Raw genomic sequence first — 72,089 nt, forward strand, 5'->3', positions numbered from 1 at the left:
AACTGAAAGGAAATGAAAACTAAGCACAACAGAACATAAGAGCTGTCTTAAAAATCGTGTCCATTCAGCACCTCTCGTAGGACATTTTGTGGAAAGAGTCCATAGAACATAAGAGCTGATATGGTCAGTCATTTTTAAACTAAAACGGAGTAATGACATCAATGTGGACCGAAAAAGGCTACTCAAGAAAGAGAAAGAGTTGATCTTTTTTACTAAAAGTGCAGAAACGGGCCTAAATGAAAGGACAGATAAATTTCATCTATGCAATACATTCGAAAGAAGTAAGATGTGATTGTCATCAATGGTAAAGGTACAAACATTATATCGTATGCGGGGCATCATGTACTAGATGGAGACGGATGGGAGCAATCTCGCGAATCTTTGCACTGGCTAAATTAGCATCTGTACGCAACATCACTGCAGCGAAATTGACTTAAATACCATGTCTACTTTTAAGAAAAAAGAGCCCACGTACTTAAAAGCATATTATTTCCCTCTACGGAACAAGTAATGAAATTGACGTAAACATCATGTCTACATTAAAAAGGAGCATATGTACTTAAAAGCATATCAATTCCAACTACGGAACGAGTAAAGAAGAAATCCTACCATTCGAAAAAAGGACCTAAGAATACGCCGGAGATAGATGGAATGACGTTGTCATGAATATAAATAGATGCATGATTCAACCAACCACAAGTGGAAGGTGGGACAAACGGACACTGCCGGCGAGTCGTATGCGAAGACAGACGGAGTCCTCAGCCAAAGAGGCATACGAGACTGCAGCGAGGACGCAGTATTTGAACCGAACGCCGGAGTGACCGACCCGGAACCACGGGAGACTACACGGCAAGAGGAGTCGTATGACAAACGCTAATAACCAAGGTAACACGGCCCACACCCGCCCGACCTTACAAATGGCCCAAAACTTGAAAGTAAAGGCTGGAATACATGCTAGGCACAATATCTGCTAACATCCAACTGATGGGGAAAAAAATGTTTGTGTTAACTCTACAGGATATTGAAGTTCGGTGTAGAGTGATATCCGCCAAGGCAATCAATAAACCCTTGGAACAAAGCCACCCTAAGAGGCCGGTCTCGCCCGACAGACTCTAGAAGAGGAACAGATCATCCTCATTTGATTAAAATCTCGTGATAACCGGAAAATAAAGATGTATGCCGAACAAACTAATACTTGGTATGTACCGGGATATGTAGACTAAAACTTTAAGAAAGTACAAGGTTGGGATTAGAATATAATATAACACCATTGTAATCTAATGTTGCCCTACAGAGTGAATGGTGGTTCAACAAAATCAACCCCATGGTAACGAACTAGAGGAGAGGAATAGAGACGGCAGGAATAGAATTTACAGCCACCAGCATCAGGAAGACCGTTCCCTCTGCAGGTAATGGAGTAATAAAATTAGCCCGAATTATCCACAATTATAGAGCTAGAAGTCCACAATATGGGTTTTGAGACAGGTCTCCCCAGCTGAGATAATAAATAATGCTAAATATGTGCCAATGTGATAACTAGTTTTTAACAGGTATATGTTATGTTAATGTTAAAGGACATTTGTACCGCGCACTATCACCACCAAAGTGGTCCTCTGGCACTCATATATGAGGGATGTTATGTTGGAAAAAGAGAGAAAACGATAGAGACGATTGTACCCACAGCTAATTATAATAATAATGTTAAAAAATGTATGCATAACACTACATTTATGGAGTGGTGAATAATAGAGCCCTCTGTATTCCTTGTGTTTTCCACAGAACATCATCCAGAAATTGACCTAGAGCTATAAACAAAAAGGAACAAGAAAGGAGATTTAGAAGTCTGGCGAAATTGCAGACCTAAAGAATTTATTTATTTATTTATTTTAACATAAATTGTTTTATATGTATTTAGTGTGTTTTTCTTCCCCTATAGAATTTTTTGTTTAATAGTGTGTAAGTTGGTATTGAGGAATGAAACATGTCGGGTATGTTTGTTTGAGGAATGAAAAAATGGATGAATGAAGAGCCATCAATATAAAATAATGGTGTTGCTAGTAGACGGTATTTTACAACAATTATGTGTGATTTAAAGCAACAACACACTAGATAAAAAGTGAATTGTCTATGGTAGATTTACTATAGAAAATTGTGGTTAGCCTGGTAGGCTATGTTGTTAGATGTATTAATTGTTAAATTATTGAAAAAGAGAAAAAAAGTGATTGTCCGCATACATAATGAAATATGTTTCTTATGCAAAGGAAAAGAGAATATTGTATATTTTTATATGAAAATAAAATTTGAAAATATTTTGATACAACATCTTTTGTGGTATGTCTAAATATAATTGGATAAAGACATGCATCTAGGGTCAGTAGCTGGTTGAGGAGTGGAAAACAAGGGACCTTTTTGCACAGTTAATATGATATTGTGGGCAGTGTTCTAAAGAGGGTTGTTGCATAAAGGTCTAAGAAAAAATATAAGTCAAAAACCTCTGGTCTCTCAACTTTGTGCGGGTGATACATTGAACACATCTTGTGTTTAATTCCCAAAAGAGCTGCAATTTCCTTGAACAGCGCATTAAAGAAGTGAGTGCCGTTATCACTTTTAAGCGTATCACACTCTCCCCATTGGGGGAACACTTCTCTCACCAAAAACTTGGCGGCCGACTTGGTATTAGAATGTGCACATGGACCAACCTCAATCCAATGGGAGAATGGACAGACCACAACTATGAGGTAACGGAATGCATTACATCTTCCACTCATATCTGCAAAGTCTATGTGAAGATCTCGAAAAAGGGCCAATCGGGCGAGGCAAAGGTCCTCTCAATTTTTTTAATGTCTGCCCAGTACTATATGTCTGGGAGACCACACACTTGGATTCCTGAATATTGGGCAGCTACCAATCTTCTTGTATATACAAAGCAATATGCTGTTTGGATACATGAGCAGGGTAGTGGAGCTGATACGAGTCTGTCTCCATACTAAGTCATGTGCTCTATGAAACCCCCTTCTCATCCATCTGGACAACCCTGAATTTACGGTGGTAGTAACGTAAGCCGAATCTGAACAGATTGTAACCCAACATCCTTGTGCTGTTTCGAATGTTTCAATGAGAGCAACTAGTTTGCCTGCGTGTGCTTGAATAATGGCCTGGCAAACTTTGCTAAACAAAAACCCCATACTCCCTGTCCACTTATCGCACCATTGCTGCCCCAGTATGTCGCTGGCCTGTTTCCTGGTCAATAGTGGAAGACCCATCAACAAAGGACATCTCTCCGTCATCTAAAGCATAGTCACTCACTTTGGGAATATCATCCTCAGGACCCTCATATGTAACACAGTCCTGCACTTCATCATCATCAGTAATGGGTTCAGCCAGAAAGCAGCTGAGTGTAAAAAGTCAATGTGGATTTGGACCAATATTGCAAAGATATCATGTTCATCGTACAACGTCCCCATGACAATAGTCACAGACTTTTCAATGGCAAAAACAGCAGCAGCCAATGCCTGTTCACACAGAAACTGACCCTGGATAATGGAATCCAGCATGCCAGTATAATATGTTAGGGGTTTGTAGCCCATGGTGCTGTGTTGTGTCAATACTGCGGTCAACATTTGGCCATTAGAATGTAAGAAAAGATCAAATGGTTTGGTATCGTCAGGGGTTGCTAATACAGGAGCAGTGGAGATAACATGTGTCAGCTCCTGAAAGCTGTTAACCATTTTATCAGTCCAAACAATAGTATTTTCCATGTTTTGTACTTCTTTGAGGGCCTGAAGTAAGGGTCGAGTGTATGATCTGTAGTCAAAGATCCATGTTCTACAGTAATTACAGAACCCAAGAAATGTTTGCATATCTTTAACTGTTACTGGCTGAGGTAGCACGCACTGCTGCTGTGCATTCTGGAGACACTTTATTCTCATTGACTGAAATCAATTGACCCAAATACCACACCTCTTGCTGCCAGTACTGCAACTGTGCTCTTTCCACCTGAAATCCCTTGTGAGCCAAAAGCTGTAACAAGGCAATGGAGTCCTCCCTGAAATGTTGTTCGGTGGTACTACCTACAAACAGATCATCCACATATTGAATAATTGTGCTAGGGACATTAATATTTCCTAAATATTAATGTAGAACCCTGTTAAAAAATACTCTGGTATTCACAGCACTCTTGTGGGAGTTGAGTGTGTTGGAATCGGCTTCCAGCCGACATAAACACTGTGAGATACTGTAAGTCTGGATGCAAGGGCACTGAGAAAAAGGCATTCTTCAAATCCACCATGGTGAAATGGGTTCCGTCAACTGGTATATAATACAGTATTGTGACAGGGTTTGGAACCACTGGAATCTCTGCCAGCACCACATCATTGAGGTGGCGCAAATCCCTTTGATTTCTTCACAGGATAGATAGCCGTATTACACAGTGAATTAGATGGTACTATGATGCCGTGATGCAATGGGGTCATAATGGTGTCATAAATCCCTTCTTCTGCTGCCTTCGACAAGCGATACGTCTTGTCCCTGGATAACACAGCGCCAGGTTTCAATGTGATGCGTACTGATGCAACACTCCATAAAATCCCTACATTGTGCAGATTACTTGTTGGCAATGTATCTTTTACCTTAGAAAAGTCTTCTGAAACAAAAGAGGGGGCAGTGCCTACCGTTAACATAGAACAGGCTACATGCCTATTTTGAATCATTATCTCACACAGGACACATACTCCCAATATTATCTCCCCTTCATTTTCTTTGTTCTCAAAAAAATCCTCATCTGAAACATCTTTGATTGGTACCATAGGGTCGATGTGCAATACTGTGTACCACTCCCCATTATTCTAGTCAAATGGGAACAACACAGTTCTGTCTTTTGTCACTAGAACTCCCTCTATTTCAAGCATAATAATCGTTCCTGCAACTAAATCCTGGGGCTAGGTGGGGCCAGCACAACAATTCATATGGTACGTGCCAGTATCTGTTAGCCATCTGGGGCACTGCAAAGAGTAGTATTGTAATACTGTATATGAACAAACCAGGGGCTACTGGTATTCCTCTTGCTGCAGATTCAATACCCAATGCATGAAAAAAGTATCACCCTCAGAGAACACATCCCGGGTGTTGAACACACCATGCCCCATTCGGTAAATGTGATGGTCATGATGAACGTACTTAAAATGTCCCTTCCCAGAAGATTGATCAGGGTTGTAATAGAGTACAACAAAGGTGCCCACACTTCCCTTCCGCTCACCTCAATGGGTAACTTGTTCATGAAAGTAACCAATCAACTGAATTTCCCCAGAGATGCCCTGCATGTCCATAACCTCGCCTGACAAAGGGAATCATCCCTCACTGATGCATGATTTAGTTGCACCTGTGTCTACCATAAAAATTAGTGGTTTCTCTCCTCTCTCCACACCCACCAAGGGTTCCTCCTCTGGGTCAGCAGTGACCGATAGGAGTGGGCACGCTAAGACTCTGCGTGGGCTGTCCTAATCTGGATATGTGTTTGTCCCTGGAAAGACATATGGATTTCCTCCAACCACTGAAGCCCCTTGATAATGCGTCACTGTGCCATTTGCCGCTGCATTATTGCTCGGCATCTGAGGGCCCTGCTGTTGTCCTTGATGCATTGCATATGGTGGCACGTTGCTGGAGCCTGGAGCCGTTAACTGTGGAAATGATAATGGGGGAGCAGGAGGGGCAACAGGCACTGGCACACCATATGAAACTGCCAGGGGTAGTTGACTGTATGTCTGGGGGTATGGTGCCAGACCTCCCTGGGGATAGGGATGCATCTGTTGCTATGGGTATGCAAACAATTTCCTACTCCTGCACTCTCTTGAAAAAAGGAGAATTCACCCACATGTCCATCACTGACCTGCTCAAGGGCCCATGCCGGCAAAAACTCCCCTGCTCCCCGGACCCTGGGAACCCCCCACTCCTTTGTTGAACCCCCCCGCCCCAGGAATCTCCCTTGGTACTGGGGCTGATACCCACCTGCCCAATCGTTTTCCCATCCCACCCTAGGGTCCCTTGCACATCAGCCCTGAAATTTTGTGTGCACTGCTACTACAGCACCTTCGAACGCAACATTTGCTAACTTCTTCTGAACCAGCTTTACTTCCTCCACTTGTGGAAGCTGTTCTGCTAGCTCTCCTTTTCTTTCAACCATTTGCAATGGTGGATAATAATAGTCTGAATTTCCGGCCAACCCTTTACTTCGATCCCCACTTTCTTCTCTTCTAAAGTGCTTTCTGTACCTCCTTTCGGAAGTCCCCTTTTTACAAAAAAATAAAGGAATGGAATTGCTGATCCCAAGAGTCTCCTGTTTCTGCTGTCCCCATTTCCTGTATATGCAATATATACCGAGCGGGCCCTCATCATTACGCATTGTTTGCTGCATGATCGATTGGAGATCAGGCGTATCTGTATATGTGGTCCGCAACTCCGTCCAAACTTGGGGCCTGGTGTCATTAAAGTACACCCTGTCATGACTATCGTCACCCAACTTCAAACTCCGGTACCCAGCCATAACCTATATGTTGTCGTCTGATCTCCCAGTATTGAAACAAACAAGCTTTTCTTTCTCCTATTATACAGGACTGTCAGACCAAGGTGTTTTTCTCTGGAATTTAGACTGCATTGTGAAAGTAGTGCTGTCTTTGGTTTTGCCTTCTTAGCAAAACGTTCATCTAGCAAACTGTTCTACTATTGTCTGAGCTCTTGTCGTTTTGTACAATTGTCTATTATTGTCTTGTCTCTCTTTGTCTCATCTGCTTGTGTCCCTCCCTGTGTCCTTCCCTAGTGTTCCCCCCCGGCCCTATTCCTCTTCTCTCCTCTCCCTACCTACTCTATGGTGCTCTCTGTCTCTCCTATCTTTTCTACCAGCTTCTCTATCGACTATCCTGCTCTCCTCGCTAAATCTGGTAGGCAGAAGTTTAAAAAGAAAATCCTGGTCACCAACCCAGGCCTCCCTATCGCCGACACCTATACCAGTGCTTCCTCCAGGCAAACCCTCACTGACATCCTCTTTGTCGTTATCTCGCCAGACCTATGGACTCTCCATATGGTCTCTGTGCTTTCTCATTTCTCTTCTTTTCCCATTAATGGTGGCACCTGGTGGGAGGCCCTCCTGCCCTCCTTCCACTCCTCTAATGTCATCATTAATGCTTACCTGAATGGTACCATCTTGGTCCAAGGCCCTCAGGTCAACCTTCTCCTCTTTGATAGACACTTCCTACGACTCATCAATTTCCGTTCTTCTCCTGATGTTCCCTCTCTTCCCTCCATGGCTTCCCTGCTGTCTCCTCCTTGGCTACCTTGCCCTCTCCTCCTTCCTCTTCTGCCCCTCCTGGCTTCTTCTACACCTTTGCAGGGCATACCTCTGATTTGCACCCCTCCCCGGAAGTCTTTCAAGGATGGCAACCTTCTCCATTTGACCACTCTAAACTCGATCAGCTGTCAAACACTCCTCTGACTTCTGCCGCTTCCTTGAAGAACTCGACCTCGATGTCCTCAGTCTCACAGAGACATGGTTTACGGCCAGCTCTTTCACAAGTTTTGACACTCTCCTCACTGATGGCTACAATATCCTTTACGCACCCAGGTCCATTCATTCCAAAGGGGGTATATCCCTTATCTTTCCTGAGTGGATTCCTGACTCTGTCATTCCTACGCAGGCCTACTCCTCTTTCGAATGACTCGTCTGCAGGCACTCTCTCTCTCTCCTAGCCGTTCCCGTACTGTGGCTACCATCTATCGGCCACCTGGTCAGATATCCTCCTTCCTCTCTGAGTGGGAGGACCTCTATTCTTCCCTGCTGGTCTCGACCACTCAACTTTAACATCCACCTGCATGCTTCCTGTCCATCCTCTGGACTCTTTTGCGTCCTCTGCAAATCTCTCACTCTCTATCCTTCCCCCTGCCCTACTAACTCTGCAGGGCAGACTCTGGATGTTCTGATATCTACAGACCTTCCCCTTTCTATCCCTGTCACCACTCCTCTCTGCTGGAGTGATCAATTTCTCCTTTCCTCCCAGCTCACTCTCTCTACCCCTCAGGCAAAGCCAACTCCAGCACTGCCACCTACCGTCTCGGTTATCTGACACATGAAGCGTGTGTCAGTTGAGGCTTTCGCCGCCACTTTCTCACCCTCCCTCCCACTTCGGCTGACTCATACCCTGACACAGCCCTTTCTATGCTCCACTCTGCTATATCTGATACTCTTGATGTTCTTGCCCCGGTCATGAGGATCCGCTTGAAGCCCAAAGCCAAGTGCAACTCCTGGTATGACTCAGACCTCGTCACCCTTAAACGCAAATGCAGGGTGGCTGAGAGGAAATGGCGTGCTTTCTGTAAATCCTCTGACAAACTGGCCTGCTGCCTGCTCCAAATGCAATACCGGCTCTCCGTCTGCACCAAGAAGAGAACCCTCATCCAAGCCTGCATCTCTGTAGCATCCAACAACTCAGCCAAAATCTGCAAGGAGCTGGCCAATCCTGCTGCAGTCGCTACCTCTCCCGTCTCCTCTTAGGCCATCTGCACGGCCCTAGCTTCTCATTTCTTTTATAAAACTCAAGAAATCCTGTCCTCTCTCTCTTCCTCTCCTCCTCCTCCCTCTACTCTCCGTTTTTCCTCGTCCTTGTACCCTTCTGCAGCCACCTCTCCTCCCTCCTCTGCCTTTCCCCTGTTCTCCCCAGACAAGGTTTCTAGACAAGTCCGATCTATAAAAGTCTTGTCAAAACAGGTTCTCCCCTGTTCCTCTAAAACCATCAAAGACCACATAGACCACATTGACACACTGGCTCCTGCTTTGGCTGACTGCAACCACTCTTTTGCCACTGGAGTCTTCCTTTGCCCCCTGAAGCACTCCTTTGTGCACCCTCTTCTTAAGAAACCCTCAGCTGACCCCTCCTGCCCCGCTAGCTACCACCCAATCTCCATCACTCCTCTCCTGGGCAAAATCCTTGTAAATCTGGACATCTCCCAGCTTAATCTTCATACTGAATCTATCTCCATGGCCATCAGTCTTGCTTCAGAGATGCCAGAAGCACAGAAACTTCTCTCCTGAACATCCGTGAAGACCTGCTCTCCAACCTTGATTCCAATACCCCCTATGTCCTCATCTTACTTGATCTCTCTTCTGCCTTTGACACAGCAAACCATGCCATCCTGCTCAACCGTCTCCATGATAACCTGGGTATCACCGATCAGACCCTGCCTTGGCTTGTTAGTCCACATATTTCTATGGTAGTTATCATTTGAGTTATTCATCTATTAAATCATCCATTGACCATGTATTCATTTATGCATTTAACTTGAAATAGGCCATATTAACACTATTGGTTTGCTTAAGCTATAATGGTTCCATGTTTGCTTGAAGCCATGTGATTTATGCATTTTAGTATAGCAATGAGTAGTGTGTTTAGGTGCTAGAGAAAGCTGTTCTCCTTCTGCCATTCTGAATCGGCTTTGCTGTGCACAGCAGATTGTTTTCGCACAGTGTGGAATGCAATGAAAACAATTTTCTTTGCCAGTAGCTGTTTGGCACAGAGGGAGATAGCCTTGGCTGGCAGAGCTGGAGGCGAGAGGGAATATGTGCTTCACTGAATAGGGGAACTAATGTTTTGGTTCTGCAAACGAGACTGCAAGGCGATGTCTCAATGCAAGAATGTTAGTGATAGCTTGTTCTTAGAAAGAGACATGTCACTGTGACTGGTACAGTCCCTGCCATAACAATTGTCTGCATGCACGAAGTGTAGAAGTGTACGTAGGCAGACATGCCGTCTCCTATGAAAATGCTTACTGTGCAGTGGGAGTGCGTCAATGCAATGTATAACTGTGGGGGTCTCTGTTGAGTAGATTCTGTCTGCTGTCTGTCAAGGAGAGCAGGGGACTATTGAGGGCATCTGAGTAGATGCAGGGCTGTCGGGAGATGCAGATGGGAGATGCAGATGAGGGGAGTAGGGGTATTGGAGAGCTAATGCTAGAGAGAGCTAGAGGGAAGAGAGCTGTCTCATTAGGAGAATGGAGAGCTGTGTGTGCAGGGACGGAGAAATGCTATTTTGGGGTTTTGCTATTTGTGAATGCTATAGAGAGATGCAGTAGGACAGGGGTGTTGCTAGGTCTGGAAAAGATCAGGGGCTACGCCAATGTCGGGACTGGCGGGACTCGGGGCTAGCTAGCATTTTGGTTGTAGCACCTGAGCATCTATCCGGGGCTACAACCAAAAGACCAGGGGCTATAGTCCCCTCAGCACCCCCCCTAGCAACACCTCTGCAGTAGGATCAGGCTCAGCTGGTCTGAGAGCATTGCTAGGAGAAGCAAGAGGGGCTGGGCTAGTTGCACTTATGCTGGAGAAGTGCTGATTTGCTTGCTTATGTAGTAATTTGCAGTGGTTTTATCATGCCATGAAAGATATGAATAAAGTGTATTGTGTTTCAAATTGAACCGGTTTCTGTGTCTTCTTTTTGTGTCTCTTTTGTGTCTCTTTTCATGTTTTTTTGTTTGTTCCATAGCATAGCAATGACACTGTAGTTCTCAAATGCACCTCAGTAACACAGTGCACCATTATTTTTCTAGTTTCACAGGCTGACCATGGAGAAAGGTAGCGGCATGCGCAACATAACTGACTTGGCCCGGTGTACGGGAGGGGAGCAGGGCTGGTGTGGACAAAGTCTTAAGGACACTCAAGGGTCGGTATTAAGAGAGCAGGGCATGGAATCTCTGTAGGTGGCACAGCCCTGTAGGTCGGATAACTGTGTTTCCGGTGGGGGCTGCTTTGGGCTGTCCCCCTTTTGCCGGCGGCATTTTACTTGTGTGTGTCTTCTCCCCGTGACCCCTCTGGGTGCTAGTTGGAGCCTGGGCTATGTCCGTGTGCGGTAGCCCGGGAAATCTCAACTGCTGAGGAGTCAGTGTTAGCCTCACTGGCTTCAACCTCACCTAGGGTGTGATGTACAGCATGTACTTAACTTCTGTGTTATGAGCAGGCTTGTGTTTCTTTGTAGTGGCAGGGGAGTGCTGTTACAGGCCAGACTGGGCTTTCCTGTGCAATAGCCTTGTGTAGGGGAGGACTATATAGTCTGATAGGTTCTTCCTGCATGTACTGGAACTCGTGTAGAATGTCGTGAAAATGCTTGCACCTTGCTGGCATAACAATGGGTTCAGAACGTTGTATCTGAAACGTTCATTTACAGATTGTAACTGATGCTGTAATGTGAGCGATGCAGTCTTTCCATTTGGAGCGTAACTTGTGGAATGTTTGTGATGAAATGTTCCACTCCTTCGTTCTGAAATTGTACGATCTCCGGTCCCATGCAGGCATCGTAGGAGGCTGGGCCATGGCAGTAATACCGCAGTCATAGGGGTGAAGGAAAACACCAACCTTTGTGTTTGTGCAGTTTATCAGCACATGGTCTCCCGGGCAGCAGAAGCAGGGTGGGAACCACTGGCAGATTGCCGCGCAGCCTGCACGTGTAGGGACTCCAGTCCTTTTTCACATGGATTGATCAGGCAGGAACCAGCAGGATTTCTGGCCGGTGTGCTTGGGATCGATCTGCGGGATCATGGGTGCACTGGCTGAGATACGCAGACTGCATATCTCACTCTGGAAAGGATGCCGTGTGGTGGGCTCACCAGCAGACAACGCTGCAGGAGCGCAGTGGGATCACCCGCTTGGAGGACTGAGTTCCGGTCTGTGGGAGACAGTCTTGCCACCAGTTGTTGCCTGGATGGGCCTTGCAATAACGGACACCAGACCGGAAATCATAAGCACATCTACTTTATTGGGCTACAACTTGGAACTAACTCGTTCCATCCACGCTCCTCCCTCTTTACCCTTATGTCATTCAACACCCCGTCTAACTCGGGTGCCTCTGTCTTAAAGGGACAAAGGCAGGTAACAGTGACTACTATGCAATCATGACCCCAATGCTTTTTTGCTATTTATCACCCATTTTACCCTCATGGCCATTCTTATGTGTTGGGATTTATATGCTGTTTGCCTACAATAGTAATTATCCTTTGCATTGTTGTGTTAATTAGTGCATCAGACTATTCCCTTATACCAGGCAGCAAGGGCAGAAATTTGACAACACCCATGAGAGGCAGTGCAGACGGCGTTAGTTGAAAATTATGCAAATGATGCGTTTTGGCCACATCGCATTTCCACAAGTGACTAGGGGAGTTAAACAAACTGTTTCATAATTGAAAAAGGTTGAGTGTTTTTTTTATTTTTTAATCCAAGTGATGCAGAGAGATTATAGGTATAGACATATAATGTATGGTTTAATTATATCTTTTTTTATTAGAAAAAGATGCTGCACTTTCTTAGAAGACATTTTTATAACAGTGTACACTTCTTTTATGTTTTAATAGTTTTACTTGGCTGATTCACTAAGCTAAATAAGTAGCTTAAGTCAGTCCCTGAGACATTTTCTATACTTACACCTTTTATTAACTTAGTAAATTTATCTTACTTAAGCAACGTATTTAGCTTCGTAAATCCGCCCCATACATGTTGTTTGTAACTGTATTAAGTATATTTGTTTCATTATTTAAAACTATATTTGTATGGCAGCTTCCACATCTCCCCTTACAACCATCCCTCACTTCCAGTGTTAACAAGAAGCTTTTAGAAATAGTCTAATTAAAAACCCAATTTAACATTTTAAAAATGTCAATTATATTGCATTGATGTATAACAGATTTTTGAAAAATAGCAATTAAAGGTTCTTTTTACGTACACCATGAACACTTTTATGTACTTGTTCAAGTTTGTCTGGGTATCATTTTAAAAATCACCAGAAATTGAGGGAGTATGTAAAAGTATACTTATGTGTTATGTTAATAAAGATATATTACAAATATTTAATTTGCTTTTTTATGACATAACTATAGGAATTATTTCGTTGCTGATTTAATTTACTAAAATGACGTAGACATTTTTTTAATTATATGGCATTTTTCGCTGATGGTAGTTTGATGATTATTAAATTGAAATGTTTTATTTTAGTTGTCTAACAGCCTCCACATCACGACTTACAGCTGTCCCATAAGTCCAAATTTTAAGTGGAAACTTTGAAAAATAGTCAAATAGAAAAATCTAAATTAAAATGTAAAAACTCCCAGTTTATTTTTTGTTATATACCTATCACCTTTTTCATTTTCTGTTCTTTTTTATAATAAAAGTATGTTTTAAATTCCATGGCAATCTTTCTTTTAGTAATTTGCTCATCATTACATTCAAACCATAAGGAATTTTGATGTACATATATTATATAATGACAGCTGCCTGTGGTATTTCCATCGTGATATTTTATAATTGGTTCCACAAATAGAAACTTTAGAATGTCTATAGTTTGTTATTCAATTATTTAATTTTACACACCCAGAGCTCTATATCGTAATGCAATTAAAATGGGGTAAGCACAATAATGTGTAAGGCACTATATACTTGTTCTACGGTTACTTCTTTTCCATATAGTGTATTTATTTGGTGTTATTTGAATTTAATTATAATATTCATATTCCATATTCAATATCTTCACTTTGTCTCACATTTTCCATTAATTCAAAGTAATTGAAAAAACTCCATAAATGTATATTTCCTATGCTTCAAATGGCTTTTTTTCATTATCTTTTGTTTTAATTGCTTTAATGACAGGTTCACCATTTGCTGGTGTTAACTGTAACAAATCACCAAATACAATAACATGTTTATCGCTAAATATTTAGTTACCATTACCTTTTAAAATTTCTTGAAAATGCCAAAATATAAATGCAATAATTATATTCGATACAATGCTGACTTCATCAATGATTACAACTTTTATTTTATTTGAAATATTTCACTACTTCCAGGTTTTGTGTATTGTAATTTTTTATCATGTTCTACTGGTAGCATAAACAGTTTTTGCAATGTTATGCCACCAATATTGTAAGCAGCAAGGCCATTATAAGTTGTTATAACACAAAGTAATGGATTATTAAATGCGTCATGGTCAAATATGGATGCAACTTTAATTAAAAAACGTTTCCCGGTACCTGCTTCTCCACTAACACATAAGAAGGCTTGAATAAAATGTATGCACACACAAAGACTATTTTCATGCAAAAGCTCATGGTCAATGTTAGAAACAAAATCATGGAACTCCTTCTTTTGCTCTACTTTTAAATGAACAAGTTCTTCAAAAGAATTAAACTGTTGGTTAGCTTGTTGCAGTGCCGCAAGAACATCTTGAATTGCTAACCGTGCTTAATTTCTTTGTTGTTGTTGGCCAAGAGGATTGATTACATAGGAATTAGCATTTGATATTTGTGGTTGTGTATTTGTTTTTCGGTAATTATGGTTCTAGCTTTTTTCTTGTGCAATTTCTTCATCAAGCATTTTATCAAACTGTTTAAAAAAATACATTTAATGTGGTCCTTTTGATGTGTAAATGCGGCTTCTAAACGAATCCAATTAATTATGATTCTTTACGCCACAGTAAAAATAGCTGTAGTAAGCAATAATAATACACCTCCTTTTCCTCTAATGATACACATGTTCGTTTTTGGTGATTACCTAAGCTTGGTTTTTCATGATTAATTAAACAACCAGCATTGTTTTTACTTTTATAATGTCCCTTTTCTTGGTTTGTTTTCTTCCCCACCTTCTCGATAATTGTAATATTGTAGGACTTCATAATGAACACAAATCTTCTATTAAAATCTATCAGGTTTTTGTTTTTACTACCTCTTCGTCCTGAAGATCTAACATTTCAATGTGATGATAGCGTTTTAAAACATTATAGGCCTAATTTGCAAAAAAAGCACTAAGTCTGTGCTAATGACTTTATGCGAGAAAGAACATTGTGTGGACTAAAAAGAATGGCGCAGGGAGCCGATTCATGGAATCAAAAGTGCAAGGAAACCTGCTGCGAAAAGAATAACAAGATGTGTCTGGAACGCCCACAACATGCCCCCATGGCAAACAAACATTTGTATTGTCAAACAACCTTTACGCCAGACCCATGGAAAAAGTAATCAATGATTACTTACAAGCAATCACCATTACATCCACACCTCTCCTACGGATCACAAGTCCTCATCCCAGTACCCCTATGAAACGGAGCCCCAACACCCTAACTCGAAGCAGCATCTGTGTATCCCGGAAAAACTGCACCTCGTCCCGTAAATCAAAGCAGCAGCTGCGTACCCCAGTGAAGGTCTGTGCTAACGACTTTACTTGAGAAAGCACAACATTGCGTAGACAAAAAGAATGGCACAGGGAGCCGATTCATGAAATCAAAAGTGCAAGGAAACCTGCTGCGCAAAGAATAACAAGTTGCATCTGGAACACCCACAACATGCCCCCATGGCAAACAAACATTTGTATTGTGAAACAACCTTTACGCCAGACCATGTAAAAAAGTATTACTTTCAAGCAATCACCATTACATCCACTCCTCTCCTACAGATCACAAGTCCTCATCCCGGTACCCCTACGAAATGGAGCCCCAACCCCTTAGCTCAAAGCAGCATCTGCATACCAAAGCAAAACTGCACCTCATCCCGTAACTCAAAGCAGCATCCTCGTACCTCAGTGAAATTGCGCCTCATCTCCCTACCTCATAGCAGCACCCACATACCCTGGCAAAACTGCTCCTCATCCACCTAACTGAAAGCAGCACCCGTGAACCACGGCAAAACAGCGCCACATCCCCTGTACTGAAAGCAGCACCCATGAACCCCGGTGGAACTGTGTCTCGTCCCACTAACTGAAAGCAGCACAAGCGAACAGCATGGAAATAGTGCATTTTCCTCCCAACTCAATGCAGCACCCACTATGAGAAACCAGAAGGTGCCTCACCCACTAGTGCCAAGGGATCTGTCATCCAGATGTCCAGGACACGGCCATCGCTTTTGAAATCAGTTCCTGGAGTTGGAACAGTATGGGAGGATCACCTGGGTGAGGGGTCTTCGAGGAGTTGGACACCAGATTGTGAGACTGCCTTGTCAGATGCACTGGTACAGCATTCTAACAAACTTTTGGGGTTTTGGCAGTAAGCACAGGAAGACCAGTGTGCAGAGGAAGAGTGCCACTTGGGCAGACGTCATGACAAGGGTGACGGCTGTGGGAACTATTCCCTGCAGACCAGGAATTTCCGCAAATGCTGGGACGACCTCAAGGCAAGGGTCCGTAGCCTCATGCGAAGCATAGGAGCGAGTGTGCCGTCACAGGAGGAGGCACGGTGGACGCCGTCCACCTCATGCTCTGGGAGGAGATGGCCAGCAGCATCCTACAAAGAGAGGGCATTGAGGGGATAGGGAGCACAGAGGCTGGAGCAGGGACCCAAGGTGATGGCAGTAAGTTCAACTGCATGTGCACGTGCATGAAGTCCCCAATTCAATGCATCAACCAGCATAGATGTACAGAATAGACCAATTGTGGCAAAGGGAATGTAGTTAGACTGTGGAATGCTGGTGGGTAGGTGTAATACCACTAGCCCTGCACAATCTGGTAGTTTGAGCTGAGTCCACTGGTTTCATTGGGTTTGACCCTTTTTGGGGTCACTTCACCCTAGGGATAGGGGGGTAAAATCTCATAGGCGTGGAACATGGGCAAAGAAATCAAAACTGATTTGTGTACTTTTGTTTGGGCGACATTCCACTTCTTTGAGATCCCCACTCTCTCTTCCTGAGGTTATGGGGAAACAACCCAGTGAAAGGATCCGTGAATTAGTGGATCTCTTATCTGATGTTGCAATTTTTCAGGAGAATTTTAAAAACAACAGAAGGAATTACACCAGATAAGCTAAAATCCTGTTTCTCAACCAGATGCCACCTTTTGTAGAAGTATTAGTGTAAATACCATCATCAGTTTTTTTATGTAAATGAGAGAAAAACGTGCCCTTAAAAAAACTGTACGGGGAATGCAAGTTCTGTGACCACCCCCTAATGTTTCCTTCCTGGACAGAACTTAAATCTACCTAGTAGCGTCACTGCTCATGGATTGTGGCCATGCATGGTTGCCACTTGTTCCAGAGTTGCCCAATAGACAGTCTGGCCATGGCCAGCGGCTATGCCCAGTAGACACTGTGCCCAGGCTATGGCGTTAAGCTTTTCCCGCCAGAGCCTTAAGTTGCTAAGAGGGATTGTCCTACAGCCACCCCCAATCAAGACTTTGCCTGGATTTCCCTGGTCACCCCCAATGCGCCCACTGTGGCCACTAGGCAGGGTACTGATTCGTAGTTTGTAGTATTCAAATATTCTTCCAAAATAGTCATACCTATTACTTATAGATCTCAATGCATTTCTGGGCACTCTCTGATGATTAGCACAGCTTCTCTATGATTGATGACAGCATTACACATTACAGTTTTGTGCTGGAAAATATTGATCTGAAGTGATAATCCATGGCTGTACCAACTGTATGTCAAAGCATTCATTGTGATTGATGTGCGCTTCCCGGCGGTTTAATGCATTGGGCCTCATTATAAGTTTGCCGGTCTGGGAACTACAGTACCGGTAAGCATGCTGTGCTGTACGAGTTGTGCTCGCATGTGCCTTTCTGCCCGCCAGGTCGGACCTGGCAGGCAGAAAGGCACCCACGAGCAGAGCATGTCGGATGCACCGGCACCGTTGTAAACGGTGCTGATGCATTTGACCTCCCCATTCCCATTCAGCCCTATCGGGCTGAATGGGAATGGGGAGCACCTTTTTTCCGGTGCCCACAAATGGGCAATTAGCGGGTCCAGCAGCGACTGATTGGCTATATAAACTGCACAAGAGACAATCAGGAGCTATGTTTACATGGTTGTCATGGCACTCTGGTGCCGAGGAAGAGGGCAGCCATTAATGGAGGAGCTAAATCATGCAGAAATCATGCTGAAAAAGGCCTTTCTTAGGCAAGGAGAAGGTCATTAGCAGCATTTAGTACAATAGAGCAGTGCATGTTGTTAAGATGGATTTCTGAACTCTGACCTTGTGGGCAGAGGTATGGAAGGCCAGCTAAGTTTCTTGGAACAGGGTAACCTTCTGGACAAGCCAGACCAATCAAGGTAGCATTGGCAGCAGTCAAGACTAGGTCTCAGGAGGGGTGAAGGTGACTGAAAGACCTCAATGAGCACACAGAGTAAATTAAACTTACAAATCTCTCCCAGACATGTGCATCTATATTAAAAATATAAGTACATTTATTCAAGGCCTTTTAAGTTCAACACACAGTAATAACCAACTGTAATACTCTTAAACCAACACAATCCTACTAAAAATACATATATACAATTCCAATGTGGCCTAAAGGGTTAAACACAAAGAATGGGTCCACAACTTGCACGGGAAGGAAACGGGCAGTTCTGCAAAGTTCAATACCTAACTGAAAGTCAGTCTAGTCCCTATGTTGAGAGGAGCTTAGTGCTCAAATGTACTTTCAGGTGCTGGTGCATGCGATAGTGCAGAAGGGCGAAAACTGGGTCTCTTGTAGGGTCTGTAGCAGCTCAGGAAGGTGGGTGAGGTGATGCAGAATAAGTTCCCATTATTCGTGGACGGTCTCCCCAAAAGGGCAGAACAGGTTCCAGGAGTTGGGAATTGTTTGATAGCCCAGGCTTTCTGTGGAAAGGAGAGTGGCCCACAGGGGACACTCATGCATACAAATGGATGGATGTGCTAGGGGCCACCAGTAAGGGTTGCAAGTACTCACCGATCCCTGGCGCACTCTGGACCAAACATCTGCAGTCGAGTCCACTTTGGTTGCAGGTTCAAATGCAGCAGTTGTGCGGCTCTACGACTTTCAGTGGCGAAGTTACAGCATTGATTCCCCAGCTGGACAGTGGCGATTTCTCCGCTTCTGGTGGATGGATCAGGCCAGTTTTACTGTAGCAGGCTTCAGGGCACAGAGGGGAACAGCAGCAAGGCACCTGCGAAGTTCGCCACCACGGTTGGGCGACATGGTAACCGCATGTATTCCGGTTCGGGCGCTCTCGCTTTACTCCAGATCTGGGAATGCCAAGTGTACGAAATTCAGTGTGAAAGTGTCGTGAACAAAGAGCTTTCGATGTACCAAGTTTCAAGGGTCTTCTCAAAACGGCGGCGGTGTCAGAGCAAAGGTCCCGTGCAAGCTCGACAGCCCACTGGTTGGCCCAGGGACACTTCCGAGAAGGCTTACTTGCAGGGTTTGATGAAGGTGCCGAGAGTAATTTGTTGCACTATTCCAGTGGGTGGAAGTGTCCTTACAGACCTTCTAGTTCGATCAGAGGGGTCCATTGGAATAACAGCGGGCTCAGGGTGCCAAACCTTCCAACGGGTCCCCAGCGGTTCCTTGACACGGCTTCTTGGTTTCAGGATACTTGGATCCTATCCTTTATTCAGTGGGAACTCAGGAGATTAACATAGTATAGGTGTTTGGAGCCTTCTATTATCCAGAATCTCCTTCGCACCAAAACAAAGAGGACCCAGTGGGAGATCTATTCACATACGAGCATACCATACGTGGACCAATCATGGACCATGGTGGTCCCAGTCATTCACAGCACACCAGGTCGGCCAGAACTGGGGAAGGTGAAAGGGCAAGATGGCCAAAGGACAGGACAAAGAACCTTGTGTCATGGCCATTTTGGAGCCAGGCTACCTTTCTGTGCCAAACGCGGTAAACGTGGTTTGCATGGCAGGAAAGGGTTAAAAATATACGAAAAGATAAGCTGCCACCAGCCCTGTCCAAGGCACATCTGCACTTCTAAAGAAATCCTTCGAGAGTGTCCTGGGCCTTTGGAAATGACAGGAAGACCCAAGTGCACTGTGCTGTAAGGTTCATTGTGTACTTGTAACATGTTGCCAAAATGTTGCAACATTGGAAAGGACTAAGGGAAACAAAGTCTCCCAGTACTGACAGGGCATGTCAGTTTCTCCATAACAAAGTGAGCGAAAAGCCCAGGTGAGTGCAGCTGAAGGCTGTGCTCCACTGTCAAAGTCAGACTATGGTGTTCAAACTATGGTGTTAAAACAGAAGCAAAAAGTTGAGGGGTACACAACTGGAGGGAAAACTTCACATAAGTGGGAATCTTTCCTAACACATGTGCGGGCCGCACTCACCAATGGTGATGACTGCCATGAGGCAGATGGCAGATCAGATGTAGTGAGGACCAGGATCCAGAAATGAAAGTGTAGGATGGAGGAGCTGATGTGAGCAGACAGGGCTTTGAAGTGTGGGCCGGCTTCTCACCTGCCAGCGACTGATTGGCTGTATAAACTGCACAAGAGACAATTAGGAGCTATGTTTACGTGGTTGTCATGGAAAACCTCTGAGGTACACCGGTGCCGGGTAAGACGGCGGCCATTAATACAGGAGCTATGTCATGACAAAATTATGCTGAAAAATGCCGTTCTTAGGCAAGAAGAAGGTCATTAGCAGCATTCACTATGACAGAGCACCGCATGTGCGGGGCCGCACTCTCCGAAGGTGGTGAATGCCATGAGGCAGATGCGATGTAGCGAGGACCAGGATCCAGAAATGCAAGTGTAGGCTCCAATGCATTCCGGGCTGAGGGCCAGTATGGAGGAGCTGGTGTAAAGCGAGCCGCATGCTTCAGGGTCCAGGAAAGGAGAGTATTAGTCTGAGATGAACGTGACTACTCTAACTGGAAATATTTGCAAGTTGATGCTGGTTTTGGCCGTTCTGGGTATCTTTGCCTATTACAATTTTAATTTTGGTTGTCTGTTTTAGGTGGTTTTATTTGACTTTTTAGATACTTTGGTAGTGCTCCAGCCAGTTCTGGTCAGCTTTTTCTCTGACCACGATATAAGCTGGCTACCCAGGGTGGCAAGTACAGCTAGGCCAAGGGCAGCACCAGACAGGTCCGGTAACAGCAGATCTGAACAGGTATCAAGAGTAGGGCACCAACATGGCACTTTGCATGAGTAGCCATACATCCTCCCACTGCCCCTGCCTGCTGCTGTACGATGGGCAAACAATGACCTGTCTTCTGGGAGAGGCTGAATTACACAAAGGAAATAACCCACATTGTGAAGTGCATACTCTCAAAATTGCTACACTGGCTGTTATACGTCATATGGCTAAGTGTTGAGTCCAGCTAAGCTGTTTATTGAAGCCAATTTAAGCTTATAAAGGCTAGTGTTGGTGTTGGCAACGTCAGTGCTGGAAGAATTCCCATGATGCTTTACGAGAGCAAATGAACAAGCGTCGGTGTGTGATTGAGACAGACGAAGGACGCCCAAGGCTTTTAAGAGATAATTAGACAATGTTCTGTCAACACAGGAGATTACTCTCAAGAAGCAAATACAGTTTGATGCCAGTGCCAATATGTAGAAGGATTGCCTTCTCTAGAAATGCACTCACCCTCCCTTCTAATAAATGGCCGTATTGACTTTGCACACGTGTGTTTGGAAAGGTTGGCTGACCTACCCCTCTTTCACCAACGGAAAACACACAACCGAGTCAATAAACAAGGAAATGTAAAAGTGCCAATAAGTCATTCAAATGGCAGGCAGTGCGCAATATTAAATGCTGAGTAACACAACTATTACTGTGCAACAGTGCATCCCATAGTGGGACAGTCCACTCCTAAAACACGCAGGGGCTCATTTGGAGCTGGGAGTTCTTGTACGTTAATTGAATGTGTAAAAATTCCTGGTAGGACTTTTACCTTTCACTTAATTGTGCGCCTCATTTTCCTCCATTTCTATGGGAGAGGAGGGGCGGAACGTGGCTTGCGTTTCCGCGGCTCCCTTCTCTTCATGCAAATACTCCAGCATTTACACCAGGATACATTTTCATGCCGGTGCAAATGCTGGGGACCCCTGAGGAATCCGCCGACTTTTTGCAGTAGCAAAAAGCAGACGGACTCAATAAGGATCCATTGTAAATGCAGCATTTACTTACTTTGCACAGCAAAGTGAAAAAGGGGAGAACAAACGTCGGGGTAGACGCGTGCACACCACCTTTTGCCCTCCCCTTTTGCACACTGCCGTGCAAATGACAAAAATGCGGCAGTTGGAGGTGTAAACGTACCAGGTCCCACCGCTAAATTATGAGGAGCATCAAAATGAGCTTTAATATTTCGCATCTAATAGGATATGTATTTGGGCTACTAGCGATGACCTGCATTTTTGGGGTATCTACAGTACATGCACTCACTCCTGTATTTTGCTCATAATGTATCCCTGGGTCCCCCATCTCCCTTTTTAAATGGCCTTGCTCACTGATGGTCAAACTAAAAGGCAGCATACTCTTTATTACATCATGTATACCGTATCTGAAAGTTAGCCTCAGTGGCAGCACAGACTTGAATGGGTCTTACTGCTTCAGTGACAACCTTGGGCATTGCAAGGGTTCCGTGTATTTTTACTGACCTTTATTACAGAGCTATTAATTACAGTACATGTTTTACACTTGTTATTGTTTTTTTATTTTTTAAATGCAGGTTCCATAGGGAGAACCACACACCCATTTCACCCATTGCGTGGCCTGTGGTTATGTCCAGTAGGAACTTTGGCCTTTGGTACTGCCCTGGAAATACCCAGTTCATACAATAAACTAAGCACACCAGGCATGGTCTGCAACATGCCAAGTTGCTAGTTAGACAGGCCCATGCTTTTCATCCCTGATAGGTCAGCTGGGCCAATGGCCCTCAGGCCAACATCATGGTGCATGGGTTGTGTTCCATAGTTGAGACCCAACTCTAGCATGTGCCCTGTGGACCTAGTGGTGGCCTGCGGACCACCATGGGTGAACAGACTTTTAAAAAAAAAGATTGTTGGGAATATTGTCCTCCTTGTGGGCCCTGTTTGCCCTTCTTAGGTACAGGGAAACCCCCAAATGTGTACATTATGCCACTTTAAGAAAGGTTAGTATAGGGCTGCAGATAGATGGGAAGGGCAATTTGCAGGTCCAGCTTGGAGAAGAGGGTGCAAAAAGAAATTGCACCTTGGCTGCAAACCCTCTGACCTCTTGCCTCCCAGCTTGAACTGCACAGACCTGCTGCTCTCAGTGCTGTGTAAACATGGGAATTCAGGATGTCCGGCGTGGGCTCTCAGTGTGGGTTAAATAGTGAAGAACACATAATGACCCACACCCCTGTCCTCTACATGGGAATTACTTTTATATGCCATAGAAGGAGCAAGAACTCACCCAGTATGATTCCCAAAAGGCAGGTAGCCAGGCGTCTGCTCAGTAGGGTCATGGCTACCAGCTAAATTCAGTTAAGGGGTTTAGAAAGAAACTTTATTAGTACCCAGCGAGGGTCTAACAGATAGTTACAAATGATCTATTTGGCCCTCGCCGGGTACTTACCCAGGCGACAAAGACTTACCTGACGAGGGATGCGCGGTCCCTTGCAGTTCCTTTTCTTTCTCACGTCAGGCCACCAATGAAAGGGAGAATGGACAATCTGTAGTCCCTTCTCCCTCTTCCCTGGTGGCCATTTTGTTTGTTTACTTTGTATTCATTTGTTTTAATGGCCACCATGGAAAGGGAGAAGGAACTACGTGTAGTCCCTTCTTCCCGATCCCTGGCAGCCTCTTTTATTTTGATTTTTTTTCAAATCGAGACACGGTCACTCCATTGTTTCTCAACTCGAGCAACATTGTTATTTGGGAGGATAGCTCAGGGGCAACCTGCTCGCCGTGGAAGCAAGACAACACGGAGCAATACAGGTTTGATCCCTGGGTCCGCGCTTGGAAACCTCTGGGTATTAAGCGTGTTATAAATAACCTATCATTTGATATCATTAGTACCCCAGTACAACGTGCTGGGGTACTAATAGCATAGAATCCTCGTATGGGGGCATTACTGGTTGGGTAATGCCCCCCGCTCTACCTTAAAGACCTTGCTTCGCTCAGACTTCTAACTATCACCCCGAGGGTATTACCCTACTGGTAAGGGCCTGCCTCCTCGGGCTCTATTGCTTAAAAAAATAGCTGACCACAGGCCGTGCATCTCCTCTCTCCAAGCATTATAGAGACTCTGGAAGCTGCTAAATCCGGCACTCTTCCCAACAGCACAGCAGAGGGCCAAAGACCGAGCCATGGGCACGAAAGAAAGCCTTCCAATGTGAATATATTTTCCTGCTGCCTCTTCTAATGACTTACTTACAAGATGACTGACGATATGCAAAGGTAGACCCCCTAAAGCACATATCCACTGGAGTGAAATTGTGTGGGTGCCGAGAAAAAGGGTGCTTTTGAATGGTACTTTAACTGAGTCCCACACGCATACCTGGCTCCTAGTACCCACTCGTCATTATTTCTGGGAGACTCGGATTCCACAGGACGATGTTCTCTGCAATCTAAATCTGTGTTTTCCAAAAGCACTTCGAAGTGAACTAATGCCCCAGAAGGCGGGCATATGACTTCACTTCCCTACAGCTGGAGTTCAAACTGGGAATTGGACAGTTTCAGTGTGTGTGGCAGGAGGGCTTGTTTGATTTGCAACATCCCCCATCTATTAACCGGTCACTGCGTAGCGCGGCCAAAGTGCTCGCAAAGTGCTCGTGCATTGTTTGTCCCACTTCACAGCATGTGCTGTACCTTCGCAAAAAGAACTACACATGTCTAGGCTGGTGCCCTCTTGGCACGTCCCATTAAGCACCCGCGTTGCATGTGAATGTACAGAGAACGTCTCCCTATGTATGGGATACATAACCTTTTCAACATTAAGACCCATCTCTGCCTGTAAGTTATTCGTATGATGAGAGAAGATTTAAAAAAAACAGACACCTCTTCAAATATGCACGTGCAGCCGTTTTACCAGCCTAGCAAGGCCTAGGCATTTCCCACTGTATAACACTTGGAGGACAAACTCACCCTCATCTCTCTGCTCAAATGGGTGCTCCCAACACAAATGAAGCAAGGCGTGCTCACAGGCATTTCAGAAATGCTCGCAGTGAAAAATGAAGATGCTCAGCTTTGTAAAGCCTTCGTTCCTGCAAAGCATTGTAGGAGATACACACAAGTGCTGGGTGCCCTCGGAGGAGCAGCTCTTTAAAATAATAAACTGATGGACTGGACGGATAACCACCAAAACAAGCTTAATGCCCTCTTCATACCACGCTTCACACAAAACACCAACCTGCATTAACAAACCGGCCAAGTACAACTAGGAAGAGAGCCCTCCATTCCAACGACTTTAATGTGTAGAACCACTTGACTGCACAAACCCAAATATGTCCCGTATACACTGCTTGAGTATTGAAACAGCCGACATGATCCGCCATCATTCAGAAAAAGGTTTAAAAATGGGATATCAAATTGATGCAGATGAAGACCCGGCACTAATTAATAACACCAATGTACGAGGAGAGACATAATGCGATGTGCAAATATCCACAAAGGTTAATGGAAAAGTGATAGCTCGTGGCTTAACTAGAGATGAAGCGCGGTCAGTATTGGAATGGCTACTTGACTCCTTGCCTGCAATGACGACTGCTCCACTCTGAAACTTTAACATTTTAACATGGAATACCAGGGGATATTCTCACTTGTTAGCCCAGGATGGTTCCTTGGACAAGGTTACTGAACATAACATATTTGTATTACAAGAAAGTAGGCTGATAAGTAACATCTAAGTTGATGGCTACCATAATATCAAATGCATGCGAGTAAAGGGGAATAAGGAAGGCCTTCTGGTGGCCTAACAATTGGTGTCAGAAATAACTTCACTGCTAAAAGAATTGCAACAGCGCCTTTAAGTGCCAACTCTCAGTCCACGTGTTCAAACAAACAGGGTAAGCTTGTGGAAGCTAGGGGACACGGGTAAACCGTTGTCGTCCTATTATACCGTTAACAGGATACAGTGTGGTAGCACAAAAAACAAGGGTTTTATAGGAGAAAGGTGATTCAAAAATACACAAATTAGACAAATACTAATATAAACGCTCAGACTGAAGGAGGGGAAGGACGCCCAGCTAACAGAGACTAGCCCTGTGGAAGAACACGCTGTCCCTTGTTGGAGGTGCCTTGTCCTAGGTGGCGCGTGGTGTAACGCCTATCTAAGAGTGATAGAGGGGAGCGCTGTCCCTAACCTTCTATACTGGTGGCATGAATCTGGTTCAAGACAAAATGTCAAATATTCAGAGCATTTCCAAATGGCTGTGGCAGCAAAAGACAGAACTGTCTATTAGATTCTGTCGCCGCCCAATCTAGGTGGTGGCAACCTGAGAACAGGTCAACTTGTTTTATTCCCAACTCAGATTGAACTTTAATTATGCCCATAGGTCTCAGTAGCTGGAATGCAATAAGTTCAGATGGAATGCCCATTCGCAAAGAACAAAGCTAAAAAAGCTAAAATGGCTCTAATAAAAACATCTCACTCCATCCCTGTGAGTGTGCAGACAATAGTTTAACAAAACAGTATTTCTCTGATTTGGTGGGAGATATATACCAACTCTCAGTCCACACCAGGAAGATTTCAGCAGTGAAAGTACAGGCTCCTGCTCTGTCATCTAGGATTTTGGTTGTGAACGTGTATGACCCTCCCAGGCAGGGGCGGAGGGTTTGATTGAATTACTCTTCGAGTAACTCACTGAAATCTGCATGGAGTGGCGTGAGAGTGGAAATGATGATTTAATAATCATGGGGGGTGACTTTAACATGCATTGTATTTTTAACATCTATTGCCCATTAGTGGGTGACGTCGCAGGCAAAAGCAGAATGTTACAGACAAAACCCAATAAGCGGGGTAATAGGTGGCTAACCTCTAACCGGATGGGACCTTGTAATGGTGAATGGTCGAACCAAGGGACACCTGCTGGAAATTATACCTGGTATAGTGGAAGGAAAAGAGCCACTATTGATTACTTTTATGCAAATGGAAACATGATGCCTATATTGAGAGTGTATCAATTAGAAGGATTCATTTCGGTGATCGCACCACATTCACAATGAATTGTAATTTTCAACCAGAAAAGTGGCCAGGATTAGGCTATAAAAGCATAAACCATGCTGATTCCTGGATCCGATGATCTGTTCGAAATATTGATAAGGCTTCCAGATATACTAGGGGTTTGGACTGCAAGTGGATAGAGAATTTATGTTTAATGGACGCTGATGAAATTGAAAATTGGCTTGGGAATTTACAACAGGTGTTGCTGGGCATAAACCCCAACATTTATTGTATGAGGCAAAATCTTCAGCGAATTACCTATGGTAAAATAAGGGATGCCCAGCGACAGATGCGCCAGCATATACGTCACATAACTAAAAGCAGTAATAATATCACTTGGCAAGTAAAATTAATAAGGAGAATTAAAAATCGATATTAGAACTGGATGAAGTGGTGGTGCATGTCCGGCAGAACTTCACGGTGGCAAAAAATGATAGATAGAGCTACTATTGGGGAATGCAAAAGGGGGAAAAAAGCAGTCTGGTTATTAATCCTATCAGTGAATCCCTTTGGACGAAATATATCCAGAATAATTACTACCACTGTGAACTGGAAGAAAATAGTGGCTTATATTATGGTAGTAAAGGTTTAACGATGCATGTGGCAAGAGAAGAGATACTTGGAAAAATTCTTAAATTAAAGTCATCAAAGGCCCCAAGCCCAAAAGGACTAGCCAATTTTGTATTAAAAAGCAACCCTGAGTCTTGGTTCTGTTTTCTTAAAATTCTATTTACTAAGGTAATTGACTCAGGGTGTATACCTACCACTTGGTGTAAGGCAATTCCTAAACCCCTTTCTAAAAAAGGGCTCACGTACCGAGCTGTTTAATTTTCGACTGATGTCTATGTTAGACAGCACAGGAACATTATTTGTATCTTTCTTGCTGGATGAACTTACTAAATGGGCAAATAGAGCTGGTATATTAGATATCTTTCAAACAGGATTCAGATCTGGGTTTTCAGCCACAATTTGAGACTGACAGACATTTTGATCGCCAGAACTAAAAAGAGAGCTGCTCTTAGGTTTTAAAGCAGTGTTTGATTCTGTGAACACAGGGAATCTTTGTGCTAAACTCTCTGCATATGGTTTCCTTCTGGATCCACTGCAAATTGTTTCACAGAGATATGAGTGTGCGGGTGCGGTTGGCTGGTCAACCTGTACTTTATGGAACTTACTTAATGCTTAAAACGGGTTTCCGGTTGCCATACCCAAAGTTGCTTCCACACATATTACCAGCCTTCTCTATGAGGATGATTTGGTTTTCTTCAACCATACCTATGGTGGACTCAAGGGGTCTATTGGTGAATTGTGGTGATAGTCAGCCAAAAACAGTTTGACAATCAATAGTGCAAAACCAGGATTGTATATTTTGGTAATAAAAAGTTGAATAAAATCCAGTTTATTTCACCTGAAGGCCTTTTAGAATATATATACAGTTATAGGTATCCGGGTATTGATATTGATTCTGCATTTGCTTACGACAAATGTGTGGTGATTAAGGCAAGGAATGCAGCATTTCTAATGCCGACTATATCAAAGTTTAGTAATCAGACAGTGGGGTTTTAGCTTGGATGGAATTCTGTGTTTATACAGACAGTGTTTCTGCCCCTCAATAATCTCTGGCTTGAAGCACTAGCCTTAGGGGACTTGGTGTGGTTAGCTGTATTGGAGGACAGGTTATGGAGCAAATATTGGGCCTACCAGTTTGTGTCCATATGGTCGTACTAAGGCTAGAACTCGACCTCATTTCGTTGAGATGTAATATTATGACAAAACAAGGCATCCTTTGTATAAAGTCTATGTGTAATCCTAGATGCCCTTTGTTAACATTGCTTGGTGTTGCCATGAAGAAAAACAGTAGCAAATGTTTTGTTACAGCCGTAACAAATTACTTTGATGAAATTGGTTGGCGTCCAAATTGGAACAAGGTCTTCATTGCATTGAAAAGCTCTTTTGTAAAAAAAAAAGGCTGGGAGATGGGACTGGCTACAGAATTTTGATCATTTTGCACTAATGAAGAGCTATAAATCCATACTAATGGATAGATTACACGATTTGAAGGTGACGCAAAGATATCTGCTTGTCCCCCCTGCCGGGTATGTGCAGATTTCTTTGGTTGACCTGTATGAATCGACTTCCAGTTTTATCTGAGTTAGGTCTGGAATGGAAATTATCCACAGACAAGAGATTCTGTTGAATTTGTAAGACCCAAACTGTACTTGAAGTGGGTGAACACATCCTAAATGAGTGTAAAGAGCTTGTACCTGACCATTTATTTGAAGTTCTGTTTATTACCATTTGTAAAATACAGAACTGCAGAGAGAAATTTCCCTGCAGACAACAGTGACAATTAACAAACAACAAACTGGGCAATAGTGAGACCATCAAAAGTCATCTAATGCAACGAAAAGTACACTCCATTCAAACTTCAATTATGTAGAGGGGCACCACCATGAAACATCCGGAAACAGTGAGATAGAGGAAAGACTACAAGTGTTTGCAGAGTAAACATTCTATAACTTAAACAATTGTGAGGTGAGTAATATTCATGGAGCTCTTTCATCCAATGGGGAAAAACTTGCCAAAAGGAGAGCGTTCCATGGCTCAATGTTTGTAGTGGTTTCTTTCAGGTCCCATCTCACAGACTCATGCCAGACATTAGCCACACTCCATCTTTCTAAATCAAGCCTCCACAGTGGATAGTGGGGGCCAAGTACTTAGGCAAGATCTGTCAGTTTAACAACATGCCTAAATGTATGTGGTCTGGGGTACATACCCAGCAGGCACTCCATTGGGGACCAGGAGAACCTCATAATATTGGCACCTGTAATCACAAGTTTGATGTTCCCCCAAAAGGACTGGACCTTCGGGCAGTGCCAGAACAAATGTATAAAGTTCGCTAGGAGGTTCCCACACTAAGGACACTGCACCAAGCTGCGTGTTAAATTGAGCAAGGAGAGTCCCAGGTTGAACTACATAGAGAAGGCATAAGAGTAGAAGGGGAAAGAATGGTGACCGAACAGTTAAACCTTAGGGTCCAGGTAGCTCAAGGGCACAGGGAAAAGGTACCCCTCGCCACCTCAAGTGGCACAGAGAGGCGATGGCGGCTGCAAACCAGGACATTCCAGGGGCCAAAGCGGTGTAACCACCCATTAGCCTGAACATGGAGGGAGGGTGTAGGAGGCACCACCACTAAATAGCACTGCAGACAACCCACAACCCTGACCAGAATGCAGTATGGAGACCCCCCCCAGCACATCATAATATGCGACACTGGAAGGGACTCATACCACAGGTGGTCAAAGCAGAGGTGGTACAATGGCGCGCCACCACTAACCAGCCCACTAAAAAAGAAAACTTATTAATCTCCTTACAACTCTGAAACTCTAAACAAAACACAACCAACCGCATGCACTTCACTACACCGTGACAACAAAATAAACCACACATAGTGCATAAAGAGGTCTGGGAGTCTCTCTACCGGCACAAACACGGCCCATTGACCTGTTCTTGAGTGGATGGCCCCCAGAAGAGTCTCAACCACGCTTTAGCTTACTGTGCTTTTCACAGAGGAGAAATATCCATAGGCATATCAGTCTTTGTCCGACATGAAGGTAGTCCAGCACCGAAATGCTAAGCAAATCTCCTCTGAACAAGAGTACCAACAGCAACCCCAGACACGTGTTTCAGCACAGTGAGCAAGGGGTCCACGTCTGGATTACCCTGGTAACTTACAACTCAAACCATGGTTACCGGCACCTTTTCTGGACCTGCATACTCTAAGTCTGCTGGTAGGGGCAGTGAACTACCAGCAGGCCTGACCATTTAAGCCTAGTAATTTTCACAATCCTTAGCTATCTCAGAAATTGGCCAGAATGGATCCCATCCACAGCAACTAAGTAGTTGAAGTCCCTGAATCGGCCATCCTTGTACATATCCCCCCATGTTGAGAGTCCTACATCCTCCCACCATCTAATATTCGATATATCATCCATGCCTAGGCATACATCCACATCAAAGATTATATGTGGGAACAGGCATTCTGGAACTTGAGAGTACTCTCAATGTGAACAAAAATGTGTGTGCCCAATCGCAGCATGTATGACATCAGTCCCATAAAACTATCTTACAACCAGAGGAGCTCCTTAGTCAAGGCTGTCCCACTGCACTCCGCCAACTATCTACCACCTAGCAGCATGTCATCTGCAAGCCAACACCCCACAAAACGCAACTGGGCAGTCAGACAGTAACATTCTAGTCATGGTAGCTCTGCGCCTCCTTCTTCATTCTGCCTACACATGGTTCACAGAGCAATAAGAGAGTCAATGAACAAAATAAAACCGCAGGAATACAGCAATTCATGTTAACAAAATAATAAAGGTGGCGGGGGAGAACAACCATTTCATCAGTGCTACACGCCCCATTGGGGATAACAGGAGAACTTCCCAGAAATCAAACGATCTGCCAATGCCCTCTACGGCCCTCACCGTGTTACGGGCATGCATGTCCTCTGGGTCATGATAAATACCGGCCCCCAAATTGAGAAACACACAACGTTCCCACCTAAAGTCCAAGTCATGAAGGTCTCTGGGGTCGAGACGGCACATTCCACCCAGGGGAAAAACTCATGATTATTTCTTACAAAACGTGATGCCTGAGAGTTCGGCGAATCTATCCAGAGCCTCAAATACCAGCGGGAGGTTGTGCTCCAGCTCACATAGGTAAAGTAAGACATCATTGCCGTACAAAGAGACCAGAAATTGGGACCCTGACACCTCTATGCCAGCCTCCCTAAAATTGCTTCTCAAACATGCCACTAGTGGTTCTAAAGCTAAGGTATATAGCATGGGTGAGAGTGTACATCCCTTCCTGGTACCCTTCTTTATAAGCCAGAGTGACGACACATGTCTGCCGTTGCGCCCCTTGGCCTTAGAGCTAGAATATAACAATTTCACCCAACAGATGAAATTCCCCCCAAATACGAATTTCTGGAGCACTGCATAGATCCATCCCCAATAGGCGGAATCAAATGCCTTAATGGCATCCAGTGATATCACCACTAAGTGTTCAGAGTGAGAGTTAGATATATCTATAAAGTGTTGCAATCTGTGACGATTCAAGGAGGTACTTCTTGTTAGGATGGATTTTCTATACTCTGGCTTGACACTTGGCACTGTTCACTGGACCCCAGAGATCCTACATGTCGGGTGTATTGACCCACGTTCGAGCTATTATGCTGCAACATTTGGTGCTGTGGGCTTATAAAATCCAAGATGGCCGAAAAGCCCACATTGCGCCAGAATCCAGGAAAACCGTGCAGTGTTTGCGCACACCTCGCCTAACCTGCCACCCACCAGTGCGAGTGTGATGGGCCAGGAGTGCCATGAGTGGAATGTGTGCCAAAGGAAAAACAGCAGTGCCTGTTAGCTCAAAAGTGCTTTGAAATCACCTTTGTTTCTCAGAAATGCAAGCTAAAAATTCCTATTTTAAACATTGCAAGATATTCAAAAATCTCACTGAACACCAGCAGACATTTGGCAGTATGTAGTCTTGTGTGCATACAAAATCTGGAAAGATGAAGTGCCCAAAACAATGTTTATAACAAAACTGGCTGAGCTGTGGATGTCAGCATCTGAAGTGAAATTGGACTTAAAGCCACTAAAATCGAAATGTTTAAAATAAATGAGTGACCTACTTTGAGTGTCACATAGGTTGCAACTGTTTAAATGTCATAATTTTGAACTTAGAATCAGTGTTCTAGCTGCATGTGTAAAAATTGTAAGTTTGTTTTGAATGAAGAAAAACTGGGAACAAAAGTGACATTTAGTTGAAGCCGGGCGTGAAGAGATTGAATTCTGCCTGGCAACTACCCCCGACAGGAGTTGAAACTTGCCCCGCAACTGCATTCCAGGCCTGGCTGACTTCTGCTGTTCCCACCAAAAGGAGATGACACCTCCCTGATTGAATCAGGGGAGGAGCACCTGGGAGCAGGGAAACACAACAATGAGCCTTCCTTGGCTCAGGCAAATGTTAAATTAGGGGGGGTCGTAAATGGCTTCCTCTTGAGAAAAACTGGGAGGGGAAGTGCCTCTGTGAGCAACTTGAGTTGGAGGAAGTGGACAAACTAGAAATTCCACCATGTGCTTTGGGAAACCACACCCCTCTGTGCCAGAGCATAATTTTAAAAAGATGGATAATTCATAGTGCGGACGTGTCAAAATTATATAAATAATATCATAATTCTTGTGATTTTTCTGTGCACATTTTAAGAGGTGTTAGAACTCTGTGGTATGTTCTGGGGGGTAGTTGCGGAAAATAGGTTGTTACTCCAAATGTATTTATGTTAAAAATCTGACACCTTATCATCTGATACCCATATTCCTTGTGCACATTTGTGTAAAATCTGGAAAAGTTTAGAGGATGTGTTCTTGATGAAAAGGGCAGAATTCTGTCATAAGTGGACACAACATCTTACAAAGACAGGGTTCGGATGGTTTGGTGCTACAGAAAATATGTTAACTGGACATATAATATTAGAAAAATGGTACATAGATAAATGTGTATTTGGATCAAATATATATTTGTGTGCAATTTGAAAAGGGGAGTGTTCTTTCTGTATGCCATAAAATTAATGCCTGATGACACTCCATTCCTTCCCCCAATCAAGGGAGAGAGGAGGACTTGGCCAATGATAAGTTGTGAGGGGAAGGCTTAGTTATGCCACGCACACACCCATTTTCTAAAGACATAAAAGGAACACCAAAACCCAGGTAGAGACATTCACTTTCCACTTTCTTGCGGAGCATTTTGACAGACGACTTCACATCCAGATTCCAGACTTTACATCCCGAGATCCAGAACTTAACTCCAGAACTTAAAGCAGAGAGGCCTGGACCACCAGCTAAATCCTTTTTCAGCAGGCCTCAAAATCATTTGCAAATTATTCAAACAGCCGGGCTGAGGTGTCTGATTCTGGCTAGAACCCTGTGCCAGAAATACCCAGAAAGCAGTGCTGTATCCAGAATCCACTTGATCCAGACCAGCAGAACTAGAGACCCAGACCAGATCGCTGTGAGCAGAACCGGTACTAAAGACCGTCCGTGGCGAACCAGCCAACCTGACCAGACCTTGATGGCCTATTTTAAATTTATAGTGTGAGTACTCAGCTAGAACTGTGCCAGAACCAATCTCTTAGTCTAAAATAATCTGATCCAAATCATTTTAACCTGTCCAGAACTGCATCATAGAATCGTGTGCCCCTTCTCCGATTTTAAACCTGTAAAAGTGTAATTTTGCCATTTTGAATCATTATTTAATTTCTGAAAAACTACCTTCAGAAAATCGTCCGTATCTTTGGAATCATAGGTTGATTCTCTGTGGACCGCTAGTGCTAATACTAATCTGTGCCTTTCTTTTCTGGGTTTGATATGTATTTTGCCCTACACCAGTAATTGTATATATGTATCTATTGTTTAGTATTAAGTGATAATATTACCTGTTAGTAGTCGTTTTCCACTGTGTTTTTTTTTGGGCAATAAGTAAAAAAGTATGTTTATAACTGTCTAAGTGTGTTCTTTGACAGCTTCACTCTGTGTACTCATTGTGGACCCCTTACAAGCTCACCACCTTTTCAGACTTAGCCTATACCACTCCCCTTGCTACCTTGAACTGGTTTGGCTACAGCTCCCAGAGTCATCCCTGTCACAATATAGGTTGCCCTTCTATACATCTGTCCACCAGCCCAGAGTACAGAAAATCAGCCCTAACAAATTGGTGTACAGTGGTGGGATGACCCTCTCAACTTAACATGTAGGTGTTTAGTAGGTGAGGATCAGTGATGAGTTCTTTAGTGTTGTACATTGGTGGAGTATCTGGATAACACTTACAGAGTACACAGTGATCTTTGACTACCTTGTAGGTGACAGTCACCTACTAGATTTGATAATATGATAATATGGAAACAATTATTCAACACTTTAAGTCTTCAAAAGTGGATCACTAGAAAACGTTGTGTAGTGACAGAGGCCTGGAAGTGTCTGGCACTAAAGCTGAACACATTGTTAACATTCTTGATTTTTAGAAGAGTAAGAGTGCACCTCCTCTAACTAATGGTACTGATAGTGCAGCTGCGGCTGTACCCAGCAACAGTAATGGAGTTGCTACAACTGCACCTACTAATGTTGAGAATGATGGTGAATTCTCTGGGCTACATTCTGTCACAACCTCAGGGGCAATTTTTTACTTAAAAAAGGAGAAACCCAGGCTCTACAAGAAAGAGCTTGAGTTTAACCTGGCTAGGTTAGACTTCGAAAGAATGTATAGGCAGAAGGACATAGATCACCAGATGGAGCGTGCCAAGCTTCAGGCTTCACAAGGTTCTTCCAGAGTATCTGGAGATAGTTCTGGGTCCTCTACACATCCAAGATTCCCAAAAGACCTGCTCAATGTGTATGAGGAGAAGAATTAAATAATTGATTGACTTGTAAAGTTTGAGTATGCATGTAAAGTACAATGAGTGGGTGATGCTCATAGGACTGCATGGTTAATCAGTAGACTGCCCCATTGTGGCTGTAATGCCCTTATGGAAAATGTCAAAAGCTGAGAGGTAAGAGTTTTCAAAACTTAAGCAAACTCTCATCTTAAAGTTTGGGAAGACTCCTGCCCAATACCTGAGGACATTTAGAGAGTACAAGAAAAAAGAATATATGACTTATGTGTTAAGCAATACGCCTTGCTGGCTCTGCATACCCGGTTTACCTAATGGTTGTGCTGTTGACGCTAGTCTGTCAAATGTTGCGAAGTTAGTGCAATGCGAGCAGCCAACCCAGGCCCCACCATGGTGCTACTGGAGAGTCGTGAATCATCTCCCCATGCCATTGGACCGCTCTTCCCTGATTTCCGTCGTGCAGGAACAGTTCAAACACTGACTGGGAAGGCCTGCTGTGTCTTTATGTCCACATTCAATGTATCTGAGACATTGGCAGGGACTTTTGGGAATGGTGAGGTCCAAATGGGGACTCTGCAGCCAACAAGATGAAATAAGCAAGGTCATTCAGGGATTAGACAAGGCAATTGGCAAGGGACAGGCTGGAGCAGAAAAGGAAGGAAGAAGTAGAGAGATCCAAAGAGAAACCAAGAAGGCAGAGCAGAGAACCACAGGGCAGGGGGCTCCAAGGGGCAAGCAGCCAGGGCCGGGAAGAAGGCAATTCGACATGGAAGGCAGAAGAGCAAGGCAAGGATCAGAGAGCAAGGAACACAATACTCAAAGAGTGCTACATGGGAGCATGGAGCAAATGCCTTAAAACGTGAGGAGACGGGCACTGCAGGAAGCACTTATAGCACTGGCACCAGAATGAGGCTTGGACCACAAGCCGTGGTTGACAAGAGCCTTACACATTGTGCATATGCAGAGCGAGGAACATGGCAATTTGTGCTTGCGCGGTGCACCCACAATGGCAGCGGCCAGGGAATGCCACAACCTCATGGAGTGATGCCGAGGTGGACCAGGTTTCCATGGATGGCGAAGAAAGAACTCCCCCACCAGACGCGGGGCATGCACATGTGAGCGTGGTTCCCAAGCGCTGTCAGGTTGCCCCAACCGACATATTGACTGCCCACATCGTTATGTGGGTGGACCGCCATTGCGCTCCTTTTCCTAGGGAGGGAAGTGACGTTGGGCTAGGGAGGGTGTTGAGGGGTTTTATGGCAGTTACTGCCTGGTTAAAATAAAAGCAGGTTGACAGGCACTCCGGCTCCCGCATGATATGTCCAGCTAACAGTTTGAGGCCCGTGCAAAACCTCACATTTGGCAACAAGGGGTGTCCGACACCCACCCGTGGCAGTCAGAGGCCTGCGGTCGAGCGGTTTTTGCATGGCGGTGCGCCTCGACCCCCTGAGGCACGGAATCGCACGCAGAGGACCGTGGTCGAGCAGCTTTGCAAGTCAGCGCTCCTCAGGTTAGAGTACACCCCCCAGTCTCGGAGAACAGCCAGCGGCACGCATCCAGCGTTGGTAGCAGCCCTGAGCTACACCACAACAGGCAGGCCACGTGGGCCATGCAGTGAGCCAGGAAGCCCCCGCCAAGGCCCAGGAAGGCTCAGCTCCAACGGCTCCACAGCAGCCCAGGAAGGCCCGGCCACGGCAGCGCAGGACACCTGCACCCATAAGGGCCCAGAGAGGATCAGCCACGAACACTCTACAGCGGCCAAGGAAGGCCCTGTTAAGTGCACACGCACCACACCAGCCCACTGAGGCAGCCATTTCTCGCCCCAACACGGTGCAGTGCATGTGGGCACGCAAGACACCCACAACAAACCAATAGACACAAGAGGCACTTGAAATAGAACCACAACGTGGCCCAGGAGCGACTCATCATACAAGAAGGTAAAAATAAGAACACCCAACACCAGAAGCGCCAGTCACCATGTCGAACCCATCAAACCTGGCGGCATCCGCATTAGGGGGAGTAGGTAGGACAGCTGATGACACACAACAGGCGCAAGAAGCAGGTGGCGCCTCACAGAATATGTCCATGCCAGGCCCATTCGACGTCAGAGATGCCTCCAACCTTGGGGCCAGGTGGGTCATATGGCTACGTGATTTTAAATTTTACGCGGGGGCGATTGGCCTAACCGACGATGCAAGACTCAGAAACACGTTGTTCATGGCTGTAGGTCCAGCCGACAGAGACATAGTAGGTGGACTGTTGAACGTAGACACGGTAACCAACGATTAACTTCATGGCAAATTATCAGAATATTTTGCCCCCCACACAAATATAGACTACGAGTGTCATGTATTCCATACCATGAGACAAGAAAAAGGCGAATCGATGGACAACTTCGTGATACACCTACGCATCAAGCTAAAATACTGAGAATTTCACAAGTACTCAAATGAAGAGGCGCTGAGATCCCAGGTCATCGCAGGGTGCATCTCTGAACCGTTTAGGAAACAACTGCTTTAAAAAACAACGGTCTCTTGAGGGAATTCTCGCTTTAGCCTGCATGGAAGCAGCAGTAGAATCGCAGCTGGACAGTCTGGGAAAAGTCACTATCCAACAGCCGACCTCCAACACGGATACGATCAACAAACTATACGCCGCTCCCACAAAAGGGGGAAAACGTGCAGACACCACATGATATCGCTGCGGATACGAATATCCACACACGGGCGAATGCCCTGCAGTCAGACATCAATGCGCCGCATGCGGCGGAATGGACCACTACAGAGCCGTATGCAAGAACGCACCAGGGCCGGCACCCAGCAGGCAGAGACACCAAGAGAGACGGAGAAGCTCACGACTTAGCCCACCTGTTGGCAGAGACGAAGGAGAACGAGAACAGGTGATATCAAGATGGGAGGACAGAACACGAAGGAGCTTGTACGCACGAGAAGACAAGAAGCCATCAGATGGCTCCAGACGGTCCCAAAGGAGGAAATTTGTCAGATACATCGAGATGCACTCTCCATCCAGCAGTGAATCCCAATCATAAGAAGATGACCAGAGGAAAAAAGGATATGTGTGGGCTCTCAACAACGCCACGGCCACCCATCACAGCCCCACCCTCACGCTACAAGTCAACAACACCCCTCTAGAGTTCCTCATAGACACAGGGGCGACAGTCGACATTATAAGTGAAAAAGCATACAACTCGCTCGTCAGCCCACCAAAAATCTGCAAGGCCCCACGACCCCGCTACCCTGCAAAGGGACAATATCAGCATGGTGTGTACACAAATCTCATGTTGCGAAAATTACCCTACACATAACAGAAGTCAACAGCGGATGCAATTTAAGCTTCAAGATGGCAATTGAAATGGGTTTGGTCCACATACTATATCAACTAATGGCTCACAAGTACTTCGCCAGACCTGATGCGGTAGAACAAGCGTTTCCAAACTTCTTCAAAGGCCTGGGGAAACTGAAACACAGGAAAGTACAGCTTCACATCAACCCAGAAGTCCCACTGGTCGCTCAACACTACCGCAGAATACCCGTGAACATCCAACAACAAGTAAAGGAAGAACTAGACAAGCTCATCAAACTCAACATCATTGAACATGTGTCGGGTCCCACCCCATGGGTATCTCCCATAGTTCCGGTCCCCAAAAAGTCCCCGGGTGGATCAATACATCTGTGTGTAGATATGAGAAGGGCTAATGCAGCAATCGAAAGGGAGAGGCATCAAGCACCCAGGATCACGGACATGATCCACTTTCTCCATGGAGCACACGTATTTTCCAAGTTGGACCTCACAAAAGGGTACCATCAAATACAGATAGCACCTGAGTCAAGGTACATAACGACGTTCGTAACTCACCTGGGACTGTTCCAGTACAAGAGGCTCAGTTTCGGAATTTCATCTGCAGCCGAAATCTTCCAGGAAGAAATTCACAGAGTCATCAGGCATGTACCAAACTGCTTGAACTATTCAGACGATGTATTGGTTTTTGGGAAAACTAAGGAGGAACACGACACGGCCCTTCACAGAGTGTGCGCGGCACTGGAAGTGGCAGGACTGTCACTCAATAAGGCCAAATGCGAATTTGGAAAAGGCTCCCTACGCTTTTTCGGGCATATTTTCTCCGACAAAGGGATGTGGCCGGACCCTGACAAAGTGGCTGCCCTCAATTCAGCCTTGCCTCCAAAAACTGTAACAGAACTGAGGTCGTTCCTCAGTTTGGCAAGCTACTGTTCCCAATATCTAAAGGAGTATGCCACGGTCAGCAACCCACTGCATTTGTTAACGCACAAAGATCACCCATACACGTGGTCCGAGGACTGCCAGAAAGCATTTGAAGCAATACGCGATGCCATCGCGAAAGTGGAGGACATGGCCTATTTCGACACTAAACGAGACACTGAAGTAATAGTCGACGCCAGCCGCGTGGGACTGGGAGCCATACTAACGCAAAGGGACCCGGAGGCACCCACAAACATCTACATAGTGGCATATGCCAGCAGAAGCCTAAACCCCACAGAACAGGCTTATTCCCAAGCAGAAAAAGAAAGCTTGGTGGTGGTATGGGCGTGTGAGTACTTTCATCTATTTCTGCATGGCAAGGAGTTCACCATAACAATGGATCATCAAGCCCTGCTCACGATATACGGAGACCCAAAGGCGAGAATGCCCCTGAGGATAGCCAGGTGGGGTTTGCGCTTGCAAGACTACAAGTTCGTTATCAAACACCGCCCAGGAAAAAAGGACAACCCGGCAGACTACCTGTCCCGCCACCCGACAGGACCAGCAAGCCCCCAGCCATCCATAGCAGATGAGTACCTCAAATACGTGCTCCATCACTTACACACATAAGTTTCTGCCCCACATCCTACCCAAACTAAATTCTCTACCTGACCACACTGACCCAGGCATCCTAGTGGATGAATTCAACGAGGCCATGTCCTCTGCTCTTGACAGTGTTGCTCCATTTAAATTTCGGAACAGTAAACCTAAAAAGCATTTGAACTCCTGGTTTACACCCCACCTAAAAATCTTAAGACTACAGAAGAGAAAATGCGAAACAGCTTGGAACCGGCATCCGACCGCTGAAAATAAAACTAACCTAATAAACATCTCTTCGCAATACAAAAAAGATATTATCCTGGCCAAACAAGAAACCTATAATAATAGGATCACCCAATCCAACTCCAGTATGAAGGAGCTATTCTCCATCCTAAAGGAATTGGAAACTCCTATCACAGTACAGGATGACTCCATTAAAGACAAAACCTGGTGTACAGACATACAACTGGCACTAACCAACAAAGTATCCAACCTCCAAACGAAAATTGCCCTAAAGAAAGCTTCACTACCAACTCAACTTCCGCCAGTCAAAATTCCCAGATCCAAACCTAAAGCATCCACCCAATTCCGTTTCTCCATAGTCTCAGTAACTGAGGTGGAGAAGACCATTTTGTCTCTTAAACCCTCTAATTGCAAAGGTGACAAATGCCCCGCACAACTGATCAAGGATGCGGCTAGAGATCTAGCCCCCTTTATCACAAAACTTATCAATGCCTCCTTTACTACGGGCACCATCCCCCATAATCTAAAGGAATCTTGGGTACTCCCCCTTCTAAAAAAGCAAACATTGGACCCCAACATTCCCACTAACTACAGGCCCATCACCACGGTTCCCTTCCTACTAAAAATATTAGATAAGGTAGCATACACCCAAATCCAGAACTTCCTTGAGATGAACCATCTCCTTGGTACCCGCCAATCCGGTTTCCGTCCGCAACACGGCACAGAGACTTCCCTTATCGACCTAAAAGCCCAAATAGACTCACTCAGAGACGAGGGAAAATTAGCTCTCCTCCTCCTTCTAGACCTCTCAGCCGCCTTTGATCTGGTGGACCACAAAGTCCTATGTAATCACTTGCAATCGGCAGCCCACTTCTCAGGGGAGGCTATAGTCTGGATTCAATCATTCCTTAGTGACAGGACCATGAGGGTGTTCTCCCCCACAGCGGCAGCAGACCCTATCCCAATCTCTTGTGGAGTGCCCCAGGGATCCTGCGTCTCGTCGACACTCTATAACATCTTCACCAAGCCACTCTTTGACAATCTCTATAATCTGGGTATCACCTACACCAACTACGCAGACGATACTCAGATTCTCTTACCACTTACTGGGGACTACATTGAAGATCTGGCTCTGGTGAATAGAGTCTATAGCATCGTTCAAGCATGGATGGCCAACCATAGCCTATGCTTGAACGATGATAAAACAGAGGTCATCATCCTGGGCACGGCAGCCCGCATTTCCAAACTTAACCAAAACTACTCTGCCTTCATCATCGATGGTAACACTATCAAGGTCACCAGAGAAGTAAAAACCCTAGGTTTTTACCTTGATGCGACACTATCTTTAACCAAACAGGTGCACTCACTGGCCTCATCCACGGCCTATACATGCAAGTTAATACGAGCTGGGAAACCATTCCTTTCAGATGACAGCTGTCTTATCCTAGCTAGAGCCCTCATTTTATCTAAATTAGATTATTTTAATGCCCTTTACATAGGGACTACTAAACAAATCATCAATAGAATCCAAGTGCTCCAAAACAACGCACTTAGAGCGGCCCTAAGTATCCCTAGAAGAGCACATATTTCAGAAATAAGACGAAAACACAAATGGCTCTCCACCCAAGAAAAAATCAACCTTAAATCTGCTTCCCTTATCCACAAATGCCTAAACAACAAAGCCCCCGATACCTCTCAGAACGCTTCAACAGAAAAAACCCAACTAGACTCACAAAGACAGTCAGCCCCAACTGCCTCCTAGTGCCCAGATTTAAACTAGCCACCATTGGAGGTTCCAGCTTCCCAGTCAAGGCAGCGCAGTTATCGAACTCCCTACCTCTTGCACTTAGATCTGACCAAACCTTTAACAACTTCAGAAAGAACACCATAAAATGGCTCACTGAGAACGCGACATAATAACCAGCCACCCCTCGCACGTCCAATTGTATGTCACTTTATATGTAATGACCTGTTACAATGCTTGTTCAGACTTGCTATACTGTTCGCTCGCTATAGATTTGACCGTTTGACTGTGCTTTATCTGCACTTGCACTTGCCTTACCCTGCAGATTCAAGAAATGTACACTATGCTTACCTGTAACCTGTAACCTGTAACGTCTTTTAACTAAGCTGTAAACCTCCTTGTTCTCTTGCGCCCTGCTAACCCAGGGTCCGGTGCGCACAATAAATAAATAAACAAACAAACAATCAAACAAACAACCCCTGCCCGTGGGTGGGCAGACATCATTACACAATCAGAATTGGACCCGGTTCTCAGGATTGTCCGGCACTGCATACAAGAGGAAAGGAGAGCACACATGAAACAACAAGCAAAACAGGAACCGGAGGAGGTTCAAGAGGACATCAAATGGATAGACCAAGTCCGAGATGAGCTCTCCATAGTTGACGAACATGTCATCTTAAAAGGATGCAAGGTACTCATCCCAAAAATACCGCAAGCAAAAATAATATACACGGCATATGAAAGTCACTGAGGAGTGGTCGCCACCAAGCACTTACTAAGACAAAAAGTGTGGTTCCCAAGGCTAGACGCAATGGTGGAAGAAATAGTAGGTATCTGCCAGATGTGTGAACAAGTAGCACCACTCCCACACCCAAACCCGCTTTCAGATGTCTCCCCTACCCGGACACGTGTGGGAGGAACTAGCGGTGGATTTCTTTGGACCATTGAGAGACGGCACATACGTGCTGGTATTAATAGATGAACACTCAAGATTCCCGGAGGCACAAATCGTGGACAGCACAGCCGCCTCTAGTGTCATCCCTGCCCTTGACCGCATGTTGTCCACATATGGAATTCCACGGTTATTAAAGCCCGACAACGGGTCACCATTCCTGAGCCAGGATTTTGAGAATTTCTCCAAATACATGGGGTTCCAACACAGAAAAATAACGCCTCGATGGCCACAGGCAAATGGCATAGTTGAGAGATTCATGGCCAACGTTAAAAGAATACTGCAAATTGCTGCCATTCAACAAGCCATTTGAACTGGCCCTCTACCAATTCCTGAGGGACTATCGACCTACCCCTCACAGCGCGACAGGGATATGCCCGGCTGATCTGATGTTCAGAAGACCCATCAAAACCTGGCTACCCGAAGACACCATCTCTATATGTGCAACACCGCTGGAACAGGAAGCCAGAGAAAGAGATGAAGCCGCAAAGGCCAAGATTAAAGAAATGGCAGATCACAAAAGGAGGGCCGAGGAGTCAACCCTGGAACTAGGAGACCAAGTGTCGATGCGTCAACCAAAACAACGAAAAGGAGGATACCACCTTTGCGAAGGAACCGCTAACAGTGATGCAGAAGAAAGGAACAATGATCGCGGAGCAGAGAATGGACCATTCCTCATTAACCCACAATGTTTCACACTTCAAGCGCAGGATGACCAACCCTGGGAACACCTGGGACAGACGTGAAGACAGCGATGAAGGACGACCACGGGACGAACCCTACTTGTTATGTTATGTTATTGTGCTTGTACTGCGCCAAAGCCCATAGGCATCCAGGCTCTGAGAGAACAAAATACAGTGAGCAAAAAATTACTGCAGAAGTTTACACTAACACTAATTGAAAAGATACATTTTTAGTTGTTTTTGGATGGCAGGAAGGTCTTCTGTCTTATGCAGGGATGCAGGCAGTGCATTCCATGCTTTGGCTCCCTGAGTGTGGAAAGCCCTTCCAGAACCTCGAAAGCGTTTCACCCGGTGCTGTTCCAGTAAATAGCCTTCAGCCGACCTAAGATTCCTTTTAGGCTGGTAGATGCCAATGACATCCTTTAGGTAAGCAGGAGCATTTCCAAAGATGCATTTATGACATATTGTTATCAGTTTAAATTGAATTCTGCTTTCCACGGGAAGCTAGTGCAATTATTTTTTGGCTGAAGTAGTACTTAGGGGACAGTGAGGCCTCTGGGGGCGAGGACAACACAATGCAATATGAAGAGACTGGTAGTACTCCTAGGGATTCAGGAAGACCACAAAGAAGTCGCATAAAACTTCACAGACTCATTTAAGAGATGGAGTGAGAAGAGGCAAGGACCTTGCATGTTAAAAAGGGGAGAGATGTCAGGTTGCTCCGACAGGCATATTGCCCGCCCACATCGTTATGTGGGTGGACCGCCGTTGCGGTCCTTTTCCTAGGGATGGAATTGATGTTGGGCTAGGGAGGGTGTTAAGGGGTTTTATGGCAGTTACTGCCTGGATGAAATAAAATCAGGTTGACAGGCACTCCGGCTCCCGCGTGATATGTCCAGCTAACGGTTAGAGGCCCGTGCAAAACCTCACAAGTGCGATCGCAAGCCGGGCAGCCCTTCCAATCCACCAAAAACTGGAGAATGCCATGCCTGATATGTGAGTAACAAATCTCCTGCACCTCATACGCTGGAGAACCATGGAGTGAAAAAGGAGCCTTGACAGGCTCTCCCAAAGGAATCTGGGATATAGAGCTTCAGGGAGACATGAAACACAGAATGTACTTGTCAGGAAGGAGGAACCTGAAGCTGGTAAGCCACAGAAGACAGTTGTTTGGTGATTTTGAATGGACCCAGGAATCGAGGAGCCTATTTTGTGGGTAAATTGCAGAGAGGGCGATTCTTAGGTGACAACCACAATATGTCTCATCAGCGAGTTCAGGATCAGAAGTGCGATGTCAGTCAGCCTGGTCCTTCATGCAATTCTTTGCCTCCTCTAGGTGTCCCATGGCGTGCCAATGTTGTCACTGGATCCTGCCAACCAAGTCATCAGCAGATGGAAAAGGACTAGGCAGAAGTAGTCAGAACAGGACCACTTTGGTATGTACCCCGAAGGTACAATATAACGGCCCACAACTGATTGTTGAATGAAAGGATTTTTTGTAGGCCACCTCTGCCACTTCCAGATTCAGAAATCAGTTGTCCTGAGAAGTGTTGGCATAACAACGTAGGTAATAAGTGTTTGATTAGTCCTCTCTGTTTGTCCGTCGGTCTGCAGGTGGTATTCAGAGCTTAGAGCACGGTGTATCCCCAAATGCTTACAGCCTTGCGACCAGTAAAAAGAAAGGAACTGAGATCCATGGTCAGAAATATTCTTCTCCGGAAGGCCATGTAGATGATATATGTCATGGAGAAAAGCTTGTGCCATCTGAGAGCTGAAGGTATGTTGGGAAAAGGAACGGCGTGTGCCATCTTTGTGAAACAATCGACCACCACATTATACACGTGTAACCCTCTGAGGGTGGAAGCTCCACAATGAGATCCATGGCTAAGGTATGCCATTGAAAAGGGGCAGTTCAGTCGGTCGTAACAACCCCAAGGTTTTTTTTTCATGTGGTCTTGGTTTGAGCACAGACATGGCACATCTCCACATAAGCTTGGATCTGACGAGCCCATCCTAGCCACCAGAATTGTTGTGCAATCAGTTCCTGGGTCGCTTTCACACCACAGTGTCCTCTGATCTTGGAATCATGAAACCCTCGCATTATGGCCACACGAAGATCATTTGTTGGTAAATACAAACATCCTAAGTAGAATAGGAGGCCGTCTCTCTCACTGATGCCAATGCTCCCCAACAAAGTAGGCTGGGCAGTATCAGTCAAGGCATCATGAAGCAGGCTTCCCAGATGTAGCCGCAAAGCCGATAGGAAGTGTTTGGGAGCGAAAACAGATGAGTCTGAATTGGTCAGTGGTTTCTCATACCCAAAAGCCGAGAAAATGCAACTGCTTTCAGATTCTGGACACCTGGAACATAGGAGAATGTAAAATCAAAGTGTGAAAAGAAAAAGGTCCACCGAGCCTGTCTGGTGTTCCGACATTGACGGGAGCACAAACAGGCCATGCTGTGTCCTTACATCCAAAGTAAATATCTCTGAGAGGAAAGTAGACTGTTGGCAGGGACCTCTGGAGAATGGCATGGTCCGAATGGGGTCTCCACAGTAAACAAGATGAAAACAGCAAGGTCATGGCAAGGGAAAGGCTGGAGCAGAAAAAGCAGGAAGACATAAGGACATACAAAGAGAAACAGGGGAAGGCAGAGCAGAGAACTGCAGGAAGCAAGGAGGGACTAGGCAGAACACAGGGCAGGGGGTTCCAAGGGACCAGCAGCCTGGGCCGGAAAATAGGCAGGAAGGCAAGGAAGGCAGAAGAGCAAGGCAAGGGTCACAGAGCAAGGAACACAATACTCCAAGAGCGCTACATGGGGGCAGGGAGCAACCACATTGAGATGCTAGATGCCGGGCACTGCAGGAAGCACTTATATCGCCGGCACCAGAATAAGGCTTGGACCATAAGCAGTGGTTGCCAAGCCCCTTAACACTGTGCATGTGCAGAGTGAGGAACGCAGAAATCCATGCATGCATGGTGCACCCACGATGGCGGCGCCCATGGAATGCTGAAACCTTGTGAAGTAAAGCTCCAGAAATCGCGAGATGCAAAACCCCATAAGGTAAGTGAAGCCAGGTAGGGGGCACCGTGCAGGGCCATCGGTGTGACATTATGTTACTTTTGTTACAGATTATTTGAAATACTTGTGTGACTGGGTAGAGGGTTCTCAGGTAACCACCTTTGAGGGCATGATTCATTTGGTCATGGTTGAGCATATTTTTGCCTCTTGTTCCCCAGAGCTTAAGCAGCATTTGCTGAAATTAAATCCTAAGAGGTTAGCCATTGCTGCTGACTTATGGGTCTAAAATAGAGTGTCCCGTAAGCACAAGCCTGCTTCAGGCAAGCAGGAGGAGGGAAAGAAGCAGAAAGAGGAAGAGGGTGGGCGTACTGATAAAGCTTTCTCCAAGATGGCCCACAAAAGGTTTAATAAGGGAAAGTCACAAGATTTAGGTCAGGGCGTGGGACTAATCCTCCCGAGCCTGAGAGTGGTTTCTTTAAGCCTCCCTATGTGTCAAGCCTCCCTTGTGGGCCCAGTGACCACAAAAAGGGGAACACTTGGTGTAAGGGTAAGACCTTGTGGGTCCACTCTGCAAGTCAGGACTTCTCTCAGTATGAGGAAGAACAGATTACAGGGGTGTCCTTCTCTTTAGATTCCTTCCCCACAGGTGAAGAGTCTAAAGATAGACTAAATTCCTAGGAAAATAGTAGTGCTGGAGCTTCTGCTCCCATTCGAGTCCTGTCCCTTAGTCATAATTCTTCTAAGGATAGTGTTCAGGTAGCAGGTGTGAGTACCTCTACTCTTAGACACACTGGGCCCAGTCCTACTTATGTAGCTTCCTACATGGTAAACCCTCAGGTTCTTGGCAGATATCCTGTGGGGGATAATCAGTTGGCTGGTAGGCCCTCTCTCAATGTTCCAATAGCACCTGTCATTAGAGCTGTGAATAGAGAAATAGTTCTGGGCCTCTGTCAATGTTAGGAGAGTGTTTCCTAGAAGAGTTCTGGGTGAGCTTAGTCTTCAAGACTTAGGTCCTGATAGACACTCACCGAATTCTTCAAACACTTGGTATCAGAATCAGGCTGCCTTAGTCAAGTCTAAGGGAACACCTAGGCCTAAGGGGAAATGGCCAGGGTAATCAGAAACAGATGCAAAAGGAAGGTGAATATTCCCTTTGTTGAGATAGTTGGAAGAGTCCCTATTCCAAGTTGGAAAGTGGGACTCCCAGAAAATCTTGGATCCTATAGTATTCCTGAGCTACCTAGCGTGCTGGTGGAGGAGATTGATAGGAAAGAGAGAAGTATGGGCAAAAGAAAAGAGAACCGTCACAGATAGGTCTATGGAGAAAGGCCTGCTTCCAATGGGAGGGTTCCCCTCCAGTGAAGCATAGAATTCAACAGGAAAGTGGGTTAGTTGAAAGTAAGCCAACAGAGTCTTCCACAGAAAGCCATGAGAGGTTGGAGGTTTCTCAGAATGTGAGGCCTTTCATCTTTCAGTTGGTGTGTGACAGACCCCTAGTGTCCGGATACCACCATAGTGGTCTAACCCACATTCCTGCTGGCCCATGATGGGGGTCTCATGAAGAAAACCAATGTAGGAGTTTCACTATCTGTCACCCGGTTGACAACTGTGGGACAGAAATTCAGTTACTCCAGACTTCACTTTTAGGAGTAAACACAAAGTTACCTGAGACAACGCCTAATCTGAATAGCCCTTTGAGTCTGGAGACTTCAGGCAATAGGTTATAATTGGTGATTGCTGATCACAATCCTATATGTCCTTGTGCCACACCACCGAGAATGACTGAAAAATCAGTCATTGACACCTTACTAAATGACAGTCCCAGAGGTAGCTCCTCTGCTGTGCTCAGAAGTGGTCAGAGCCAGTGGCAGGAGGGTGAAGTGACATGTCAAGTGTGACTGTACTGTCATCCACAGGAGCTGTCAGGTTTCTCTTTCTCTTAAATTTGAGTGGAGCCTTCAGTGGGCCCCAGAGAAGGAGGTGGGACTGTCTCCTATCAAACTTACTTTGTAGATCACTGAACACATGCGAGTGGTCTGGGCATTGCTATGTTTCACAGCTTGGCAAAGTAAACTATTCAGTAGGCCTTGGTGGACTTAGACAGGTTAACACAAAGCTTCCTCTGCGTAGTGTGGAGGATTCTATCTTGAGAGATAGAATTGGATCCATGGTTACGGTTACAGAGAGGGAGACAGAGAAATATTTGTGTCTCCCTGTCCTGTGTCAAAGCAACCCTTCTAATGGCTTCAGTGAGGATAACCTATTGTCTCCTCACCTGCCCCACATCAGCAAGGTGAGCTGGAGATTTTGCTGAGGCAATCTCCCTCCTTGTTGTCACTGAGACCCCTGATATGAGGTTGATGTAAACCAGACTGTATTATGGGAGTTGATGAACTCACCAAGTTTGGGTGTGGTGGTGGTTCGGAACAACCAAACAGTTCTGACAGTTGTTGTGAGATCCACCCTGTGCTGGAACAAGATGTTTGAGCACTCTACCTGTTTAGAGTGCAGTTCTGAGGATCTGGAGGAACATACAGGTACAAGCAGTTTGGGATTCTGTATGCACCTTGGAGCTCTCTATTTTGTCCCCAAGACCGATACATACTCCACACTAAGAGGTAAACACTTGGTGGATCAACTCTGTACTGAAAAGTTCAGTAGCCTTTTTGATCTCTCTGCAGAGTATGGAAACATATCCCTGGCAGTCTATGCTAAGGAGGACACAGCAGATTCAGCCTTTTCAGATCCTTACTCCAATGTATTGACTTCTGAATTGATGGCTATCAAATAAGATTAGATCCTGTTCTGAATGGGAAAAAGGATCTCAACAATACATGACTGGATGACATAGCAGATTTAACCCCCACTTGTAAAGGACTGGGAATAACTCAAGAGACTGGGTGTCAGGACCTTCATCAGGCCAACTGTTTCTGGGAAACAACCACGTATCAGTCTGAACATGAGCCATTGGCCCCCCTTCAGCATAACTTTGGTGTAAGTGAAGGCAACCTCTTGTAAGTGAAGTACATGATGTACAGAACTGGGCAACCCCCACCCCAAGTGAGGACTTTTGTGTGCCTCACTGGGAAGCACAGGAGTAAAGTGGCAGGCTATGGATAAATAGCTGTCCTGCTGACTGCCCTCACTACTTCTAGAGGCCCTAAAGAATTATTATGGACCCTTGAGTGTGAGAAGGCCATCAGTGGCCTGAAAGAATCCCTAGGTGAGGCCCCTGGGGTGAAGGCACCTGATTGGAAGAGGCCATTCATAGTGCAGACAAATGCCTATGACATTGGGATAGTTGGAAAACGTTCACAGCTTGATGACAAAGGCAAGGAACAACCTATATATCATATCAGCTACAAGTTTCGGAGTGGAGAACAGGAGTGGAGTGGAGTGGCACTAGATGGAGAAGATATGCTTTTCCATTATATGGTACCCTAGGAAGTTGTGGTCCTACCTCTCTGAGACTCACTTCACTGTGTATGCTCACTCTGAGACTTTGAAGTGGTTGTTGGATATTAAGGGAGAGATTACAAAGTGGCACAGGTGGTTCATGTGTCTAGTGAAGCAGTCAAGGAACACACTTCGACTAACAGGTATACAATCTTTACTTATGGCCAAAATAACACATAACATAACATGTTATAAAAGTTACCATACTTTTAAAGGGGAGTTTAGGGGGCAGGTAAGTATAACTATAACTCACCCCCTGTATTCTGATTCTTCATGAGACTTGGCCGGTTGGTTGAAGAAGGTCCAAAGTTGCTTTTTTCTGCCATCAGCCTCAGCCCTTGATCCCCAGGGGTTGCAGGTTAGAGCAGCTCTCGGGTCGGTGTCTGATGCTGGTGAAAGGACTCTCGGTGGAAGAATTCAGCAAACACGATGCAGGGACACAGGTAAGCAATTTCAGATGACAGCCACCAACACGAAGAATGCACGGTGATGCAAAGTAATTCACTTGCTGCGGTCACACTTTCCCTCTTATGTCGGGTCCCCTTGATGCTAGGCCCACAACAATTCCCAGAGATAAGTCCTGGTGCACAAGCTGAGGATCCCCCAAGTTCCAAGCATTAACTCAGAACAGCAACATCTGCAGCACGGTAGCTCAAACTCAGAGCTGTTCTGCCACAGGGCCGTCCTGGGGCACTTCCAAAGGCTCTTTATCGAGGGACTCCGATCTGATGTTGAGAATGGATGTTCCTTCCGCTCCAAGGGGGTCGCAGCTCCTTCGCAGGACTGCTGGAGATCTTCCACAGGACAGGGCTTTACCAGGGTAGCAGCAGAAGTTGGCCATCAAGCCATCTTCTGACGGGTCCTCGCAAGACTTGTAGCTGAACAGGAATCTTGGCTCCTTCAGTTTCTTCCAGGATCTCTCTAGAGTGGGTGCAGGGGTCCTCTTCTTATAGAAAAAGTCAGATAAGAGCAGCAGCCCCCACTAGCCAATGAGAGATCTGCCCCACACACACATCGAAATGCAAATCCATCGATGGAAATCCATTGAATGCCATTGCATCGAAATGCTATGTTTGACATGTAAAAGTGCATTTCCATCAAAACCAGTCCATCGAATATATAAACAAACAAGTTTAGATGGATATGCACTTTAAAATGTAAAAAATAGCACTTCAATGTATTTATTTTTGTAACGTTAAAACGTTACATGGAGCTGTCCAGTGCAAAAATTGCGGAACTGGCCAATCCTTGTAAAGTTTTAATGTTTACTGTATATTGGGGGTTTCCCCTCACATCCCCCAAATCCCATGCACACCCCCCCAAAACTAAACGTAACCCTAGCCCTAATCCGAACCCTAAACCAACCCTAACCCTTAATCTAACCCTTAATGTAACCCTAAATCTAACCATAAATCTAAAAATAGCCCCAACCCTAACCCCTAACCCTAACACTAATCTAACCCTTAATCTAACCCTAAATCTGAACCTAAATCGAACCCTAGCCTCAACCCTAACCCCTAATCCTAACCCTTACCCTAATCTAATCCTTAATCTATCTCTAAATCTAACCCTAAATCGAACCCTAGCCCCAACCCTATCCCCTAACCCCATCCCTAATCTAACCCTTAATCTAACCCTAAATCTAACTGTAAATCTAACCCTGGCCCCTAATCTAACCCTACCCTAACCCTAATTATCCATCGAAATTAGCCATCGGAAATTATTCAATGAATATGCTTTTCGATGGACAGGCAATTCAATGAATAATTTTCGGTGGAAAGGTATTCCATGAATAATTTTTAGATGGGAATTCCAGGTACCTTCAGCATGCATCTCCAGCATGGCATTGCACTTTACTAGATCTTGTACCACCGCCTCCAGGTTACCAGAGATAGTTGCATTCTCAACCAAGGCCACCTCATTCTTCATCACTCGTTCCGACAAGGAGCGCACATCCTGTTGCAGCAAACCAAGGTGTATGTTAACCTCTTCCACCTGGTGTTCTATGAAACTGTATAGCACAGAAATCGCAGCCAGCAATTTATCTTTATGGGCATGTCCCTCAGAGTTAGTGTGAGACTGGGCCTCTGAGCTGGAAACCACCGGGCGAGCGGTCTGTGATGCCTTTGGGGCAAACAAATCCATAATTGTGCCCTTCAGTGTGCCTTTGCCCTTGCCCGATGGCATTATGAGAGGACAGGCAGATCGGGGTCGGTTGGTTACCCGAGAGCACAACGACAGGTGAATCCATTCCCCACAGCAACAAGGTGGCCAGGTGATAGTGCGGCCGCCCCTGCACCTGGCAATGACTGGTCCTGCAGACCAGAAGTGTAAGGCAGCCCTGCAGGGGCCTCAAAGCAGCATTCCAAGCAACCACACACTAAATCCACCGAATCAACACAGAGGAGGAAGGGAGCCATCTCCACATCAGCCAATGTCAACAAAGAAATTCCTTCCATACCAATTGGCGGCTGTGTCAGTCTCCATGTACAAGGGCCAGCCCTCCGTGCACCGTCTAGATCTCACCTCCTTATATCATGGCAGGCAAGGTCCTGTCCCTTGCGCAGCACTCCCTCACCTCCCCACCAGAGGATTAAATTATCTCGGGACGTAGCAGGGGTGGCCGCTCCAGGGCCCTGCAAGGCTGCAGCTGCAGGCCCCAGGCTCCGACTCGAGCTCTGGTGGCCATCTTGTCTCCCCTTCTCATCAGCCAAGCGTTCCAAATACTCCTGTCCTGGGGAGGCAACCCGGACCTCCCTATACGCAAGAACCAGCAACAGGGTACTCCGCCACCCTCTCCCGATGATTGTGAGAAAAAGAGGATCACCAGCACTGAAGAAACAGGATCAAAACAGGATCAGAGCAGGAGCTTGCTCTCAACACATCCGCACAGCATGAGCTCGAGCCTCGCCCACTCCATATGTGCAATCCACGCCCACTCCATAGGTGCAATCTAGGTAAATATGTTCATGAGTTAGAATCCATCCAGACCAAGTCCTTCTAGAACTATTGCTTAGATACTAATAACAAAGGAATGCAGATGGCACTTCATGGAATATGGAAAGTTGCTACTAAACGCCTAAATGTCTAATAAAACTGAAATTGATAAATGTGAAATTCGTAATGCAATTCAATGAATTTGTAATGTTATTCTGTTATGTGTAAATGTGTATAATATACATATTATTAAATATGAAATATGTTATGGTTTTATGATGTTTTAGCCTACTGATATTGATGTGTATATGAGACAAGTATTTATATATGTATATTCACTGAAAAAACTTTGTTAAAGGGAGGTTATGGTTATGTTGGACTAATAAAAACCTATGAAATTCAAAGAAAAAACTTTGTTAAAGGAACATTATGGTTTCAAGTAAAATCGAAAAACCCCAGAAATTCACCAGTTATGGTAAGCTAAACAACCATAACTTGTGCCACCACTGTGCACTGCTAAGACTAACACCCAGGACATCAAAGATGACATCACAAATATCATTGATGACATCACTGATGACATCACATATCTGGGCCACTTGTTTTTGTTTATTGACATATATAGGCCAAGTGGTTTTGTTCACTGGCAGTCAGAATAATAAAATTGAAAAAAGTGCTATATATCTAGACTTTAACCGTGTCATATGTTCTTTGAGTACTTTCCTTAGGGTTTGGACCCTGGTCTGCTAGCGGAACCCGCTAAGGGCGCCTGATAAAGGCGCACTTTGCGGGTCCCGCGAGCAGACTCATAATGGGGTGATAAGGGGTTGACGGCTCTGACACCTTTACCAGCGCCGTTAACCCCTTACTGCCAATCTCGGAATGAGGCCCAGTGTCTTCTCTGGGGCCTTGTAGTGATCCCCAGAGGACCGCCACTTTTTGAGTACGAACATAGCTGAGATACATCCATTAGGGGATTGGATCCCACTAGAATCCCTTCTGGTGTGACTCAGGAATCGACAAATCCTACTGCCTTGAGTTTCAATTAAGGGCATTATGAACCTGGAGGGAGGTCATGCCACAAAATGGTTGGTGTTTTTCAGGACAGGTTTGATGAGATTAGGTTTGAAGGGTTGGTGACTAATCCCAGAGGGCATTAGGAAAGGGGATTCTAGTACACTGAAGGAAAAACACTGTTTGGATCAGCAAGAAGTTGGAAATTGGAGCCAAGAAAGCTCCCTAATTGTGGGAATATCTGAAGGGATGAAGCCATATGTATTGTGGATTGATAATGGGACCTGTTTAGTCATGCTCATATGGGGCAACCAATGATTGGTGTTAAGCTAAGTGCATGGGGGTGTGAAAGAGCCCAATTGTTTATGTCAGTGTGGCCCCAGAGAATCTGATACCCTTGTCCATTTTATGTTTATTGGCTACACCTTCTCATGCCTAAGGGCATCTTGGCTGCTGCCAGTTCTGAGACACATTGGGGGGAGAGAGATCTCATACGCACTGTTCTTGCGGCTTTCTGGTATATGTAAGGTAGCGGTTTTTGCCAAATTGCAATATCTAAGTACACCATGACAGCAACGGAATCTGGTGGCTGGAAGGATAAGATGGAATGTTGTTCTATATATTATTTTATTTATATTATTATCGTTGGGTATTTATTTCTATTTTTGAACCTAGAAACGGGACGCTTTACAGAGTATTTGGGAAACTACATGAAAGTGGCAGTTAGTAACACGGGGCATCGCTTTGGAGCACGGATCACTCGATGAAAAAGGAGGGGTGATAATCAAGAGATACAGGCAACAATGAGCTAGTGAGAGGTAAAAGAAGAAGCAACCAGGGGGTTTACATAGAGTAGGGCATAAAAGCTGCAGACGGTTAGAGCAGGGGGGTCCAGGAGCGGATCTCTACAGGAGTGGGTGAGAGGGGTGGGCAATGGGCTGATACAAGGGCTGGGGCCAAAGAACAGTCCAAAAGGTCCAGGTTCAACCATTGAGCTGGCATCTATTCAGTGCGAATCAGGGCTTGTTGCTGTTAGAATGCTGCAGTCAAGTTGTGCAGCTCGGCTGTCTAACCAGGGTCAGATCAGGAGTCAAGTTGGTTCTAGACAATGGTAACCACTGTTTCGGGTTGGCAAATGATGCAACGCTACAGTGGTTTGAGTCCATCGGTTCAATTCCGTGACTTGTTGGTCCAGTGCAGGGTTGTAAGTAGCCATGATTCAAATTGGGTTCACAGCGGCAAGCAGGTTATTACCTGCTTGCCCACTTCTCCCCATTTTCCTTCTTTCCTGGAGGTGTTTGTGTCTGCTGGCTCTTAATGCACATATATTCCATCGAAATGTCATGTAATAGATGTATGAATTATCTACTATTTATTTGTGATGTTGTGTTATTACCTTAATACTGTTTACTGGCTGTTTGAAGAACCTCTAATGTGTTATGTTAACTAAAACAAAAAAATGTATAAATTAAAAAGAAAATGGACATCGATTAGTGCGAGAGAGGCCTTGTGTTCGTGGATGTCTTTGATGGAGGAGATCTTGAAGCAGAGCTGCATGTGCTTGGTTTATTAATGGATGTGAACGTTTTACAGGGCCATGCGGGTACCAAAGAGTTCCATGTACAGATTGAAGATCAAAGGGAAAAGGATGCACAAAGGTGATGAATACAATAGGTGATTTGTAGGCATCCATGTGGACAAACCTATGGCGGTTAGTGATGCAGGACTTAAACCATTGAGTCACTTTCTAATGTCTCCCTGTTCTCTTGATCTGCCGATTCTACTGTATTGAACGCAGCCAAGAGGTTGGGGGGAATCAAGAGGCATGGACCTCTGTTGTCAAGAACGTTGAAAGCATCATCGATCACTTGGATGATTGCTATCTCAGTGCTGCATCTGGGTCTGAGTCCAATTTGGAAAGACTGTACAAAGTTTTTGGTGTCGATTAGTTGGTGGGGTTGTGTGGCCACTGCTTTCTAAAAGATCTTACCTAGTAAAGCGCACTGCTTTGGCCACTGGAAACCTTTCAATCATACTGTGGACCAAAGAATCATCTTGCAGACTGGCTTTCCATTTGTCTGGGCTCTGCCAGGTCGTCATTTATATAAAGACCACACAGCAGATGCTCCTCCTGATACCTCATTACAGCTGGGATGACTTGATATTGATATTATCTCTCATGACAGATGACGAGGCTGAGAAGGAGACAGGTCCCCTTCCAGATTTGTTACACGAAGAGTTTATAAACAGGGTTTCGTCTCGTTGATTTTAGGTAAAATATATTGGTGCATCCATGATGTTGATACCTGGGACAATAAGCCTATCAAGAGTAAAATTCACTGGATATCTGACAAGCTGAAGGGCACCATCAGAAGGAAGTCTCCAAAAAGATGGGCTTAGGGGTTATTGGGGGTTATCAAGAGTTCTCGTTGCCCGGAGATATTCCTGTTGTGCTGCTATCTAAAATGATCAGCGATGGGAAGACTGAAGTCGACTTCTGTGTGGATTGAAGATTTCTCAATTCTGTCACCTAGCTAGATACTCACCCTATACATCACGCTGATTGACAGATAAGGTGATTGACAGATAAGCTGATTGACAGATAAGGTGCTGCCAAGTACAGGAGTATTTTTGACCTCACGGCAGGGTACTGACAGGTGAGCCTAACTGACAGAGCAAAGGAGAATTTAGCATTTCCAACACTGGATTGGCCCTACCAGTTCACTGTTATGCCCTTTGGGTAAAAGAATGCCACTGCCACCTTTCAAAGGATAATAAATCAGACCCTATCTGTGATAGAGGATTTCAGTGTTGCCTATTTAGATTGCCTGTCTGTCTTCACCCTTACCTGGGCAGACCATCTATCCAACTTAAAACAGTAGTTTCAAAGTGGATTGCTGGCTTGACTATCAGGGCTTCTAAGTGACAGATAGAACATGGTACTGTAACTTACTTAGGACAGCAAGTCGGTGATAGTAAGAAACAACTTCTCCAGGCCAAAGGATTGGAATATCCCCACAATGCAGACACAGGTGAGAACCTTTTGTCGCCTCACTGGATACTAAAGGCCTTTCATAAAGGGGTGTGAGACCTTTTCCCTTCCATTGAATAATTTGACATCCAAAAAGTTGCCAAAGATAGTCCCCGACTAAACAGCTTTTCAGTACTTAAAAGACGGTTTGTGCTGGGCCCTTGATTCTGGACAAGGTTCGAAATTATTTATACAAATGGATGCCTGTGAACTCGGAACTGGATATGCATTAGCACAACTAAACTACCAAGCGGTCGGAAAACCATGTGCCTATGCTAACAGGTGCTTGACAAAGTTACAACGCAACTAACTGAAAAAAAGGCATTGGCAGTAGGTTGACCAGAATGCAAGTTGAAACTTTATATTTGAGGGTCACTTTTTACCATCCAAATTGACCACATACCACTCAGGTTGTTGTTGGCCATACAGGGAGACCATCCCAAGATGCTGCATTGGGCTTTTTCCATACCGGAACAGAATATGGAGAGCCAGCATAGACCTGGATCACAGTATTCCAATTCAGATGTCCTCAATAGATATTTTGGCCTTGAGGATGAGCCTAACCCTTAAAATTGGAAGTCTAAACCTTTCTGGATGGGGAGTGTGTGAGAGAATGCCATCTGGCACGGGCGTGTAAACCCTAGCTTTTTAATATTTATTATTATAAAATGATACAGGTAACTCTGTTTCTGAAAGGGAGGCCTGCTAAACAGCCTTACTCTAGTTCATAAAAGCTCCATGCCACAATCATAGGGCATCCGGGTACTTTTGCTGATCCAGGTACCTGACATCTGCGGCCCATGCTCTCCAGTTGCACGGGGCAGGTTCATAGGTCACCTGTGCATCCCTGACAGCTGCAGTAACCCAATATCACTGCGGTTAGAGGTAGCATTTTAACACCTGTACCTCTGATATAAAGTACAATATATATCTACCTTAATCATGCTGGTGCAGGGAAATAAAGTAAGCCATGCCTGGCTGCTGTAGGGATGTTAATAGCACACATTGATGTAAGCCACAATCATGCAAGTGTCAACTCTGTGAGAACAGGCCCAGATATGTCAGGGCAATGTGCATTCGCGGCTAGCGTGGCTGTCTCCACCACTACAAGTGAGACAATATCCAGAATGCTACCTCTATTGATTCACAGGGAGAAGACTAACACCTCACTTCAATGGCCAGAAGCTCTCAGTAGGAGATCTCCTAGGAGTCAGTACTTCAAAGGCAGCACAGACATCAAAGAGCCAGCCTCACACCTGGGTTCTACACCTTACATTGTGCTCTAAGCCAGCAGGCATGGCAAAAAGACAGAGTTACAACAGCCACAGAGGGAAGGTAGACCCTTGAGTTGTCGGTACAGTTAAGGTTGTATGGGACCTACTTGCAGGGCCTGTTCAAGCTCATCCTTAGACAGGAAGACCTGCTTCTTCCACATTTGCCCCACTCTAAGTAGAGCGCCCTTGTATGGGGGTTGAAAGCGATTAGTGTCTGTTATTAAATCTCTGCAAGGGAGAGACTGTACACAACTAAGCATGGATGGACATGATGTCACAATACCATATCCTTGGATTACTGCCACAGGGACCAAAAAACTGCAAGCACCGGGTGCTTGCATATCCTGTGCGCCAAAGCGATTTTGGGGGGCCCAAAGTCATTCCCCTAGTGTTGCAGGTGAAAAGAGGCAATTTTCTAAGTTTACCCATTGCTTTTTCGGCATTCTCCCTTAAGTGGTCTAGTAAGAGTCTCAGCTGTGAAGCCCATAAATATTTGTAGAAGTCTGGATAGCCCATACCGCCCTTATCTTTTGGAAGAATCATAGAGGTGTGTGCTATGCAGGGTCTCTGCACTGTCCACAAGAAGGACGGAAGAGTTATTTTGCGTTCTCTATGAAATGAGGCTGGTAACATAACCGGACGTGACTGGAACAAGAATACCAATCTCCGCAGGATGTTCATTTTGATGGTTGTAAACCTGGCTGCCCAGGAGAATGTGATCTTAGATGATTCTGGCCTGCGTGAATCTGTTCGGGCCCGGCTTATGATTAATATGTCTTTTAAAAGTTTTATCAGAATAGGGACAAGCACGTTGGCCTAGTACACGTAATAGAAAGCAGGCATATAATCGTCCTGACCCGACGCCTAGGCTGCTTTGAGTTTTGATATGGCCCCAATCACTTCTGTAATTTAAAGGGGGAACTGAGTAGCTCGCTTCCCTCCGTCATTAATGTTTGGGGGATAATCCTTGCTAAATAACCTTCAATGGCACCATCGCAATTTGAGATTTCAGTTGTGTACAGTGACTTGTAGAATTGGGCAGATCACCGCTGATGTTGAACAACACTCTATCTGCCTTTTGGCCCCACAATCTTGCTGCAAACAAGGTGTGAGCTTTGTCGCCCTTTCATCAAAAGAGTTGGGTCTAGGCCATCCCTTTCCATATCTCATTTAGCTCTTTATGGAGTTCCCTGATTTCTGCTAAAGCTTCCTCGCAGAAGCCTCTGTCAGGTGGAGATTGGCTTCTTTTGCTAATATGTCTTTTTCAGGGACGATTCTCGCAGCATTCTGGGACTCTTTTTGGCCATACCCTCAGTGATTAAGATCCCGTGAATAGCAACTTTGGCAGCTTCCTACACCGTATTTAGGGAGAGCCCTCCTGTATCATTACGCAGGAATACATCTTTTATTTCCTCATGGAGCACCTCAGTAAAAAACGGCCTCCTTGTAAAATGTGTCGTTACACACACCTCCTGTCAATCGGTATGCAAGGACCCATGTCTAATTTTAGAGTACACATGTTGTGATCGGACTACCCCACTATGTTGATTATTGTTTCCTTTATTTTATATTCCCGAGCCACGTCGAGCAACACATAGTCAATGCGTGAGTATGTCTAGTGTGGTGGTGAATGGAAAGTAAACACCCTCACTAGCGGATGTGTGACCCTCCAAGTGTCCAACAAGTATGCTTTCCCTTTCTGATATTTGTGGTGGAAGGCCGCCTATTCTCAGTGAGTCCACGTCTAAGGAGGAGTCAGCCACTGTATTAAGATCACCTCTGCTTATATGCCTGTCCTCCATGATTCTAAAAAGTCTAAGACTTCCCTACAAAATGGGAGCTGCTGCTGATTGGGCACATACACCAAGCATAGTATTACTTGCAGCTGGCCCTTGTTGGGAAGGAAATTATCCTATCCCACCACCCTAGGTGCTTTACAGTGAGGTGAATCCCATAAGGAAACATGTGATATGCCTGGGGCCGGAGGGCATACTAAGAGACCCTGCACAGACACAATATTGTGCAAATTGGAGATGTTTAGGCTTAGTGCGTGCATATAAACAGGTGCCATTTTACAGCCATAGCAGAAACATAGGGGCTGCATGGCAGCGCGTTAGACACAGGTTGCAAACCTGATGAACCTGAATAGGCCCAAGAGATGATGAGAGACCTCCTTTTTTGTACAACTGTAGCCAATATGTTTTATCCCGAGAAAGAATGTGTCCTGCAAGGCCATGGATGGTGCTAGGCGCTGTGCTGCACGTGTTATTACAGCCAGGCCAAAGCAATCCTCCAACCCCCATCCAGCCAACTACAATGTATAGCCCCTACAAGTGTTTGAGTCCCAAGATACCAGCTGACCCCAGGCCCACCGACCTTAAACCAGACAACTGTAAAAGATAGAACAGAATGGTCATCCTATCTGTACTTTACAATGGCATGATTTGTAATGCGAGTTGCAGGGAGGGATTAATCATAGATCAAAAGCGAGGGTGGAAGCTTTGGATGCCAGATGATGCAATTGGGATGAGTGAAATATGTGCGGGTCACAATGACTTCGAGCCTCCCCCTGTACCAGTCCATGATCATGCCAGGTGCCCTGTGTAGGAAAGAGTAGCGCTGTTCGAATAACACATTTAATTGTATTTTCAACCTTAGTTCCCTGGAAACGATGAGCCCAGCTGACCCCACATGATGGAAGACATATGGACGGGGCTGGTGCCAATGGCCTGGCATTCCCTATGGACTGGGCTGACCATGCGCAGTGCCCCTTTTTAAGCTCTTTCTTGCACCTTTTTTGCTCAAAACGTTCCTTAGCAGCAGAGTTCTTTGCTGGCACACCTATTTTTCTATAATTAAACCTTCTTATCCTTGCAAAAATCTCTTGGCCTTTTTTCCCTAGTGGGTTGTATTTTTTCTGGTGTGAGCGTTTAGGGGCGTGCCTTCACCCAACTTTCCCATTTATTGCTAGGCTTCGACCCTCTGCATTTCCCTTCAGAGCGTATTCCTCCCCTTTCCTAAACTTGGTTTCCTGGACCAATAAAATGTCTAGGCCAGATAATGTGAATTCCCTTATGAGCATCGACCATTTCTGTGGCAAGTTCAGCCCCTTTACATTTAAAGTCCCGAAGCTTACCATGCTATAAGCCAGTGCTGGGGTGCAAGTGGTCTCTCACAATTCCTGTCACCCACTGAGCGGGTAAGCACGGTGGTGCATCCAGCTTCTTGTGGTGTTGCTTCTCCAGCTCCCTGTTAATGTTTCCCCTATTGGTTGCCTGTGTCGTGAACCCTTGAGGTGGATAAATACTGTTTGAACCCCCTGCTCCTTGTCCCATCCCCACCTTGGAAGAGAAATCGAACTAGCCATTTCCTGGTAGTTAGAGATGCCCTATGAATTTAGGCCCATTCAAGGGAAACCCCTTGCCTGAAGATGGAGCTCACATTCCATATCAGTCTCGTTTAGTAAGGCACTGCACTGTATGATTCTAAAAATTGAACTCGTAACTGTCAAACTTAGCAAATAAATTCCACAAACCCCCATCCTATCGTCCACCCAACCAAGCCATATTCGTCAACAATCCCCACACTCCTCGGTGCCCCTGTCAATAAAGGATATCATCCTCAGTGTATTTAGTAACGAATGGCCCTGTGACCATAATATCGTTTGTCATGGAGTGCTGTACCTGCAGAACTTCCTAGAGCCAAAGGCACAGCCTTGTGTGGGCTGGGGCTTACGAATCCCCTAAGTGGTCCCCTCCGAATTCCACATCTCCCCTGGCTCTGCTCCCCGGCCATCAGCATTTAGGCGTTGAAGTACGTTTGATGCTTCATCTCGCAATACAATCCGACAATCTTCTTCCCGGTGCTCAAAGATCAATGATAAAGGGAAGTCCATCTGTATCTGATGCCTTGCTCTTGTAGCCTAGATGCTAGCTTACCACAATCTTTCCTCTTCAACAGAGTTGTTGCAGATAGGTCTTGGTAGAACCTGATGCGCGACCCTTCAAACTCAATCATTTCTTTCTCTCTTGTCTTTTGAACGATTTCTGTTTTCTGCCTGTAAAGATGAACTTTCACCAGTACTGATCATGGTCCATTTGGTGGTCTACGCCTGTATGGATCCAGTCAAATCCGATTTTACGTATCGGAGGTGCATAAAAGAGAGAATGAATGGGGGCTTTCAATTGGCATTCCAGAGAATGAGATGTTTCTCCTGATGCTTCCTTCAAGCCCATTATTCGAAGTTTGTAGCACCTCCCCCTGTTCTAGCGATCGTCAACCTTCACCGCAAGATCTCCCTCTCTCTGCTCGAGGTCCAAGAAACGACCTTCCATCTTAATTTCTGTTAAATATACTGACATTCGGTCGTTTTCCAGTGATTCTAATTTGTCTTCCACTTTTCCTTCCAGGACTGCAGTTGTGTTATCGTGGCAGAAATACTGCTTTCCATGGATCTTATTTCCTCCAGCAGAAGGTGGACGCTTCTTGATTGCCGCCCGGAATGCCTGGTACACTTGCTGAGGTCTGGGACTCCATTGTGGTAGTGCTACGTCAGAAATTCTGCAAGAGTGCCGCTGTACTGGAGTCCAATTTGCAGTTTGCCGTTGAAGTGTGGTAATGAAGTGAGGGACCGTTGCTGCCCGCTTCTCCCTGCCCACACTGTGACAGCTCTTCTAGCATCTCGCGGTGTGGGAGCAACTTGGTAGTGACTGGGCTTCGCGCTTAACCAGGTACCGCTACAACCTGTCACTCGATGCTGATCTTGCAGCTCCCTGTGTGGGGCTCTCACCTGGACATCACTCTCAATTCTCCTTCATAATTACTAGCTGGAGGCAACTAGCTCAACAGGTATCCAACCCGTTGTCTCTGCTGAGGCCTTAGGAGTGCCCCATACACTTTGTGGTGGGTCTCAGGGGACAAACCATCTTTGCCTAATGCTTTGTGCAAGCATGATTAGATATAAGTGCTTGGGCATCTGTAGGGACTGATCAGTTGCTTACTGAGAGAAGCAATGGTATCTTTAAGGTGCCCTACTACGTGGGGTGTTGATTGCTCATGGATTCATTGGGACCAGCACTTGCACGCTTTTTAGTAGCATTGGTGGCTGTCCCAGTTGCTGGTTTCCCGTCCATAAAAAGTTATTGCAGTGGTCCTGCCTGCTGAGAGTAGGGCTCTCAATGTCTCTGTTAGGGGAACTCTCTGGGACCCCCACTGGGAGGCAATTCTGCGCTCGCAAGCTCTATCTATTAAATGAGACAGCCTTAAACGGCGCCTTGATGCTCTTGTACCGTTTCAAACAGTCTCAAGCCCCTGGTGGTCTAGAGGGACGCTGACTGCCGTGTCACTGCCACATCTAACGGAGGTCCACCCAGGATACTATGAAGGGGTGTGTTGCACTCCGTGCAGCCTTGCTCACCTCTGCATTTTCGTCACATTTGGTGACTTCTTTGCTTCGCCGCCGTTCCGCGCATGCAGAGCGACAACTCACATTGGCTTCTATCCCTGCTAGCAGCACTCTGCTTGTGTGACCACTTCATCTGTTGGGGAGGCTGCTGCGCTTTCTTCACTACAGTGATAGATTGGGCCGCGCTCTAGCCGGCTCCATCAGGCAAGCCCCCCTGTACCATGCGCACTCGTAGGCCGCCGGCACATCAAGCCAATGAACTACACTCCCGGTCCCTTCTGTGCGATGGATTTTGGAAAAGGGGCGCCTGGACCCTTCTTACACTCTCCGGTGCTGTCTGATTACTCTAAGAGAGGGGTTGCGCTCATCATGCCGCCATTGTGCTGCTTCAGTCGAAGAAGACGATGGTCTATGCGGCCATTTCGTCTGAACCCCCTGTTGGTCTCCTTAAAACAAATGTTTTAAAGTGTACTGTAATGTAAGTAATGCTGCACGTTTTTGATAAGCTTGTAGAAGACATTGCACTCTTACCTACAGATGAGAAGCAAGGTAGAACTACACACTGTCATTAAAACATAGGGGCATCATTTTAAAACCACTCCCCTTACAGAGCTGGACAGCAGCCAGTGAATAAAATAGCCGTGTCATTAAAACTCCCCGGCAACCCATGACCCAGTACCTGGTAAACACTACAGGCACCAGACATGCCCAAAATGAAACAAATAGGAAATGGTTATAAGTAAGGTGTTTAAATCATAGATTTGTCAAAGTAAACTCCAGCTACTCAAAGATTGTTTCGAATAAGGGGTTCTTATGAGAAACATGGATTTTTGCCACCTAGTAGCAAAATGTCTTGAACCCTCCCTTTTTACTCACCTATCTGATATGGGACGAATGGGCAGATAGCCAGCCTGATTCAACATAGAACAAAGGGCCTTTATAGAAAAGAGCAGACAACAGAGACACATGCACAGGGAGATAGTGGCCCAAAAGTGAAGTGAATCAAGGTAACAATGCCAGGGAAGGGAGAAATGAAATATACAAATACAACATTTTAAAAAAATATAGCCGGGCATGCTGAATAAGCCAAGGCACACAGGTGACTCTGAACTATAAATACTATTTTAATTATTGTGAACATGCAATTGGATTTTTTAAAAATGAATTAATGCACCAACTGACCTTAGGGCATTTGTCTTAAAACATGTATTTGATCTTGTATTGCAAGCTGTTTACTGTAAGTGCAATCCCATGCATGTGTCTAACAAGGGTTTTATAGGGCAAAGCAATTCATGAATATGTTTTAGAAATACATTAGTAATTCATAGGTAAAATACAGAAAAACCCTACCAGTGTGATATCAAACACCAAATATTATACCAGAATACATATTCCATTTTTCATATGTGAAATACTAGAAAGTATTATGTGAATTCAATTTAAAATTAATATGCTTGCTAGCCAGAAAATAATCCAGATATGATGAGACAAGCAGACATATTAACAGAAACATTGAATCTTGGTGACCTGAAATCAATAATTACTGCGTTCTAAGGAAAGAGTCAGAGTCAAAGAATCTGGTTCCTAGTTCCAAGAATGTCATCTTGAAATTGCAAATCTTTACCTCTACATGTCTAAACCTTTTGTCAAAGCTTTACTTAGGCTAGGTTAAGGTGGCGACACCTATAATTGGCTGTGCTACATATCTTAAATTCAATACACAACACTCCCAGCAGGAGGCTGACCGTTTTTATTATCTCATCCTCTGGTCAAGCAGTTTCTAAAATGGCTACATTGTTTTTTTCCACCTTTAATCCATCATATGAGCTCAACACCATTTAATCAAATGTAATGAAACATCCTTTAGAGTCCATGTAGAATGCAGACATTAAGTGCATATCATAAAATACACCCACATATTGAGCAATCTGCAGGCTTTATCATCCAAGAAACGTTTGCTCACATTCCATAGAGACAAAGTAGTGCTTCAATCAGTTTGCACTTCCTCCCAAAATTGGTGTCAGAGTTTCATTCGAATCAATCAGTCGGTCTTCCAAACTTCTTCCGAATTCCTTCAACTCTAGCAAAGACTGCCTTGTACAGTGGATATGCAAAAATGTTTCTTCAGTACTGCAAAGGCGGGAATGGACCTTTTCTGAAGGCAAATCAACGTTTTCTTACTTTTGTACAATCTACCAATCGTGTTCTAAGTCCCCGCAGGATGGGTTGTGTTAGCTGTCAAAAATTGCCATGGTTTGGCAAGAAAGCCAATGTCAGGGTTCTTCATAGCACACTCTACAAGATAAAGAATGACTGTGGTAGCCTACCTGAAGCCCCAGAAGCTTATTACACATGTTCTTTTCTAGAAAATCTCTGACAATAGATAGACACATTGATGTATTGTGTTACCCTGGGCTTCCCAAATAATAGAAAAAGAAGTTACTTCCAAATTTTAAAATCACATATTCAAGCAAAAGGTGGGAGGGTTTGGATTTTGTAATGCTTTCTTGATTTTTCCCAATCATGATCTCCACATGTTTGAACACCCAGAGCCAGCTTTAAGTTCCAATGTAACATAGAAGACATGTGATTATATTTGCATGCTTGGCAGATTATATATTTTCTATACAATAAATCCAATACCAAAAAACAGCTTCTTGTACTGAGCATGCTAACCATGACTAAACTAATTAAGAAATTAAATAAATTACAAAATATGATCTATGGTTCAGATTCTGCTGCATTGATTATTAGGAACTAAAGTAAAAGCCTAGGAAGATCCTGCAGCAACAATTGTTCATGTAGAGAAGACTAATCACTTATGGATAATGTGTATTGGAGGACAACAGGCGCACACCAAAAATATTGTCAGTTTACATTTCCCAAGGTTATTAGTAGAATATTTGGAAATGTATCTAAGCAAATTGCCAGATTTATTCACAATTCTAATTATGACACAGAAGCTAAATGCTTTCCAAAATATGTATTTGCTTTGACAACAGAAAACAATCAATACATTCAGTTGTTTAAAGAAAACAAAAAACTTCCAGAAACACGAGAACAGCGAATCGACTGGTGTTAAACGCTAGCCCAAGAATCATCCTCCTTAATAACGCGATGACACCGCTCCAACTAATCACGTCCTGTTCTGTTGGTAGGAGGCAAAGGCGAGAAATCACCATCTGATGGAGGCAGATCATCAACCGGAATTCATCCATTACGCTTATTCATTCTGCATTTGCATATTGCACTGTAAGGAAAATTAAAAGAGATCACCATAAGACGGTACGGATGAGCAAGATGAATAGTATTTCTGATCTTATGTCACAGTAGTTAGATAAAAACTCAAGTTTATGTCAAGAACATTATGATACTTTATGTAGACAGTAGTATGTCCATTCTAAACCACAAAGGCGCTATGGTCACCTGGTTTGTAGTCCAATGTAAGCGTCAAATCAAGAGCAATGATCAGCCCTGAAAATGTCCAATAGACTTTGAAAATATGGATGCATGCATGATGTATTAGGTATCAATCATGCATTCAATCCCCTCTAGCCTACATAGTGAGCAAACTGGAGGAAAAGGCTCCCTACATTGAATTAATAATTTTGCAGTGAACAGTTTTCTCTATGGACCAGGCATATGGTCATATGACATGTATCTGTTAGCACTGCACAGTTTACTTTCACTACAATATAACATTATTTATACTGACATTTATAATCGACAACAGTATAGGAAAAGGACCACTTTAGAAAACATCATGTTACAGGCATTCAAAGCTCTCCATTATTGTTTTAGTTCTATGTATTGATCAGTAGCACTGCCCATCCTTGCAGTTTTGGTGGAATGTTGGTGCATGGGTGCAAGTGTTATCTTAGAGAATCATGCTTGGACTCTGTTAATGTTCTGAAAGTGATAGTTTGTGGGCCTGTGCAGAATGGATGGGATTGCAGGTGGGTGGTCGGTGTGTGAATAGCTCAAAAACAAATTAAACTTTTTAATATGAAACATAAAGCAACCTGGACATTTACCAAAGAAGTAGCTCAGAACTACTGCATTAACACATCACGTTTAAGTCACAACAGCGGCGGCGAGGATGAGGGGCACCCACTCAAAGCAAGTAAGGAGTTCTGCAGCAAGGGTAGCAGCAAAGAAATGCCATTCCGCAACCCCCCACTAGTCCTCCTCCACATAAGAATCTGCTTGCTACAATGCAGGGGAAACAGCACGGACCTGGCTGTCTTATGCTAGACAGCACCATTGTGCAGCTCACATAGAACTAATGTTTTCCCTGAGAAGCAGTGTAGCAAGCAAAAGTACAGATGACTAGTGGGTAGGATAGCCACCAGCACAGTCAGCAGAAAACTGCAGCGCCAGAGAAAGGATGTGTGCCATTACAGGATCATCCACAAAGGTTTGGCTTCCCAGAGTCGAACCCCAACATAGTAGCTATCTGCTTTTCTGCTCTCATGCCACCTCACACCTGAGAAACTCTACTTGAACAGACCAGGCCGGTCTGTGCTCAGTTATGACCTTCTGGTGTCGCTTTGTTGCCAGTGTTTGTGGCATCCACTGTGGGTGTGCACTGCCAGTGTTGTGGTGCTTGTTTGCCTTGGAGGACGTAGGGAGGGGTAGGGTGCCTCAGAGTCCCATGCAGTCCACTGCCCAGCCAGAGAATGATGATATCATCTGAATTTTGGGGGTGGAGTAAAGATCCATCTTGGCATCTAATGGCACTTCTGCTCTATTCAGAACCTGCTGGAGGGGAAGCAATTGGAGGAACCTAAAGCCAAGTGAAAATTTCTTCTGGAGTTTTGGTAATATGCCATTTGGTCCTAGCATAATTTTCTCCAGGCCAAACAATGTGACATATGGAAAAACCTATACAGACCCCTTGCTGCCAATGTAGTGGCTGCGCCCCAAAAAAGGAGGGTGCTTGAAGGGTGACTTGTTCAAACTTAATTGCAGGAGGTTTCTTAGCCAGATCAAGTGCTTAGCATGTGCCCACCTGGTGACAAGTGTTGGAATAGTTTCCTTTTTATGGTTGTAGAGGTGCTGGCATGAACACTGTTTGCGCCACAATATTTCTCATGTTTATTGTATTAAAGTGTGAGGTTATGGATGCATGTGTAGGACTTTTATGGGTCTGGCAGTCTGGATTTTGATGGTGCCCTAGTTTTGGATGCTGTTAAATTAAGGATCTAGTGCAGTGTAAAGCCCATTGCGATTTGTTTGCATCATATGTTAAATGTTGTGGCCTTTGGCAGCTATTGAGGACAGGAAACTTTGCAGCCAGCATTTTAGGAACTTTCATACACGGTGTGCATAGTTTTCAGCTTAGATTTGGTTTTTGTCCTGCAGGCAATTTTAAGTATGTTTTACTAATAGATAACCAAGGTGTTGTTGACCATTGGATAATCCAAGGTTATTTGTGTCGCTCCAGGAAGAACCGATGCCCTCTAGGTATCCTGTGATGTTGATTTTACACAGTTGTCTGTGATGTTTTCATTTGCACTATGTCATGTTTGTATATCTGGGCATATGTCATTTTGTGTATGGTGTATGTGATTGCAGTCATCTAGTGTTAGTGCCAGGATCTTTATGGGTCATGTGGTGTAATTTGGCAGGGTGAATCTCTGTACATGCATAGTGTGTGTAATTGTGTCGCCTTGCAATCACCACTGTATGTTACTTGGGTGTGACACCACCATGTGGTTTCAGCTGTAGGTAAATTAATGTCTGTCTTAGGGTGCTTTTGTGTGTTTGAGTCTGTGTGTGCGTGTGCTTTTTTTCTCCATCTGTGTATTTGGTATGTCATTTCCGATTGCTGGCCAGTGGGTGAGTGTTTTTGGCTCATGAAATGGATGGGTGTTTGGTGTCATGGGTATGGTTTTCCGTGGTTGGTTGAGTGTTTGCTTCTGCGTTGCAAGGAAGGGAGATGTTGTGTCATGAGCTGTATCCATGTCTGTTTTTAGCGACATTACTTCTCTTGATTGAAGAGCAACCACTTCCGCCTTGGTGGGATTTGAACAAAATGTGGTGTCCAAACTAAACAATAGCTACAAGGCAATTGGGGTGAAATATGTACATGCATTAACTTGAATTGGTAAAACTCACCAGTCAGTTCACATAAAGAGCATTACACGATTTCCTCTGTGTTTCAGGTCCAGTAGGTCCATCTATTTGGGAACTAACACCGGCTGTGCCGGGGTGAGGAGGAGTGCGGCGCTGATGCAGGTGACAGCAGTCATTAAGGGTCTGTGGTGGACATGTGGATCAAAAGCCTAGGCCTAGATTCCTTCTGATTGGAGTGGGGTTTGTGTGATGGTACACTGCACAGCCCTGCCCTAGATGGTGCCCCGAAACAACAACATGGGGCTTTCATTGAAAGAGCAGTAGATAAGTATCCTTGGAATCTAACCACACAAACCAATCTCTTGGCATAGGAGTGTCACTGGGAAGGTGACCAATGTTCATTTGGAAGTCAGAGTTTATGAAATTGTCATTCATTTGTTTTGATGTTGAAATCTGGATGATGACCCAGTGTTATAGAATAAAATGAATGGTGCCTTTTTAATGCCATCTGATTCAGCACCTGATATATTAATCAGGCCTGACAGAAAAATGCATTGATCAAGGGAAGGATCATAGACTTAGCCTATCATAACGGTTGTAGGTGAAAGGATCTAAAACAAAATGATTGAATACAATAGTTTCTAGTCAAAAGGACCAAAACATAAAAGGTCGTTTTTTTTTTCTTTTTTTGTTTTTTTAGGGGGGACCCCCCAAACCCCTGTTTTTGGTGTAAAACCCACGTTTTTTTCCTATACAGAAACCAAAAAGAAAAACATTTAAAAAAGTTATTCAACCTTTTTTTCGGTCCTTTTGACTCAAAAGTATTGTATTCGAACCTTTTGTTTTCGATCCTTTGACTGGACACCATCATAACATTCAGTTTTAAAGCCTGAACTGTCTGAAAATGCATTGATCTTGATTAACAGTTTTCTCATTGACCTATGCTTGTATTTAGAGCCAATTCCTGAAAATAGAATGAGCACAGGTTGGTTTGGCCTGAAGAATCTTCTGTACCCATAAACCCCTTGTGGAAAGAAGGGGTAGCTGTCTAATTGAGATGTTGGGAACTCACCCTCAAATCATAATCAACATGAACCTGCATAAAAGCCTGGTCTGTCTCTACAGCTTGCAGGGACACTGTTCCAAAGAAACACTCTGTCTGCCTCTCACAGAGCAGTGAAATGTGTCACAATTCAATTGGACTAGTCAGTGAGTATATGTACAAACACAATGATATCCTCCTTCCTAGCACAATGGTAGATTCCTCTCCCCAGCGTGCCTATATCTACATTGCCACAGGTGTTCACTCTCCGAGGTGACAGCATAATGTGCATTGAAAGCAATCATTTGGCTCGCATAACCCTCTCTGATGTTGACAGTATGCACGATTGTATGAACAGGCCGGACAATGTCTCTCTCATGATAGATGGTTGCAAGCAGTCCAATGTCAGCAAGTCATTTCTCTCGACAAGCATGTCAAGCTCTGTCAATATCTGTCTTCAGTGCCTAGTCATACCTCTATGTGAAACCTACGAAGCCGGCATCAAATTCAGCAATAGCAGAAATATTACCCTTTGATGACAGTCCAGTTCATTTAGTTTAAAAGTTTTAACAATCATTGCTTTACTTACCTCCAAATGTAAATAATAAATATTCAGTTGGCTTAGGATTTTGAATAGCTAACGGGTGAAACGTTGATCCACAGATCTTCATGTGCTGACTCTGGGTCTATGGGCATAACGTTAATAGCTTTTGTAACAACATTTTATTTGTCATTGTTCTTAGTAGTGGTGAGATCGGAATTAGCCTATTTGAACTAAAAAAATTGACCTAATGACCAATTTGATCGGATTTTGCATGGGTGATTTGACCATCGGGGCAATTTGCTCACATATGTTGCAAAATACCAACCTCGGAGAGCGGGGGTTGTGGGGGTGTCCCCCGTTCCCCATGTTTGATATTTTGCAATTTTGGAGATGCGTGGGGTCCCCCGCTTCATTAAAAGTGGAGGCGGGAGAAAATAAAAGATGCATGTGCGTTTAAATTGTGCCACAAGCAGATAAATTGCTGTCAGTTTGCTGCGATC

This window comes from Ambystoma mexicanum, chromosome 3q (genome assembly GCF_040938575.1).
Source record: "Ambystoma mexicanum isolate Mex_15411 chromosome 3q, UKY_AmexF1_1, whole genome shotgun sequence".
NCBI classification, from domain to species: domain Eukaryota; kingdom Metazoa; phylum Chordata; class Amphibia; order Caudata; family Ambystomatidae; genus Ambystoma; species Ambystoma mexicanum.